Raw genomic sequence first — 60,948 nt, 5'->3', positions numbered from 1 at the left:
GTCTGAATGACACACCCCAGGCTTGGAGCGTCTATTTAAGCTGGGATGGAGGGGAGAAGGGCGCCTTGACAAAATAATTTGCATATCAAGAGGAATTTAGCATATTTATGGGAAATTCAGATATGCGATTAGTACTACTTGTGAAATGTGTAGGAGGTTTGGCGGGGCCAGGGCGGAGCCGGGCCACGCTGGGAGCATAAAAGGGGACGAGAACGGGAGCTCAGGGCTGTCGGTTCTGGGATTGGATCGTCTCGTCGTTGCTGTCGTCTCGTCGCCATCGTCGCTGCCGACTTCGCTTGGCATTGCGCTGCGAGATCGCCTGTTGGCTGTCTCCGTCAGCGCCGTCGGTGTTAGATGGCTAGTGTTGTGTTGTAGGCTAGCGACTACAGAGTGTGCCTCTACAAACCTCGTCTCCGAAGTCACTGACACGACAATTGCATTCGGCTTCATGCACAGCTGTGTTTTATCATCATCAGCCATGGTTAATCCACTGCTGGATGAAGGTTTCACCAATCCAACGTCCTGCGATGTAACGATCCACGCAGGCATGCAAGCTGATCTCATCGCTCCGTCTCTTCTGCAGATGCCATCTCGGACGTGTTCCATTCCTTAGCTGTATGTATGGTTGGACGTCTTTCGCACCGTACGTAGCCAACCGTGTGAATTGGAGGTGCGGGGGAAGGACAACAAACTAAACATAATAAGCAGTTCGAAAGAAATTCGTCTTCACTCGAGATGTAAAAGTGCACAGGAAGAGCGTTTCAGACGGCCGCAAAAGCGCACGTAAAAGTGCGCGATGCGGTGACCGCCTTTGTTCGATGTTTAGCCGAAAGCCGCTGTGCGAGGATGCAGAGGTGGGACAAAGTCATTGTTATGCAAGTCCAAGTCGAGTCGCAAGTCATCAAATTCATGACTCGAGTCTGACTCGAGTCCAAGTCACATGAATCGAGTCCACACCTCTGCGAGGATGACCGGAGCTCACGTGACGGTTCATGCTCCTTAGCTGCCACTCCGACATTAGTCGCGACCTCCGGCCATCCTTTCTAGTGGCGTGTGTTGGCCAAGGCCACTTATTGTTTCCTAACATATGAGGTATGTTCCCTCCTCCGTGCGTTCCCCATCTGCCTCTGGATGTCATTTTAATCACAAGCATGCTTGTGTGTATGTATTCCGGTAAGTAATGCGGATTTTCCATTTGGGAACACTTTTCGCACAACGTGGAAAACGCGCCCGCTGTCACGCGGAACGCACCCCTTATAATGCACAACGCACCCGTTATAACTCGCCCGTTACAACGCGTGCCGCTAGAACGCAGTTTCTGAGCGGTCGACCGCCGAAACTACTTTCTTGCGTTGCACGGCTGAGCCGTACGATACAATACTCGGAATGATACAGGTACGAGGCGGCGTACCCTACGTTATCTGTCCCTGCATCTCACTGTGTGTGAGTAGTAGTACATTGTATCTCCACAATCGTTTCTCGTTACATTATTTATGGGGGAAATCGTTTTCGCTGAACGCGGAACTTTTCAGGAACGCAATCTACCTCGTTAAACGAGGACTCGCTGTGCACGCCCTCGGCGTGACGTCACGCACAAAGCGAACACGCCCTTTCGTGACGTCACGCCGGAAGTGGGTCAAGGTCGGCCCTGCCCCCCCTTGCGACCGCCTCCGTGTCATCGCCGACACAGCTCGTTACCTCGTTACCATCACCTCGTTACCACCACCTCGTTACTCACCATCACCTCGTTACCATCACCACAACTCATTACTCACCATCACCACCTCGTTACCACCACCACAACTCATTACCACCACCACAACTCATTACCACCACCTCGTTACCATCACCTTCACCTCGTTACCACCGCCACCACCTCGTTACCATCACCTCGTTACCATCACCTCGTTACTCACCATCACCTCGTTACCATCACCACAACTCATTACTCACCATCACCACCTCGTTACCACCGCCATCACCTCGTTACCACCGCCTCGTTACCACCGCCTCGTTACCACCGCCTCGTTACCATCGCCTCGTTACCATCGCCTCGTTACCACCACGCATCATTAAACATCCGTAATTAAAGTGTATCTGTTAAGAAACCTCGCTGCTGCGGTACGCGGAGTTCGCGTACACGTGTGTGTGAGTACAGTGTGCGAGTACAGTACACGTGTGTGCGAGTACAGTACACGTGTGTGCGAGTACAGTACACGTGTGTGCGAGTACAGTACACGTGTGTGCGAGTACAGTACACGTGTGTGCGAGTACAGTACACGTGTGTGCGAGTACAGTATAAATACAGTACGCGCGTGTGAGTACAGTACGCGCGTGTGTTCACGTGTGGGGAGCGGTGGCGCTGTGGTTAGCGCACCGCGCCGCGCACCCGGCCCCGCTCACGGTCAACACCGGCGACTCGGCACTGCGCCTGGCAGCGGCTGTGTAGACGTCACCGGTGGGGAGACAAAGGCGGCCGGGCGTGGTTTTGGCCACCCACCCCCTCGTGTGCCGTGCGGACCTTCATCGGTGCTGCTCGCTAACAGCCACTTGCCCCTCCAGTCTGTTACGGGGATCTTTGTTTTTCTTCGAGACGGAATGAATTGGAGTTAAACTGATTTTCTAGCGTGGCCAGTTCATGGACCACGAATTTAGACTTCTAATAATACATTCAACTTGTGACGCTTTGCCACACAGTATGAACTCTCATTCGTAGAGAGAACCACTGAGGTTTGAGGAGGAACCACATAACTTTATTTTACTATTTCTTTTCCAGGTAAGCCCCACTGAGCTATACAGCTCGTTTTTAGAAGCGCCCTGTCCACACGTGATCGTTCATTGAAGTGGCTGATGTGGAAATGTATCGCAGCCAAAACACATTCCTGCGGAGGGAGCTGGTAGGAACGTTGGGTTGCTCGGTCAATGGCCAGGGTCAACGGCGGCGTGGTGTATTCCGCAAATATGGCCGACTGTGAGGGCGGGCACAAGCCGGCGTGAGTAGGTTAAACTTTGAGTTTTATAAGGGCACCACGGGGTGACCAGCCCCTCCCTCCCCACCCAGCCCCACCCCTCCCACCCAGCCCCACCCTCCCCACCCAGCTCCACCCTCCCCACCCAGCCCCTCTCCACCCTCCCCTCCCCACCCAGCCCCTCCCCACCCTGCCCCTCCCTCCCCACCCAGCCCCTCCCTCCCCACCCAGCCCCTCCCTGCACGACGGACACAATATTCCCCTGTGGGCTGGTGGAACCAGTGGGTTCCTACCAGTATAATCTAAGCACATGTTGAAAATGTGGAGGGAAAAACTAGAGGACCCGGAGAAAAATCTACGCGACTCCAAATATACAGCAGCAGGCGTCAGGGTCGGGATCGATCCCACGACCTCCTGTACACCAGGCGAGGTAGTCAACATCTCGCCACCACATGAATGGGACGGCAGCAGTCACACGGCGAGCCGGCGCTACCAACAATCTCCCAAAGCTCTGCGGTTCTCTATATATGAAGGTGGCTTCTGCCAATTAATGAGCGTTCACATGTGGGAGGAAACCAGAGCACCTGGAGAAATCCTACGTGTGCAAGGGGGCAACACTCTATCCCATGTAGCTCGGACAGGGGAGTCCACATCTGGCTCCTCAACGCTCAGCTCTGAGTATAAACAAGTACAAGAAGTTTAAGGGAGCGGTGGGGGGTTTCCAGCAGGGTGCAGGCGTTGATGGCACCGCCACCGTCTTCCGTGTGTGGAGGGAGCAGGTGCGGACATGATGCCCGGAGCCCTGAGGCGCTGGGCCAGGCTGGGCGGCACCGCGCTCTCCCTGGCGTTGGGCACTGGCCTCGGCACGTGGCTGGAGCGGCGGAGGCGGCGTACAGGGCACGGGAGCGCAGACGCGGACGCAGGGGCCCCGGGCACCACCGCCTCCCTCTGGGTAGGGGCCTTCGTCATGCACGTACACACACAGGGCGGCAGTGAGGCCTTGTGGGTAGGGGCCTCGTCACACACACAGGGCGGCAGTGAGGCCTTGTGGGTAGGGGCTCGTCACACACACAGGGCGGCAGTGAGGCCTTGTGGGTAGGGGCCCCGTCACACACACAGGGCGGCAGTGGGGCCTTGTGGGTAGGGGTCTCGTCACACACAGGGTGACAGTGAGGCATTGTGGGTAGGGGCCTCGTCACACAGGGTGACAGTGAGGCCTTGTGGGTAGGGGTCTCGTCACACACACAGGGTGGCAGTGAGGCCTTGTGGGTAGGGGCCCCGTCACACACACAGGGCGGCAGTGGGGCATTGTGGTTAGGGGCCTCGTCACACAGGGTGACAGTGAGGCCTTGTGGGTAGGGGCCTCGTCACACAGGGTGGCAGTGAGGCCTTGTGGGTAGGGGTCTCGTCACACACACAGGGCGGCAGTGGGGCATTGTGGGTAGGGGCCTCGTCACACACACAGGGTGACAGTGAGGCATTGTGGGTAGGGGCCCCGTCACACACACAGGGCGGCAGTGGGGCCTTGTGGGTAGGGGTCCCGTCACACACACAGGGCGGCAGTGGGGCATTGTGGGTAGGGGCCTCGTCACACACACAGGGCGGCAGTGGAGCAATACAAAACGAGATGGTGGAAGAGCAACGAGTCAATTAATTGAATCGTGGTGGTTAGTGGGGGGGGGGGGCTGAATCATGACGTTGATTGATAGATACGAGGGCAGCACAATACAAATTCAAGTTCCAAGTTGATTTTGTGTAACCAGGCGACGCCTCGAGAGACCAGGATAGAGTCGCATTCTGCAAGAGCGAAAACAAGTTTTGACGACTAATCAAGTTTTGACGTGCGACCAGGCATGCCGAATTGTCGCTGTCATCAGCAGCGCGACTGGCGCGGCTTTGCGGAGCGATCCCCGCGCACGTTGAACAATTGGGTGTGGACGCTTTTCGCCGACAGCTGCAGGCAGCATTATCAGGCAGCAGGCAGAATTGTGGCACGTTTCTTTTATCACGTGACGGCTTTGTGCTGAATCAGAAAATGTATTGAGACTGCAGGAGGAATTCGATGAGCTGTGAAGCTCTTTTGCACAGATGCCGGGTGGAGGAGGGTGTACGACACACACTTTACTTTCGCGAAACTCACCCAAATATTGCCCACGAAAGCTTGCGTGTTTAAAGTCCAGCAACGAAGCAGGCAGAAATCGGAACAGAAATCGAAAATATTGCACCAACGAAAATGAAATGTTTACTACATTTTCTGTCGGCACAAATCGGCTTGGAAAAATTATTCTTAGCACGATCACAACATGAGGTTACAGAAACGTGAAATATACAGAGGCAGGCTATTGTACTGATCTGCAAATAGACGAGATGATACGTCAAGTACCATGTAGAGCAACATAGAGAATTTGTGAAAACAAAGATCCCCCTGTAGCCTTGGACTGGCTTTTGGGGCAAGTGCTGTTAGCGAGCACCTATATAGGCTGGCACAGCACAAGAGGGGGTGGGTGGCCAGCACCACGCCCGGCCGCCTTTGTCTCCCCAGTGCCGATGTTTACACACTGCACCAGGTGCTCATTTAATGCCGAGTCGACCTAGGGGAGGCCCAGGACCGGTTCAGATATTCCACACCGAGCCGGTCGCGAGTGGAAATCGAACTCGGGTCGCTGGGGGGTTAGTGGCGCTAACCTCTGCGCCACCGCTCGCGTGTGTGTTTCTCCATGCCCGTGTGACCCCTAGGATGACCTCTGGCAGTGCCCGGTGCTCCCCGTGCCCAGCGTCCACGCGGCAACCATTGGCGTTGGTGGTGGGCAGCTGACGAGCCGGTGAGGCGACGAACGGTGTTATTATCCATCGTGTTGATGATCGCGTTTGGTCACCCAGAGAAGCCTCGTCAAGTCTCAAGACACTTTTTCGGGAGGCTTCTGCCAAGTTTTCGCAGTAGGGGGCGACGTGACATATCTACGCATGTATATGTTGAACTTTTTCCCCACCATACGTAGCCAACCGTGCCTAATCGGAGCTACCGCTGTATTATCCTAATTGAGCAAGTCGCAGTGCGGTTTCTGCAGCGTTGGGACGTTGTTTGGCCAATGCCGGCCACATTGTGTGCTGCTGTTTTTAGCTACTAAAGGAAACCCGGACAACCCGGAGGAATCCCGTGCAGAACAACAGGGGGAGAAGCTACAGACGCCACACAGAGAGGCACCCGAGTCAGGAATCAAACCCAGGCGGGCTGCTTGTGCTGCGAGGCGCGCGAGCGTCGCCGCTGCGGCGAGCGGGCAGCGTGGGCAGCGTGGGCAGCGTGGGCAGCGTGGGCAGCGTGGGCAGCGTGGGGTCGTCGTGTGGAGCCCCCTCTGTCGATCCGCTGCTGGATGAGGGCCTCGCCATGCCGTGCAGGTTACGGGGGACCACTTAAGCAGACGTCACCGCGCTTGTCGGCGCAGGAGTGGTGAAGGCGGGTGGCCGTAGATGTCGGGGCGGAGTGCAGTCAGACGATGATGGCCTTTGCCGGACTGCCCTCTGCTGTAAGAAATAGCCCTGTGGCAGCCTACGGCACCGGTCACACGCACGGCGGTCGCCCATCCGAGCACTAAATTTAGATTTAAATTTCGATTTCAAGCTTTCGTGACATGCAGGGATTCATCTTCTTGGTTCTTTCGGTAAAAGTCACGTAGAAGGGAAATAATAAAATAATAAAAATAAAACAATAAAAATACAATTCTCACGACGTTTCGGCCACAACGCAAGCAGCCGTCCTCAGCGCACGCGGTGTGTCGCACGCGGGTGTCCCAACGCAGGTGTCTAGTGCGGGTGTCGCACGCGGTGTATCGCACACGGTGTGTCACACGCGGGTGTCTAATGCGGGTGTCGCACACGGTGAGTCCGTTACGGGGGTGTCGCGCGTGGGTTTCTCGCTCGGGGTGTCTCGCGCCGAGCGAGCGTCTCGTGTTCCGTGTGTCGCCGTGCGCGTGTCCCCAGCTCCGCGGGGGAGCTCTCCACGTTTGGGCTGCCCGGCGTGGCCCAGCTGCGCTCCCGCACCGCCTACCTGGTGGCGTACGACGCGCGCACGCGCACGCCCGCCTGGGTGCTGGAGAAACTCGACTCGGCCGGCCTGCGGGGAGACGCCACGAGGCAGAACTGCGAGTTCCTCGGTGAGCGGGGGGAGTGGGCGGGGAGGGGGGGGCGGTGATTGCGGTGGCTTGGAAGAGACTCGGCACTAACCCGGAGGCTTCTATGGCTTCAGCCCAGCCTCTGTCCTGACCCCAAAAGCCCTGATGCAAATCCTGCAGCCCTGTTCTGAACTCTGTAGTCCTGATCTGAATCCTGTAGCCCTGTCCTGAACCTTATAGCCTTGTCCCGAATTCTGTAGCCCTGTCCTGAACCTTATAGCCGTGACCCGAATCCTGTAGCTCTGTACTGACCCCTATAGTCCTGAGTCGAACCCCTCCAGCTATGCCCCTCGAGTTGGTTGTGAGCGGCGTGTCGAGCGGTGGAGCGTGGCGTGTGTCTGGCAGAGGACGAGAGTGTGCACGCATTCCACCGCGCCACCAACGGCGACTTCCGAGGCAGCGGCTACGACCGGGGCCACATGGCGGCCGCGGCCAACCACAAGGCGTCGCGCGAGGCCATGCGGGACACCTTCCTGCTCACCAACATTGTGCCGCAGGTACACCGTTGGGGCGGGGGCGGGGGGGAGTACGGTGAGTGTGACCGTGATGGGGTGACCGTGATGGGGTGATGTGGTGACGGTGATGGTATCGTGGTGACGGGGTGACGGTGATGGGGTGATGCATCTATGGGAACTTTTTGCGGGCATCGGTATATAGGTTTTACTCTTTCTGGCAATAAAACAGGTGTTAAGATGTTGGAAGAAAAAAAAACCTTTTGCAAGTCGTCAAGTTTTCACTAACCACAGGTACTTGTTGCGAACATGCAAACAAACAAAAAATGCTCTGATAACACTGGTCAACACACTTTTTCTGGCATAAGGTATTCCAACGGGTTTAAGGTAATTTTGGGGTGCTGATTCCAAATCTGGCATCAGTTTTTGTCTATCACATCAGGTTTTTGAGATATCAAATATTTCATTTTCAATAAAAAACTGCAGAAGAAAAATATTAAATAAATGTTGATATCTACATAAAATTATATTATAAACACACTATCCTAAAAATACAGCACCATATTTTAACACTAAAGCAGTCACTGACTCGCAACAACTTGCAATCATAAGTGACAGAGTTAATTTCGGGTAAAATCAATGAAAATGGGGTATGCCGATAGCATAAAAATGAGATGTGATAGAGCAAATCTGAGATCAGATTTGGAATCAGCGCCCTGAAATTAGTCTAGAACCGCTGCAAAAGTCCAGGCCAGAAAAAAATGTATTTTTTTGTTGTTGACCAGCACAGTTAACACATAGCCAAACAACATCCCCGAATGCTGAAGAATCACACTGCAGGTCCCTCGATCGCGATTGCACAAAGGGGCAGCAAACATCGCCACCCGACTGCGAAAACTTGGCAGGACCCTCCCGGAAACGGGTCTTGAGACTCGGCGATAATTTGTTTGATAAGCGAGCGGAGTAGTATCAACGATGACAACTGCTCTCTGTGTGTGTGCGCTGCAGAACCCTCAGATGAACCAGAACGCGTGGAATGACCTGGAGCAGTACTGCCGTGGCCTCACCAAGCAGTACGCCCACGTCTACGTGTGCACCGGGCCTCTCTACCTGCCCAGGTGAGCACGGCGGCCTGGCCCCCGCACCGCGCACCACACGCTCGCCACCCGTACACACACTCACACATCGTACACACACACACACCGTACACACACCATACACACACACACCATACACACACACACACCGTACACACACACCGTACACACACACACCATACACACACACCGTACACACACCGTACACACACCGTACCCACACACCGTACACACACCGTACACACACCGTACACACACCGTACACACACACACACACTGTACACACACCGTACACACACACCGTACACACACCGTACACACACCATACACACACCGTACACACACACACCGTACACACACCATACACACACACACACACCATACACACACCGTACACACACACCGTACACACACCGTACACACACCATACACACACCGTACACACCATACACACACCGTACACACACACCGTACACACACACACACCGTACACACACCATACACACACCGTACACACACCATACACACACCATACACACACACACCGTACACACACACCATACACACACACCATACACACACACACACGCCACACACACACTCACACCGTACACACTCACACCGTACACACACACACCATACACACTCACACCGTACACACTCACACCGTACACACACACACACCATACACACACCATACACACACACCACACACACAGCGTACACACACACCGTACACACACCATACACACACCATACACACACCGTACACACACACCACACACACAGCGTACACACACACCGTACACACACCGTGCACATATCATACACACACACCATACACACATCATACACACACACACATCATACACACACACAGCATACACACATCATACACACACACATCATACACACACACAGCATACACACATCATACACTCATCATACACACACACATCATACACACACACATCATACATACATCATACACACACCATACACACATCATACACACACACATCATACACACACACATCATACACACACACACATCATACACACACACCATACCTACACACACAACAACCGCCATTCGCCACGAAGTGGCGACGACCTCACCACGGCGCTTGTGCCAGACTATGTGCATTTTAAGGCCACGTGGTGGTGGCAGTGGTGGTGGCGCCAATGGTGGTGGCGGCGGTGGTGGTAGTGGCGGCGATGGTGGTAGCACTGGTGGTGGTAGTGGCGGTGGTGGTAGTGGCGGCGATGGTGGCGACGGTGATGGTGCCGGTGATGGTGCCGGTGGTGGTGGTGGCGGCGATGGTGGTAGCACTGGCGGCGATGGTGGTAGCACTGGTGGTGGTGGTGCCGTTGGTAGAGGTGGTGCCGGTGGTGGTGAGTGACGGCGGCTGTGTGCGGTGTGCAGGAGGGAGGCGGATGGCAAGACCTACGTGCGCTACGAGGTGATCGGGCCCAACACGGTGGCCGTGCCCACGCACCTGTTCAAGGTGCGATGGCCTCCCCCCTCCCCTGCACCTCCCAGCCGCCTCCGCAGGGAGAGCTCTACGAGCCGGGCGGTGGCGGAGACGCCGCCGCACGTGGTTGCCTGTGACCCAGCGCTGTGTGGAGACACCAGCGAGGGTTTACGGATGTTGTGAACCTACCAGCCCGTGGGCATTGACGAGGGGGAGCTGTAACGTGGCTCGCCACAAGCCGGTACGGCAAAATGTGGACGCCACGTGTTAATGGGATACAGTGTTTCCCCCTCGCACGTGTGGGTTTTCTCCACGTAGCTCTGCTTTCCTCCCACGTGTAAACATTCATCAATTGGCCGATAACATCTTACCATAGAGGACCATCGGGGAGCTTGGGCAATTGTTGGTAGCGCCGGCTTGTCGCATATCTGCTCGTGGAGGGAGGGGCCGCCTGTGTTTGTCCGTAGCACAACAACTACAGAGGTCAGAGCATTGAGCCGCAGAGGTCGCAACCGGGTACCCGATACCCGTACCCTACCCGATACCCGGCTACCCGTACCCGGCCGGGTACGGGTACCCGTTTGCGACCCTGGTGCGGCCGGGTACGGGTAGGCCGTGAGTCACTGGTGAGTCACCGTTTGTCACTCATTTCCCAACGTCTTGTCTCTTCTCACAATTCAAGTTCCTAGAATCAACCCACCCGCGCCTGCAACATGGCTTCATCCCAGAGGTCGCAATCAGGTACCCGATACCTGTACCCTACCCGTACCCGGCCGGGTACGGGTACGGGTACCCGTTTGCGACCCTGGTGCAGCCGGGTAGGGTAAGGAATCAAAACCCGTTTGCGACCTCTGTTGAGCCGGCACCGCTGAGAAACCTGGGTTTGAATCCGTGTCTCAGCCTCTGCCTGTGATTAAACCGGGTTCTGAAGTGGAGTGAGTTGATGCACTGAGCCCCAGGTCACCGGTGACTGCATAAACACTAAATCTTTATTTCAGTTTCGCCACTTCACTTTGTTGAATTTCAGCTCTTGAGAATTCAAAATACACGTTTGACCGTCACGTGACGAACATCGCTCTCTGTGGCAGAGCTGGTGGGAAAGTGCCGCCCCCTAATGTGCGGACCAGAGGTCACCGCAGGCGATCTCGGTGTTAGCTCTGTGGCATCTGCTTCCGAGGGCCCTTCTCGAACACACACGCTCAGGGGGTCGCACTGCTGCGCGAGATTTTCGGATGGATTCTTCGTCCCGTGACGCGACGTTGGGAGCACGAACGGGATACAGTTTAGACAAAATAAAATGGCTCAATGAGACTTGCTGTTCAAAATAAACCACTTCTGCCCTCTCCTCCTCCTCTCTCTCTCCCCTGTCCTCTTCCTCCCTCTACCATCTCTCCTCTCCCTCACTCATCTCCCTTCTTCCTCTCTCGCCCCTTCTTCAGCTCTCATCTCTCTCCTCCCTCTCCATATCGCCTCTATCTCTACCACCCCCCTCCCCTATCTTCCCCCCCTCTGTCCCCATCTCTTGGCTCTCTCCTCTTCTCCGTTCTCTTCCCTTTTGTCTTCCTCACCTCTGCCTCTCTCTGCTCTCTCCCCTCACAGTTGCTCATCCTGCAGAAGCACGCGGAGGGGGGCGACGTGGAGCTGCGCGCGTTCGTGATGCCCAACGAGCCGATCCCGAGCGGCGTGCCGCGCGAGCGCTTCCTGGTGCCGCTCGAGAGCCTGGAGCGGGCCTCGGGCCTCCTCTTCCAGCCCAACGTCGAGCGCCGGCTCAGGGGTGGCGCCAGGGTCATCTCCGTCCTGGGCCAGTCGGGACAGGGGCAGCTGGGCCAGGGGCAGCAGCTGCCCGCTCTGAAGCCGCCGCCCCCCAAGGCGTGAGGGTGGCGGGCGCCACGGAGTCTCTTCCCGGTTCCAAACGAAGCTCAGCTGGTCTCGCACGACGGTGGAGGCACCATTCTGGGAGCGTGGGAATTTCCACCGCTGGCCACCGCCCCCCCACCCTTCCACCGTTGGTGAACTGGGCAGGAGTAGACGCCAACTCGGTTGAGGATTTTCCATGGTGACCTTGCGTGCGACGTCGATGACGTGCGGGGAGGGAGGGAGATGGACGCAGCGCCCGGAGGGGAACGCACGCGTGTACGTCGAGACGACGCGAGGTCACGGGGTCGCCGGCCCACGTGCTGCACTGCCATCTGCTGGCCACCTCGCCGGGACGTTATCCCCCCGAGGGATGCACCAACTGTACTCCAGTTGAAATGTTCATGTTCTGATTCTGATAATAGTAATTGCAGCACATCTTGCATCATAACGTCAGTACTTTCCCCCGCACCTCAACTCCGATTAGCGCGGTTGGCTACGTAGTTTAACGTACATACGGGGTGCTTCTTACATTCGTGACATTCGAGTTAAGAAGTGGTTCCGAGTTAAAATGACATAACAAGGCCTAACAAAGCCTTCTGAAGAAGAGGAGCTATTGTCGGCGGGACTTGGAAGATCGCAACCCGAAGCGGACTGCCCGACGGCCCTCGCCAGAGACTTCCAGTCGAGTGGAAATGGAAGCGAAGGCCCAGACATCGCCGTCCATGGACTTGAGCATCGCTCTGGGGATGAGGAGATCCAGGACCGTCAACCCAAGGGTTCTTTTTAACACGTAGTAGTCGTCCGTTTCCGCGACTGATATTATACATAATGAAGGTTGTTTTTGGGGTGAGATCGTGTAATTATGAACGTGCGTTCGAGAGTAAACCCACATTTACTGTTCCTATTGGAATGTGGGGGCGCAGTAGCTCCAGAATGTATACGGGGTGGCGGGGGTACGAGAGCAATCAGGGCCCTTAAATGTGATGATCTTGAATTCAATACGGATTCTAGCTGGCAGCGAGTGAGGCGGTGCACTAACAGGGATGTGCTCCGAATGAGGAGTGGCGGTGGGTCAGGACCCTAGCCGCTGCATTCTGAATGGACCGGAGTTGACTCGAGTGCCGGGTTCGGCAAGCTGCCGCTCTTTAAGGACTGCGGTGCGGGTCTTGAAACTTGAAAAAAAATGGCTCTTGTTGTTTTGGTTGCCGACCCCTGACCATCGAAGCCCCAGTTCATCGTGGAAGTCCAGTTCACCGTGGAAGTCCAGTTCACCATGGAAGTCCAGTTTACCGTGGAAGTGCACCACAGTGCAATGCGGCTCTTGAAATGTCTCGTTGCTTTAGTTAGCGACCCCTGCACTAGTCGGTGTGCGAGGAGACACGAGCATGTCTGTTGGACTTCTTTCGCACCCTACGTAGCCAACCGTGCTGATGGGAGGTGCGGGGGGGAAGGACAACCAATCTCCTCGACTGCCTGTGAGCGGCGTACGTCGGGTGAAGCGCTCTACGTATAGCCGGCGAAGGAAGGTCTGTTTCGCGATCGAAAAATAAAATGTTTCCTTCCCGTCAGCCTCGCAGGCTTCTGAAGTAATCTCCTTCACCGAGCCGCAGCTTCCGTCACCCGACCTTCATAGCACAACCCCCACCGCTTCTCCTCCGAGCGCATCCTTGCGACTGCTCCTCACTGCCCCCATCACGACCAGGCCGATCCCAACCCGTACCACTACCCGTACCACTACGCGTACCACCCCTCTTTAACCTCCCCCGCCAATTCTGCCACCATAACTGCACCACTTTTAACAACCCCAAATTTACAATCGCTGTAAAGCGCCTTCGAATAAGGCGCTTTATACATCTATACAATTCTAGATTTGAAGCTTTCGTGACTGCAAGGATTCATATTCTTAGGTTTTTTCGGTAAAGTCACGTAGGTAAAACATTTAAATTCCACCTGAAGACAGAAGCTTGTGTTGCCTCCGAAACGTCGTGATTTTTATTATTTTTATTTTATAAATTTTTTACCTACGTGACATCTATACAAGTTCATTCAACACCTTCAATCAATTATATCACAACCAACAATGCTCTTAGCCTATGTATACAAAGCATCGGACACTCCTGTACAACTATGCTGGACGAGAGCCTCCGAAATGCATCGAAAACTCCGAAAAACTTGATTTGACCAGGTTCGGCCCACTGAGCTACGTAGCTCTTTTCAGAAGTGACTTGGCCGCACATGAAAACTCAGCCAAGTGGCTAATCACGTGGATATTTATTGCACGATTTTAAATGTGGAGGGGAAAAACCGGAGGACCTGGAGAACATGTTTACGCGACCACGGGGAGAGAGAGACGGGATGGATCCCACGACCTCCTGCCTACCTGGCGAGGTAGTTAACATCCCACCCCCGTGGCGCCTGCATTCTCGAAATGTACGTGACACGCACACGTCCCAGGACGACCAGCAGTTGGCCCGCGGGGATGCGAGGGCCTCGCCGGAACTGCAGTTCATGCCGATGGCTTAAGGTGGCCACTGGTGGGAAATTCGTGCCAAGACTCTTTCTCGATGGGCCACCCCCTCCCGTTCACCACGCGGACACTGGCATGCAGGAATCCATTTATTTTGCGTTTTAACAAAAAGAAATAAAAAAAAAGTTCTCAAAGTATTTTGTCGCAAACAAACGTCATTACGGCCACACAGACTCCAGGCACTGCCGCGTAACATCTCCAGCGGTGGGCGTCTTGGGCTGCGGAGGCATCCCCTGGGCGGAGACGTCCCAGGCGCGACTGCAGCGGTCAGCGTGGGGTGTGGAGAGGGTTGGCGTGGGTGGACAGGGCTTCATTCAATGCGACCCACCGGAATGCGCTGGCTTGAAATCACGGGCGGCAGTGTCTCCGTGCAGGAGACCACAGTCCCCCGGGTTGCACAGATGTCAAATCAACCGTGGGCCGCGGGGATTGTTCATCATCGCGCGGAGCGTCCCCGTCACACAGCGATAGTGCGCGGGGCGAGTTACGAGCTTGTCGGCTGACGCTGGCGTTGTGCGATACGCGTGGCGCAAATACCGAATGTACTAAATTGGAATATTTAGTTTTGGTATATTTACCAATTGCGATGTCTTGGGCCACACCGTTGCATTGTAGAAGAACGTGGCCGGGCGTCTGCGCCGTTGTGACAGAGCCGTCGTGTTTCCCGATGGACAGACGGGACGCAAACTGCCGCTCACCACAAGGGCTCTGTCCATGGGCCAGCGTGGAAATTCGGTACTCGCTAGGTGGCAAATGTTGAGCAACACCGGTTTGCGTGAACGGCTACGAATGAATGAGCAGAGTGGATTGTGCGACAGGATAATGAAGCAATACGGCGGCGTAATTCAGTTTCACACGACGACGACGATTGCAGTCGTGAGGACCGGGCCCCATTCAGTCCATCGAGTTCCTTTGGTTGCGAGTAGCAGATCCGTTCTCAAAACGTTGGTACAACCTCAAGGTTAGCCATCTCGGGTGGCAGCACCGCCAAGTTAAATATTGGGTCTGCGCCCATGGGCCGACCAGTGAAAGAGAAGGGAAAGCAGTAATACTGGGGCGTCCAACCTTTGAATAATTTCCCCTTGGAACACGGGTTTGGTTTTGGTGCTGTGGGTGAACCCTTGAGTCCGTGGGTAGGGGGGGGGCAATTTCTGTAAGTTGGCAGCAGTCGCTTAAAACAAGAATTCCCAATGCCATCACATTTAGATCTTCAAACGCTTTTTTCCCCCCACCTAACGTCGCTGTGAATGTTTAGAAATAAATTTGGGCTGCTGTGAATGTCCACGTGATAAGCCACTTCTTCTTTGAGCTATCATTTGTGGCAAGGTCGCTTCTGAAAAAGATCTACACACCGTCAGTGGGCCTGACCTGGTAAAATAAAATTTCATTCGTTTTTAATCCGCTTTAGTTAAATCCACGTTCAGCACCTGAGATCCTTTATTCTGGCATGCGTCACTTATTTTTGTACCGTGCACACGCGCACAATTAGACCCCGCCATAGGAACGTGGAATTTCCACCGCAGGGCTCACTGGCACCAATTACGGCGGGCTGCGACAAGAACGCCGAGTAAAGGATCGGAACGGGGCGAAGTGTGCTTGGCAGAGCCCGTGGCGCTGTTGGTCAGCAGCTGGCAGGAAGCCCACCCAGTTGGTGAACCTCAGGGCACCACCTGAGCGTGTGGGACAATGAATGTGACTCGGTGCGAGATGATGCAGGGAATCGTTTCGGGTACCTGGGCGTGTCCGTGCATCGTCGCACCGCAGATTTCCCAGAGGCCGTGATGCCCAAAGCAGTAACGCATCTCGTCAGGGGGAAGGGGCACGATAAATGTGGAATCCTTTGTGCTCCGTTATGCAATTGGTGACTTGTTCAATTCAACCTTAACTTAACCCTAACCCCAGCCCTAACAACCATAAATCTTACCGCAATCCTAACACTTAGCCTTAACAAAACTCTTCAAAGCTCATTACCATTAACCCCATCTCTGGCAAGCCGCCTCAGTTAAACCAAAACCACACTCCCCCCCCGCCCAGCCACATCAATATTCGTAAACATTGTTCCAACATGGCCCTAGCCCCATGCTTACTACAGCCATAGCCCAGGGCCCCCCCCCCCCCCGACGCCTCCAAACTAAACCAGAAGTATGACAATAGACAGCGTGACTTCGCAGCGCAAGGTCCCCCAAATTGCGGGGCCCGGGGAGGTCGTCCCGATCTGCCGTACCCCAGGGACGGCTCTGGCCATAGCCCCAATCCTGGTGGAAAAACCATTACCAAGGCCACCGAGAACCCAATCTGCTGACCATCGCCACAATTATGAACTTGGCCACAATTATGACCTTGGTAGGGGGGGGGGCGACGTAACGTAAAATCCACCGCTGCAGACAGAGAGTTGACCATGGGTGGGGGGCCAAAGGGCCAAGAGTGGCTGGCCTTGTCCCTAGCTGAGGCGGGGAAGTGGGATGACGACATCTTCAACTCATGCCATGCATTACACGCGGGTAACTCGCACGTGACACCAGGGGGAACCACGCCGCACGAAGCCCAGTTGCCACTAATCAATTGCCATATACGCGAAGCTCCGAGAAAAAAGCCGGCTTCTGCTTGTGTTCACGAGTCGGGAAGGGTCGCGGTGGCTACAGGGCCGCGGGAGATTCGTGAATGCTACGCTCGGGGCGACGCAAAGTTCCGAGGGCAACGCGGGAACCGGAGGTTTGTTCATCCATCAGCGCCGCCGCCACCGCCACCTGGGCAGCTTTCGGCTTCACAGCTTTCAGCTCTGCACGTTGCAGTGGGAGCGACGCGCAAAGGCAATTTGCAAACCGGTTTCATCCCAATTGGGGGATCATCGGTACAGCTCCAATACCTCACGATAATAATTTAAACTTGCAACGCGCCGCGCAGTTATTCGCTCGCTCTCGACGAGTGAGAGATGGAATGACTTGGAAGGCGCGCGAGGAGGGATCGCAGGCAAGCGGGAAAGCCAAGCGCCAGGCGGTGCTACCCACAATTGCCCATGCTCAGCAGTCCTCTGCATATGAAGACTTCCCTACAAGCTCGGCACCGCACGCACAAACAAGCGTGGGGTGGCACTCATCCCGATTGGCAGTGGTGACGACTTCCCACCAAGCGGTCTCCGATTTATAAACCGCGGCAGGGAATCGAACTTGGACGGCAAGTGCCGTCGCAGCGTCACCGTCCCTGCAACTGTCGGGCTGCGTGGGCGGTGCACGCCCTTTAGAGGTGGGCTTGGTGGATCTCTCGGGAGATCAGTACGTGCCGGGACGCTCCAAACACGCAGTGGGTACGAGATGCCGGATTGGATGGCAGTGTGGCGGCGAGTGGGCTAGTGGACGAGTGGGTAAGTGGGCGAGTGGGTGAGTGGGCGAGTGGGCGAGTGGGTAAGTGGGCGAGTGGGTAAGTGGGCGAGTGGGTAAGTGGGCGAGTGGGTAAGTGGGCGAGTGGGCGAGTGGGTAAGTGGGCGAGTGGGTAAGTGGGCGAGTGGGTAAGTGGGCGAGTGGGTAAGTGGGCGAGCGGGTAAGTGGGCGAGTGGGCTAGTGGGCGAGTGGGTAAGTGGGCGAGTGGGTGAGTGGGCGAGTGGGTAAGTGGGCGAGTGGGTAAGTGGGCGAGTGGGCTAGTGGGCGAGTGGGTAAGTGGGCGAGCGGGCTAGTGGGCGAGTGGGTAAGTGGGCGAGTGGGCTAGTGGGCGAGTGGACAAGTGGGCGAGTGGGTAAGTGGGCGAGTGGGTAAGTGGGCGAGCGGGCGAGTGGGTAAGTGGGCGAGTGGGCGAGTGGGCTAGTGGGCGAGTGGGTAAGTGGGCGAGCGGGTAAGTGGGCGAGCGGGCGAGTGGCCGTCCTGTCCGTGCGAGTCCAGGTGCGGCGAGGCCCTCACCTGCCGCCGTGGCTCCCCCCTCCCACAAAACCCAAAATGGCCAAACACTCCCAAGCAGGACGACTCCAGAGAAACTCGTGAAGCAGCAGCAGCGGCAGCAGCAGCAGCAAGGCTTTACTGGCTAAAACAAAGGACGTGACTCTCATTAGCACGTATAAACAAGCATTGGCACAGCCTCAACATCGGCAGCATCTCTCCTCTTCCTCGCGTGACCATTGACGTTGTGCGTTGGTCTCGCACTCGGCACGACGGCGTCCGAGTGTTTACTGCTCCAGCAACAACAACAACGCCGCCGCCGCCGCCGCGGGTCGGCGGGTGGCGCCGGGAGACCGCCGGCTGAGCGGCCGCTGCCGGCGGCGCTGGCCCCGAACCGCGCCGGTTCGTTTGTTCGTTTGTGCGGCAGTCGCTGCTACGCTTCCTCGCTCGCTCACTCGCGACAGTGAGGTTACCGCACGAGCGATTGACACGAGACCCCACCCACCCACCCCACCGAACCCTCCCGCCCGGCCAAGCCGCGGAGACGACGCGCCGTTGAGCGGACGCTGCTGCCCCTGCGGCACGACGGGAGCCGCTTTTGCCGAAAATACAAAATGAGGAAAGGACCCCAGAGTTCGTAAAAATGATGGCTGCCTTGAAGCCACTTTTAGACTCAGGCCCCTCCCCGCAAACCTCGCTGCCGAAATAATTACAAAAAAAAAACACCAGTCCTCGTCAGCGCCGGCGGCGTCTCGCGGCAATTAAATTAACACAAATCGTTCCTTCAGCCGCAAGCGCCCACACCCCGTCCGTCCCAGCGAGTCAGTGCAGAGTGCAGGCTCCGACTGCACTCTGCTCCTCTGATACTTCATGTCTCCCGTTCCTTTCTGTGTCCAGTCTATGTCCTGTCATCCGTCCCGTCTCCCATCCCGTCTCCCCCTTCTCTCACATCCCGAGTCTCTCGTCCCGTCTCATCTCCCGTCTCCCGTCCCATCTCCCATCCCGTCTCCCCCTTCTCTCCCATCCCGAGTCTCCAGTCCCCTTCTCCCGTCTCCCGTCTCATCTCCCGTCCCATCTCATCCCCCGTCCCGTCCGGCGTCTGCAGTCCCGTTCCACATCCAGCGGAATCTTCTCACAACTTCTGCCGCTCGCAGTTTTAATGAGCCGATCTGCACACGCACGCCCGCACGCACCCGTTACCGCGTCGCAAACGAATTTCCGAGCGCCGCGCGTGCGTGCGCGTGTCGGGGTCCCGAGGAAGGTGCCGACGGGTGCAGGTGCGCTGTCGGCGTGCGCAGCCGCTCCCGCGTGCCCATCACAGCTGGGGGAGTTTCTCCACGGGGGTGTCGAACTTGAAGTCCTGTGGGAAGAGCTGCGACGCCTTGGGGTAGATGAGCCGGTACGACTGGCGGATCGTCACGTCCGCCACGCCGGCGATGTCGCCGATCTCTACACGCGAGCACAAGCGCACGCACGCACCCCGCTCAGCCTTCCGCTTGACACCAAGCGACGACGTCGCCGCGGCGAATGTGCCAGGCTAGGTGCACGTCGACCTATACGTGCACGCCACAGCCAGTGCCGCATCGCAAACGTATTTCAGAACACCGCATTCGTGATTAAACGTGTGTTCACACACACACGTGCATACGAACCATGAACACGCACACACAAACACACACTGAACATACATTTATGCACACGTACACTTGTGTTGAGGCAGAGCGGGGACACTCACACGCGCGCACACACACACACGCACACATGCACGTGCCAAGATCCCCGGACTGCGCCGAGCGTCGCCTCGCAAACGCGAGTCCTCACTCTCCGCCGCGGCACACATTTCGCCGTTTGGCAATCGTCGGACGCGTGCGAAGCGCAATTGGTTTTGGCTAAATGTGCCGCGTACAATACGGTCGACGGTAACACACAACAACGACAAAGATCCCCCGTATAGCCTTCACAGACTGTTGGGGCAAGTGCTGTGAGGACCTCTGAAGGCCGGCACGGCACACGAGGGGGAAAGTGGCCAGCACCACGCCCGACCGCCTTTGTCTCCCCAGTGGCGATGTTTTTACACTCCGCACCAGGCACTCATTTGAGGCCGAGTCGACCTAGGGGAGGCCCAGAAGCGGTTCAGATAATCGTCACCGGTGTTGGCCGTGAGAGGGAATCGAATTCGGGTTGCCGGGTTCCCAGAGCAACGCGCTAACCGCTGCACTACCGCTCCCCACACGTGAACACGCACATGCACGTACACGCACGCACGCACGCACGCACGTACACCGTTGCGAGTGCGCCCATCACCCCCCCCCACCCCCCTCCCTCCCTGGGCGCTCCGCGTGACGATGAGTCGCGAGACGCTCCCGCTTCACCGCTTCCTCCCACCCCCCACCAACCACGTGACGGACGTCGCCTGAAATAGCCGCACCTCCCCGGGCTGATTAACAATCGCGTCTCCCCCCAAGGTGAAACGGAGCCGCCGGCGCAAACCGGTCGACCGTGCCGGCGCAGCGGCAGCTGCAGCCCATCCGGCGACGCGCGGTGCGGCGCGCGCTGGCGGTGCCGGCAGCAGCAGCGGCAGCAGCAGCGGCGGCAGCGGCAGCAGCGGCGGCGGCAGCGGCGGCAGCAGCAGCAGCGGCGGCAGCGGTGCCGCCCGTGCGGTGCTGTGGGGGACGAGCGCCCCCGGGACGACGGCTCCGTGCGCTCTGTCCCGGGATCCGTGCGAGGAGAAGGCGGCGAGGAGCGAGTTGCAGTCGGGGCAGCATTGCCGCAACATCGGCGAGTTGATCGTGTCCGAGTCGATAAATTACAAAATCGGGTTCACGCTCGCAGTTTGTGCCTCGTGCCCGAATTGTGTTTTGCTCTTTAGAGATTACTTTCCCCGCAACTGCGTACCGATTGCGCCGTGAGTGTCGCGTCAGGAGGCAAAGCGAGCAATCCCATCTCTCGCAGAGCAGTGCACCCCTCTAGTGGAAGCAGATATCACAGAGCCACCCACCAAGGTGTATGTATGTACGTAGCCAACCGTGCTAATCGGAGGTGTGGGGGAGGGAAGGACGACCAACTCAACATAAAGAGCAGTTTTGAAGTTTTCAATTCAGATTTTAAAGTGCATCGCTCCAGTGGCTTCCTAATATCGGAAAAGCGCGTTCCAGACTGCCGCAAAAGCGCATCTGAAAGCGCTCGATGCGGTGACCCGTCTTCGTTCCATGGTCAGCCCCTAAATAAAGCGACCTCTGGCCCACTGCGTAAGGGGCGGCACTCCCCCCGCCTCGTGCTCTGACCCAGCGAGCAAAATCCGTGCCGCCCGCGGCTGGAAATTCAGCCAGACTGAGTGCACGACTAACATTTTACGAGCTACAGACGAACATTTTACGAGCTACAGTTTTGTCCGCACAGTCATCGGTGACAAAACCGAGGCCATCAACTCGCAACCCAGTTTAAATCACAGCATCATCTCAGTGGCTCCGACTCAGCGCCCTGTCTGAACTCTGCCACCACCCTCCACGCTAAAGACGTCTTGACGAACGTTGGGGCGCATCGCTCGCGCCCCTCTCTGGGCTGACAGGGCGGTGGGAGGGGTGGGAGGGGGGCAATGCCGACGCATCTCTCGGGAAGCTGCCCCCCTGCAACCTCACTAAGCAACCTCTCAGACGGACTCGACACTTTCGTTAAAAATGCCGTGGCTCCTTAAAGGAAATGTGTGCAGTGAGTGACGTTTCAGGCAATGGCCCTTCTTAAGAGCACGCAAGTGCAGCGCTGTTGACGAGCGTGTCGCATCTTGACATTGCTTATATTCCACACACCACTGCTCGCTTTCCAGGAGCATCGCCAAGTAATTGATCGATGCCCTCAAATCGCTACGATTCAGGGTTGCCCTTGAATGTAAGAATCGACGTCTGTCTGTTCTCAAATCTTGCCACGTCGATCCTCTCGGACGCGTTGACGACGCAGCACCAAGGTGGCGAGATGTTAAATAACCCGCCTTGCGTGCAAGAGGTCGTGGGTTCAATTGCAATCCCAACACCTGCTGTAGATTTGGAGTTGGCGTGTCGCTCTCCCCGTGGTAGCATGGATTTTTCTCCGGCTTTTCTCTCCACATTTAGAATCGCCATGCGTATTTGGCTGCTATACATTTCCATGAGGTAAACCACTTCGTTGAGATGTCAATTGTGGCCAGATCACTTCTGAGAAAGAGCTGCATTACTCAGTGGGCCTTACCTGGTCCAATAAAAACAATAGTTTATACACACTCATTTACGTGAAAGCGATGCTCGCACGCGCACTGTCCGACGCACGCATTGGAAGCGCAAGAGTCGGTGTGCACCGGTGAATTGACGCGTGGCAACGCGACGCCTCACGGCTCCGGGGTAACGGTTGCCGGCACCGCGCCGCCCCCGACTCCATCCCTTGGAGACACGGGAAGCCGTCGGGCGCTGTCTCGCCCCAGCGGAGCGGCCTTAGCTACCGCCACAGATTGACTACCACAGAGGGTGACTACCACAGTGGGTGACTACCAGTGGGTGAGTGACTACCACAGTGGGTGAGTGGCTACCACAGTGGGTGAGTGACTACCACAGTGGGTGAGTGACTACCACAGTGGGTGAGTGACTACCACAGTGGGTGAGTGACTACCACAGTGGGTGAGTGACTACCACAGTGGGTGAGTGACTACCACAGTGGGTGAGTGGCTACCACAGTGGGTGAGTGACTACCACAGTGGGTGAGTGGCTACCACAGTGGGTGAGTGACTACCACAGTGGGTGAGTGACTACCACAGTGGGTGAGTGACTACCACAGTGGGTGAGTAACTACCACAGTGGGTGAGTGACTACCACAGTGGGTGAGTGACTACCACAGTGGGTGAGTGACTACCACGGTGGGTGAGTGACTACCACAGTGGGTGAGTGACTACCACAGTGGGTGAGTGACTACCACAGTGGGTGAGTGACTACCACAGTGGGTGAGTGACTACCACAGTGGGTGAGTGACTACCACAGTGGGTGAGTGGCTACCACAGTGGGTGAGTGGCTACCACAGTGGGTGAGTGACTACCACAGTGGGTGAGTGACTACCACAGTGGGTGAGTAACTACCACAGTGGGTGAGTGACTACCACAATGGGTGAGTGACTACCACAGTGGGTGAGTGACTACCACAGTGGGTGAGTGACTACCACAATGGGTGAGTGACTACCACAGTGGGTGAGTGACTACCACAGTGGGTGAGTGACTACCACAGTGGGTGAGTGGCTACCACAGTGGGTGAGTAACTACCACAGTGGGTGAGTGACTACCACAGTGGGTGAGTGACTACCACAGTGGGTGAGTGACTACCACAGTGGGTGAGTGACTACCACAGTGGGTGAGTGACTACCACAGTGGGTGAGTGACTACCACAGTGGGTGAGTGACTACCACAGTGGGTGAGTGGCTACCACAGTGGGCGAGTGACTACCACAGTGGGTGAGTGACTACCACAGTGGGTGAGTGACTACCACAGTGGGCGAGTGACTACCACAGTGGGTGAGCGGCTACCACAGTGGGTGAGTGACTACCACAGTGGGTGAGTGACTACCACAGTGGGTGAGCGGCTACCACAGTGGGTGAGTAACTACCACAGTGGGTGAGTGACTACCACAGTGGGTGAGTGGCTACCACAGTGGGTGAGTAACTACCACAGTGGGTGAGTGGCTACCACAGTGGGTGAGTGGCTACCACAGTGGGTGAGTAACTACCACAGTGGGTGAGTGGCTACCACAGTGGGTGAGTGGCTACCACAGTGGGCGAGTGACTACCACAGTGGGTGAGTGACTACCACAGTGGGTGAGTGACTACCACAGTGGGCGAGTGACTACCACAGTGGGTGAGCGGCTACCACAGTGGGTGAGTGACTACCACAGTGGGTGAGTGACTACCACAGTGGGTGAGCGGCTACCACAGTGGGTGAGTAACTACCACAGTGGGTGAGTGACTACCACAGTGGGTGAGTGGCTACCACAGTGGGTGAGTAACTACCACAGTGGGTGAGTGGCTACCACAGTGGGTGAGTGGCTACCACAGTGGGTGAGTGACTACCACAGTGGGTGAGTGGCTACCACAGTGGGTGAGTGGCTACCACAGTGGGTGAGTGGCTACCACAGTGGGTGAGTAACTACCACAGTGGGTGAGTGGCTACCACAGTGGGTGAGTGGCTACCACAGTGGGTGAGTGGCTACCACAGTGGGTAACTACCACAGTGGGTGAGTGACTACCACAGTGGGTGAGTGACTACCACAGTGGGTGAGTGACTACCACAGTGGGTGAGTGACTACCACAGTGGGTGAGTGGCTACCACAGTGGGTGAGTGACTACCACAGTGGGTGAGTGGCTACCACAGTGGGTGAGTGACTACCACAGTGGGTGAGTGACTACCACAGTGGGTGAGTAACTACCACAGTGGGTGAGTGGCTACCACAGTGGGTGAGTGACTACCACAGTGGGTGAGTAACTACCACAGTGGGTGAGTAACTACCACAGTGGGTGAGTGGCTACCACAGTGGGTGAGTGACTACCACAGTGGGTGAGTGACTACCACAGTGGGTGAGTGGCTACCACAGTGGGTGAGTGACTACCACAGTGGGTGAGTGGCTACCACAGTGGGTGAGTGAATACCACGGTGGGCGCTCCTCAACTGGGTCTTGCGATAGCGGCTGCGCCGCTGCGGGTGGCACGTTCACACGAGGCTGCTTGACGCCAATCGGGCTCCACAGCGGTTTCTGACTGAACGTACGAGAGTCGCTCATGGTAGGGGGGTAACCTAGCAAGGGCAGCCACCCGGCTTTGTGGAGCTTCAGGGCACAGTGGTGGGTTTCTCCTCTAACACCCCACGGGTTTTCTCTGGGATCTCCACCCTCAGGTGCGGCGGTGGCGGCGGCGTTGACGGCACACGCCCATAACCCAGCACTGCGGGGGGAGAGGTGAGGTGTGACCAATGAACCGCGATGGATACAGCGTGGGCGCCACGGTGGAGAGACGTCGACTCCCTCGCCTGGTGTACAGGAGGTTGTTGGTTCGATACCCGACTCCGCCACCTGCTGTATATTTGGAGTTTGCGTGTCTCTCTCTCCCCGTCGTCGCGTGGATTTGTCTCCGGGTCCTCTGGTTTTTCCCTCCACATTTTAGAATCAACATCACGCGTTAGAGTATTCAGCTGCAATACATTCTCCACGCGATAAGCCGTCGAGCTCTCATTTGTGATTGCAGGTCGCTTCCGAAAAAGAGCTACGTAGCTCAGTGGGCCTTGCCTGGTAAAATAAACAATAGTTCAGTTTTATTATTGTTACGTATTGATTATTATTTCAAGTTGATTTTGTGTAACGAAGCCAAGAGACCAGGATGAGTCTCATGTGCAAGAGTGACCTGGGACGCCCGTCCGCCGGCAGGGGGCGGATGATTGCCGCTGCGCGTGTGTGACCCCAATTGAGCGATTTGCGGTGTCGTTTCTCGAATGTGGACCATGATGCTGGCAAGTAATGGCCTGCTCTTGTGAATGGCGTTGCGGGTTCTCTATTGACGTTCGCTGCGAAGGAGACGGCGTGTAAATCTTGACTTAAAGCTCTCGTGACTGCAGGAATTCATATTCTTTGGGTCTTTTGGTAAAGTCACGTAGATGGGTTCAAAGAAAGTAACAAAAAAATCTACGACATTTCGATCGCAACCCATAGTTTTTTGTTTGTTATTTTCTTTGAAACCCATCTACGTGGCTTTACCGAAAGACCCAAAGAGACGGTGTGTGTGTTGAAGGAATAACCAGGGCGGCTGCTGGATTCGAACCACGAATCAAGCGACAAACGTTCCACCGCTGGTGCCACGCTACTTTCTGCGGGTAAAAGGTTTCCATCACCACCCTGCAACTTCTCCGCAGCATCTAGGCGAGGGAGTCGGCAACCAAAAATAACAAGGGGAACCATTTTTGTTGAATTCTGTGTAAAAAAAAAATCCTTTTAAGAGCCGCAACGCACGTAAATACGAGATGGTGAGCTCTTCATAAATAACGTCACAAAGCAGACCCTTAAAAAGCCCGCATGCTACTACAAAGCTGCAGGTTGCTGACTCCTGCCCATGGTAAACTGGACTGCCATGGTAAAATGGACTGCTATGGTAAACTGCCATGGTAAACTGGACTTCCATGGTAAAATGGACTGCCATGGTAAACTGCCATGGTAAACTGGACTGCCATGGTTAACTGGACTCCAATGATAAACTCAATTCCCATGGTAAACTGGATTCCCATGGTAAACTGGACTCCCATTGTAAACTGGACTCCCATAGTTAACTGGACTTCCATGGTCAGGGGTCGGCGAAAAAAGAAAAATCTACGTTTTTAACAAATGACGTCACGACGCAGCCCTCAACAAGCCGAGCGCGGCTCTGGAGCTGCGAGTAGCCGACCCCTGGCCTAGACTGATAAACAACAATGATTGACTCTCGAATCCACAAAGTCAAGTTCTGTATGTGCTCGTGACTTTGAAACGGGACATTGTGAACCAACGACCGGAGGTGACCGACTGCCGCGGGAGGCTGAGCGACCAGACCGTCACATGCGGCCGGAACGAGACGGGTCGTGGGAACGGAGGAGCGTGCGGCGTGATGAGTGGGGGGGATGGGGGGGGTAGAGAGAGGGTGGCGGCGTGATGAGTGGGGGGGGATGGAGGGGGTAGAGGGAGCGTGGCGGCGTGCTACCTTTTTGCGTGCGCTTGTCGGCAGACGCCTGCGAGGCCATGTAGATGGCAGCGGCGGCGACGGAGATCGGGCTGCGCCCGGGAACCAGGTCCAGCTCCACGGCGCGGCGCGCAATGTGCGTGGCCGCAGCCTGGACGCACGGTGCACACACGGTACACGCACGGTACACACACACACATTGACACACACGCACATTGTACACACATGTACGGTACACACACGGTACACACACACGCACATTGTACACACACGCACGGTACACGCACGGTACACACACACGCACATTGTACACACACGCACGGTGCACACAAGGTACACACACGCACATTGTACACACACGCACGGTACACGCACACACACATTGTACACACACGCACGGTACACGCACACACACATTGTACACACACGCACGGTGCACACAAGGTACACACACGCACATTGTACACACACGCACGGTACACGCACACACATTGTACACACACGCACATGGTACACGCACGCACACACGGTACACACACGCACATTGTACACACACACACGGTACACGCACGCACACACACACGGTACACGCAAATTGTACACACGGTACATGCACGTACGCGCACACACACGGTACGTGCGGACACGGTACATGCACGGAACATGTGTACACACACGGTACATGCTCACACACGGTACATGCTCACACACGGTATGCTCACACACGGTACATGTGCAGACATGCACAGACCCCCCGGGCAAATGGCCAGCACCACACCCGGTCGCCTTTGTCACCCGAATTGTGATATTTACGTCTTGCACCAGGTACTCAATTGAGGCCGAGTCGACCTAGGGGAGGCCCAGTATTGGTTCAGATAATTGTCACTTGTGTTGTTAGCCGCGAGTGGGAATGGAGCTCGGGTCCCCGGGTTCGTAGCGCAGCGCACCAACCGCTGCACCAGCGCTCCCCACACACACAAAGATTCCCCGTATAGCCTCAACCGACTGTTGGGGCAAGTGCTGTTAGCGAGCACCAATGAAGGCCAGACTGGCACACGAGGGGGCAGGTGGCCAACACCACGTCCAGCCGCCTTTGTCTCCCCCGTGGCGATGTTTACACACCGCACCAGGTACTCATTTGAGTGAAACTCGGGGACGCCTAGGACCGGTTCGTATAATCGTCACGAGTGTTGGCCGTGAGCGGGAATCAAACTCGTGTCGCCAGGTTCGTAGTTCACCGCAGCACTAACAGCTACACTACCGCTCCCCAACCTCAACTGACACGCACACGGGGACAAACCTGGACAGCCTTGGGGAGACCGAGGTTGGAGCAGAACCTGGACATGAAGTCCCCGGTGGTGATGAGGTCCACGCTGGTCTCCAGCGCCTTCAGGATGAGCTTGAAGCAGCGGCCGATCTCCTTCTTGGAGATGCGCGACACGGCGCAGATCTCTGCAATGCGCGACGGCGGTGACACGCAGCGGCGATCAGCAGCAGCACCGGGAGCGCGAAACAACGGTCCCGATTGTGGACGCTGCACGAGGGGGAGGGGAGACCCCCAACTATGGGGGTAGCAGAGGGTAGCAGCGGCGGCTGCCCATCGGATTCCTGCGGTCTAAAGGAATATTCTGATTCTGATATGTGCATTCAACAATTATCATTTCCAGCAGGCACTCGACCACTCTCATTCACAGAGAGTGTTAGAGCGGCTTAGGTGGAGGGGAGTTGGCCGAGGTGAGAGGGGAGGGGTAGGCAGGGTGGTGGGGTCTCACAGACGACGAGGGAAACCCAACCCGGCGTCTCGTGACGACGTCGGTTAGATCGCACGAGGCTCGCCAGGCTCATTGCAGGACGCACGCACGCAAGCACCTGTGACTCCGTGATAGCTGTGGCACGGCTGGGGCTGTGTAAGCCATGATAGCTATGGCACGGCTAGGGCTGTGTAAGCCATGATAGCTATGGCACGGCTAGGGCTGTGTAAGCCATGATAGCTATGGCACGGCTGGGGCTGTGTAAGCCATGATAGCTATGGCACGGCTAGGGCTGTGTAAGCCATGATAGCTATGGCACGGCTGGGGCTGTGTAAGCCATGATAGCTATGGCACGGCTGGGGCTGTGTAAGCCATGATAGCTATGGCACGGCTAGGGCTGTGTAAGCCATGATAGCTATGGCACGGCTAGGGCTGTGTAAGCCATGATAGCTATGGCACGGCTGGGGCTGTGTAAGCCATGATAGCTATGGCACGGCTGGGGCTGTGTAAGCCATGATAGCTATGGCACGGCTGGGGCTGTGTAAGCCATGATAGCTATGGCACGGCTGGGGCTGTGTAAGCCATGATAGCTATGGCACGGCTAGGGCTGTGTAAGCCATGATAGCTATGGCACGGCTGGGGCTGTGTAAGCCATGATAGCTATGGCACGGCTAGGGCTGTGTAAGCCATGATAGCTATGGCACGGCTAGGGCTTTGTAAGGCAGTGGGGGAGGAAAAGAGGCCTCAGGGCGGAACCAGCAGGGAAAGGGTCTGTACGGTTTGGACACGGGCAGGGTCTTGGTGCGTGCGTGTGTGCATGTCAGGCTCACAACAACGAGCGGAGCGCCGGGTGGCTAAAGCACAGCAAGTTGGCACAGTCATCTCCGTCATCTCAGTCAGTCGACCTGTGGGCACCTGCTGGGTCTGCCCCGTGACCTCCTGCCAGTGGGCGTTCGACACTTCACGTGGCCTCAAGGTGCACATGGCCTGGCATGAGCGTCGTGGTGACATCACCGCCACTTAGTGGCGAATGGCGGTTGTTGTTGTTGTTGCTGTCAGGCGTGTGGGTGTTGGCCACCCACCCCCTCGTGTGCCGTGCCAGCCTTCAAAGTTGCTCGCTAACAGCACTTGCTCCAACAGTCTGTTTAGGCCAGGGGTCAGCAAACCTACGGCTCCGGAGCCGCATGCGGCTCTTTACGGGCTGCTTCTTGACGATATGTACGTATGTACAGTATGTACTCAGATGCATTGCGGCTCTTGAAATACTGAATTTTGTACCGAATTGGAAAGAAATGGCTCTTCTTGTTATTTTGGTTGCCGACCCCTGGTTTAGGCTAAAAGAAGGATCTCTGTCTTTGTTGGTGCGTGCGTGTGCGTGCGTGTGCGTGCGTGTGCATGCGTGTGTGTGCGCGTGTGCGCGTGTGACGGTGATTACCCTTGAAGGTCCTCGGGACACCCTCTTGCCGGCAGGCGATGTAGAGGCAGGCCGAGGCGATGGCGTCGTTGCTGCGGCCCTTGAGGGACTTCTGCTCATACACTTGCTTGAACAAGTTGTTTGTGCGGTCCTGGCGGGGGGCGCGCGCACGCCGTGAGCAGCGTGCAGCACTCGAGCACGGAGCAACGTTCCGCACTGAAGCGTGCGCATACACACGCGTTGCATACACGCGTACACACATGCGCATACGCAGACAAAGATCCCCCGTGTAGCCTGATCAAACTGTTGGGGCAAGCGCTGTTTGCAAGCATCTATGATGGCCGGAATGGTACACGATGGGGTGGGTGTCCAGAACCACATCCGGCAACCTCTATCTCCCCAATGCTGAAGTTTTATACATAGCACCAGGGACTAATTTTAGGCTGGGTTGACCCAGGGGAGGACCAGCACTGGTTCAAATAATGACCACTGATTTTATCCATGGCTGTCAATAGAACTCGGGTTGCCCGCATCATATTGTAGTGCGATAGCCACTACACTTCCACTACCCCACACACACAAAAAAAACAAAGATCCCCCGTATAGCTTTAAGAGAATTTAAGGCCAGCGCGCGCACACAGACAAGCAAAAAGATAAATATCCCCCGTTAGCCTTAAAAGAGTGTTGGGGTGAGTGCACGCGCACACACGTGGCACAGGGTCACACGCGTGTGTGTGTGTGTGTGCAAGCGCGAGCGCTCACCACGATGTTCCTGGGCAGGTTGATGCGGTCGGACATTGTGTTGATCTCACGGAAGGCCGTGAGCATGGCCCTGTCGGAGGAGCTGAGACTGCGGCGGTTCTGGTACTTGGCGTTGCCAAACTCGTCGAAACTCGCCGCCCCCGTGCCCTAAGAGGGCAACACGGAAAAACGCCGGCGTGGCCAAGAGGAGCCAAGGTGATTTTGTTTAAACAGGTGAAGTCTTATCATCAGCGAGCGTGAAGCCGGGTCACCAAATTGACAAAAGACAAATAATGTACAGCAACGATGCAAAAAGGCAGAAGGGTACACGTCACTACTACTCGCACAGACGTGAAGAGCTCACCAGAAGGGTACACGTCACTACCACTCGCACGGGCGTGAATAGCTAACAGAAGAACACACATCACTCGTACGACAAATGGTGGGAGGTGCGTGCGCCAAGAATATTAAGGAAATTAAATGAATTCACTCACTCATCATCATGGGAATCCAGCAGGTTCAGCAGTATCCACTGCTGTTCTTACACCCACCGTGACACCATGCATGGTGTTCTAGAACCTAATGACGTCTGCAGAAATGGTGAATGTAAATATACCCAACGTACACGCGGGCACGCGCACACGTGTACGACTCGGCACGGCGAGCATCCATCCCGAGGATCGCCCACGCTCCGCCACCCTTGGGATGAAAACGGATCGCCGATCGTGCAGAAATTAGCCAATCAAAAAAAAGGGAGCGTTTCACACGACGCTTATGTACTAACCAATGGGATTACTCGATCTACGGATCCCATACCAATGTATCGGACGCAGTGATTAACCCTCGCCGAATCGATACTCCAACAAGGCCGTCGGATCGACTATGAGCAGAATCGATCGATGCGACAGGCACCTCGATTAATTATCCACAAGACCGTATATGGGCAGAGACATTAACCCTATGGACAACGCTACGCTGACACTTTCACATACTGGGGCCGATCGCCCATCTCGTCGGGCCTTCCATTTGACTGCATCAGAATATTTATTTATACTGGAGGAGGAATCCTATGAGCTATAAAAGCTCTTTTTCACAGAGTCCAGTGAGGGGCACGTGGTCAGAGCGTTGCACCGCGCCCCCCGGGGCCACGTCGTCACCTTGCTGATGAGCGTGGTGAGGTCGCTGCCGTTGAGCAGGGGGTTCTGCGCGTCGCCCACACGCGACGGGTCCTTCGAGTTGGTGTCGTTGCTGAAGGTCCTCCACTCCGAGCCGACGTCCACCACGCGGTCGCCTGGGACACGGCGTGCGTTACAGAGTCCACCGGGGCGGGGGCCGCGCCGCCACGACACAAGAGACACGCCGCACCACCACCACCACCACCACCACAACAACGCGGGCGCTCTGCTGGTGGGGGAGGAGGGGGGGATGTTTTAAAAAACAAATACGTGCAGTGCAAACGTCGCATATCTGACCATCATACGTCCGCCCCCCCAACCATCTGGACTAAAACCAAACTATTTTTTACTTTACCAGGTAAGGCCCACTGAGCTATATAGGGGGGAAGTCTTTCTCGACGCTCTGCGGTGGCGTGCGGCGCACCCTCTCGCGACGCTTCGGGGGGGAAGCTACGGACCGTACCCAGGCGTGCGCACCAGCCACCCGCCGTTTGGAGGAGTCGTCGTCACAATTCCGGGCCGCGAAATCGATTCAAGAATGGGCTCAACTGCCCTCACCTGCCACTCCCCCTTGTTCTCGCTCACACGGTTGTTTGTTTAGCGTCCGCCTCGTTGAGTTCCATCTCATCTGCTCCACCAAGAGCCAGGCAGCATCGTTTTGCCGTTCATTTCGTATTAACTCTTGCCGTAATGTATAAAGTGCCCTTAAACAATCGTTCTCAGGGAAATTAAACTGACTGGGGGGCTTTGCCCGAGACGCTAACAGTGGCCCCTGAAGGCCCATTTCAATCGATGGGAGCCGCTACCATTCCAGCGGGAATTCACAACGGGGGCTTGCTAACACACGCCGGCTATCGCGTCATCGGCGATGCGTCACGTGGTATTTGAAGCTAACGAAGCGGTGCCAAAACACCGACACGCGCGAGTGCCAGTTGCAAGTCGCCCGCAGCAGGGCGCTAATTTGCGTGGGAAATTGCCAAACCGCGTCGACCTGTTGCGCCGTCATCCACATTTCGCATCGGCCACGGCAACGTGGCCTCTGCCGGGTGTCGGGGCGTGCGCTCAGTAGCGGTGCCTCTTCGGAGGGAAGCACGCACCAATTTAAACACCGCTCACCAGAATTGTTTTATTTCATTCTCACTGGGCACGCGTGGTGTCAAGTGCAGCCTCACAACTCTGCTTGATCCACACGTGCCCCTCTGGCATGTCCTGTGCGCTATGAGGAAGGGCAAATTGTCCGCAACGTTGCCTGCTACGAGGTCGCACGCAGCATTACTGACGAGAACGTGTCGAGTTTGTTTGTTCCGTGGAGGTGGGGTTTGGTGAAACTGCCGGTGAGCAGCACCTTGGCAGCAGGGAACATGGTACTCGTACACGTTCAAAGCGTTGGTTCGTTTGCATGTCTTACCACAAGCATGTGTGTGATTAGTGCACTCTTGATGCCTTGTAATAGGTGTCTATTTGGTGTTTTAACATCACCGGCGGCAACCTCGGGCTAGCAATCAAGCGGGTACTGCGATTGACATCGTTCAACGCGCGCAGTTCTTCGCGCGTAGAATCGCACGCGGTACGACCGCTGAACGGCGCGCACGCACGAGAGAAGCCGCCGCCGTTATTGACTCACGGATATCAACCGGAAATCGTCATAGACTTAGGCCCATGGGGCACACAGACGGAGGCCCGGCGACAGGAACGAAACACACGAGGCAGACGGCACAAGCGAGAATACAAATAATGGAGGCCCCTAGTGGAGCAGCGGTTATTCGACTGAATCATGAGAATTCACCAAAATTGTGGGACAGGGCAGTAGTGCGATGGTGATGGGGTGCAAAGCTGAATCATGATTCGCTGTAGGTCGACGTGACAGCAGCAGCACCAGCAGCACCAGCAGCAGCAGCAGTGGCAGCAGCAACAGCAGCAACAGCAGCGGCAGCAGCAACAGCAGCAACAGCGGCAGCAGCAGCAGCAACAACAGTGGCAGCAGCAACAGCAGCAACAGCGGCAGCAGCAGCAAAAGCGGCAGCAGCAATAGCAGCAGCAGCGGCAGCAGTGGCAGCAGCAACGGTAGTAGCAACAGCAGCGGCAGCAGCAACAGCTGCAGCAGCAGCGGCAGCAGCAACAGCTGCAGCAGCAACAACAGCTGCAGCAGCAACAGCAGCAACAGCAGCGGCAGCAGCAACAGCAGCGGCAGCAGCAACAGCAGCGGCAGCAGCAACAGCTGCAGCAGCAACAGCAGCGGCAGCAGCGGCAGCAGCAACAGCAGCGGCAGCAGCAACAGCAGCGGCAGCAGCAACAGCAGCGGCAGCAGCAACAGCTGCAGCAGCAACAGCAGCAACAGCAGCGGCAGCAGCAACAGCAGCGGCAGCAGCAACAGCAGCGGCAGCAGCAACAGCTGCAGCAGCAACAGCAGCGGCAGCAGCAACAGCAGCGGCAGCAGCAACAGCAGCGGCAACAGCTGCAGCAGCAACAGCAGCGGCAGCAGCAACAGCAGCGGCAGCAGCAATAGCAGCAGCGGCAGCAGCAATAGCAGCAGCGGCAGCAGCGGCAGCAGCAACAGCAGCAACAGCAGCAACAGCAGCAGAAACAGCAGCGGCAGCAGCAACCGCATTAGCACCGCGGCGGCACCGAGGTGATTACTGACCGACTACAACTCCACACTCGGGGCACACCATGTCCCCCGCGCGGTAATCTTCAATCAACACCGCCTCCGGGTGGTACGGACAGTGAATGCTGCGCACACAGACACAAACAGACATGCAGAGACACGCAGAGTCATGAAGACACATGCATGCACAGACAAAATAGATGCACAGGCAGACATGCATGCATAGACATGCATACAAGGACAGACACAAGCATGCGGGGGACACGCACACCGATGCGCAGACACACACGCGCACAAAGACACACAAAGATCCATCGTTAAACCTCGTATAATATTGTGACAAACATTGTAAGTGAGCAACTATTAAGGCTGGCATGGCACACATCGAGGCGGTTTGGTCAGCAGAATGCCCAACCACCTTCATCTCCATGAGTGCCGCAGCTCAGCCAATGTTTCAGGTACTCATTTTTGGCTGGGGCGATCTAGAGGAGGTCCAAGACAGATTCACTCTCGCACACGCATGCGCACATACAACACGCAGCAAATGCACGCGTATATTATGCACGTTGTGGTTTACAGCGGCTGCACAAGCAAGCAGGCCAATTGCCCCTTGTGCGCAGATGAACGACTGCTCTCCCGTCATCGCTTTACGGCTGTGGGAGTTCTCTGGGCACGTTGATTTCCTGCCACTCAATAAAATACTCGAAAAAGATTCGGCCAATCATACCAATCAGGGGCGTCCCCACCTAACACAAACCGCGCACTCCCCCCCCCCGCCCTCAAAAAACACAAGTCTCGGGACTGGGCAAATCTGTCAGCAATGAATAACATTGATAGTTGAAACCAGCCGGAGGTGTTGGAAGCGTTAATTGGAATCTACGCGTCCGTACATGCCGGGGTGTAACGGTACAAAGGAAAAAATCCAATCCCATTTCGAGCTTTAATCCCAGCTGCCAGTTCCAGTTATTTTAGTGTTTGAGAAAAACCTGTGGGAGCTCGAAATTTTCCACGCCATGCAGCAAACGCAATTTTTATCTCATTTCATCAGCCGCCGCTGAAGTGAACCGAGCCGGCCGAAGCCACTCAATTAAGGGAGCCTCTCTGTTTCGTTGGAGGCGAGGGTTCGGGGGTTGGGGAAAAAGAGAGATTTGCCAGTACAGAAAAAATTCAACGGAAGCGTGGAACCGCACGCACGTGTCAGACGCAACGCCCACACACCGACACGCGGGCGCTACTTCGCAGCTTGACGTTACAACTCTCAAAAACTAAAAAATTATCCTCAACGGCTTTTTTCCATTAAGGATCTTCACACCAATCTGGCCCAAAAAACGTTACAAATCTAGGCGGCGGTCAAGCGCGGAGTTTCACGGCCGGTTTGTGGGCTCCGTAGCGTTCACGGGAACGTGCGGAGAGGGGTCCCTCCTTAGAAGAACAGATGGAGTTTTGTTACAGCATCATCTGCAAATTTTAAAAAATTCAACGTTTGCGACCCTGCGATTGCTTGCTGGCGCCAATGCTGGCAGAAAACTAAACTACTATTTTAATTTTACCAAATAAGGCCCACTGAGCGGTATATATCTATTTTTTTTATCACAAATGATAGCTCAATGAAGTGGCTTATCATGAAGACATTTATAGCGGTGAAATCATATAATCTAAACGCAGGTTCCTGAATTTGGAGGGAAAAACCGGAGGACTATAAGAAAAATCCACGCGACCACGGGAAGAACATGCAAACTCCAAATATACAACAGCAGGCGTCAGAGGGTTGGGATCAAACCCACGACCAGGTGAGTAAATTAACAGCCCCTCCAGAGGGTATATTTGGCCTACTCTTTCATGCTGGCCAGTCGACGTGGAAGAGGTGCGAGCACCGACACTTTGCAAGCGACAAGCCACTCTGTTGAGCTATCATTTGTGGTCAGGTTGCTTCTAAAAAAATTAGTTAATACCTCAGTGGGCTTTACCTGGCAAGATAAAAAATAATGTAATTTTATTTGTATATTTTTGTCAAGTGATTTGTTAACCTTTCCTATATTTTGCACTCCTATAATATTTTTGCATTGTTTGTTGTTGCAACGTTCTCACCTGCCCCCAATTGGTCACCTGTGAAAGAGCTTTAGATAGATCATCGAATTACTCCAGAGTAAATTAATATTTTAAACTCCGATTCTTTACTCCACTGCACGCAAAATGCCGACCGGCTGGGTGGACAGAGGCAGTGGCGGCAGGGATTTAAGAAGCTCGCACCGTTGTTACAACCGTCGTGCCAGGAGATCGGTGTACTCACCATTTCACCACGGAAGTGTCCCCAGCGGTATACAACGCGCATCAATATAAAACACCAAATATGTAAGCGCACGATTGGACGCACCAGCCTAATGCGGCGCCACACCCCTAACCACGCCCAGTTGATTAAAGGAGCCCCCCACCAGCGCAGATCATAATTGTAATAATTTCGACTTTGTAATGCGTTGCTCGAGGAGGGGATCTCCGCTCTCGAAGACAGAGGACGACTCAAGAGGTGCAAGGAGGAACCACAGGCGACAGCGGGACGAGGCAGTGGTCACCTCCCCCCAGCTCTGGGGTCCTCTTTGTATAAAGATGTTATCAGCCACCTGACGAGCATTTACACGCGGCAAACTAGAGCGCCCGGAGATGTGGGGGCACTCTGCGCTTGGTAGAGATGGTGGAGATGGTGGAGATGGTGGAGATGGTGGAGACGGGGGAGCAGCCGAGCTTTCGACTTTCCTCTGCCAAGCAGCGCACGATAAACCAGCGGGCAGAGCCAACACTCGACGAGTTACCGAGGGCAACCGAGCCAGAAGCTTGGATCTCCGGAGGGCAGGTGGCTCAAGCCAAGTGTGGTGAGGCCGACGGCACGGTTCATGCGCTACTAAGCCAGCAATCCGAGTGATATCCCAACCGAATCCGCGATTGCAATGGTGTGGCGGGGGCCTGAATCCAGCCGTGTGTTGACAATGGAATGTCAATTGTTACCATTACTATTATTTTTACGATTATTGTCATGTTGGTCTTCACTGCGAGAAACTGAAACGACTCAATTTCGGGAACCCAAATGACCGAGCAGTGAAACCGCTCGGAAAATAAGAGGCTTGAAAACCTCGACAACGTTTGCTCGTCGCTCCTTTCTTCCTCTTTCCAAAAGCGTGCGGGGGGGGGGGAAACGCTGACTCGAGGGCTCGCACACTCACACACACACACGTGGGCGAGCGACACATGCGTCGCCGCAAAAGTTCCAACGCGCTCCACCACCCCGCACAAGATCCCCCTGCGTCGCCTTGGCAAGGCTGCCGAGGGAGCCAAGTGCTCTTAGCGAGAGAGCAGGACCAGTGAAGCTCAAACAGCACACACGAGGGGGCGATGTGGCCAGCAGCCGTGCCCGACCACCTTTTTCTCCCCGTCGATGATCGTTTATGCCGAGTCGACCTAGGAGAGGCCCAGGATCAGTGTGTGGGTGTGCGTCACCAATGTTGGTCGTGAGCGGGGAATCAAATTCGGGGGTTCATAGAGCATCATAGAGCAGTGTTCATAGAGCAGTGTGCTAAACCGCTGTGCCACTGCTCCCCGCTGAAAAAATAAATAAAGATCTACTGGATAGCCTTAACAACAGACTGTTGAGGCAAGTGCTGTTAGCGAGCACCTATGGAAACTGGCACGGCACTAGAAAATAGTGGGGGGCCAGGAGTACGCCCGGTTGCCTTTGAATCCCAAGAGCCGATGTTGTACCAGGTACTCCTTTAAGGCTAAGGCGACCTAAGGGAGATCCAGCAATGGTTCGGATATTCGTCCCCAATGTTGGCCGTGAATTGAACTCGTTTCCGGGGTCGCAGCATAATGCGCTCACCACTGCGCCACTACTCCTCACTGTGCGTACACACACGGACACACACACACGGGTTGCTCAGCCACAAAGACTCAAGTTACTGCTTTGGAAAAACACGTATCCATCACACCGTCAAGGAGGACATGGTACATTTTCAGAAAGCGGATTCACAAGTAGTGATGCAACAGGCTGTCCTGACACGAACAGCAGCAGCGAGTGACTGTGGTGATGATGCAGAGTTAATTTCTCTACACAGCTTCATCGTCAACATCATCGTCCGTCATCATCGATGACCCAAGGCTTTAATCGCTGCCTAGAAGAGCTCTCGGTCCACTCTGCAAAATCATGATTCTCCAGCACTGCCGCCATCTGGAAGGGCACTGGGAGCCAGGTCTAAGCGAGTGTGAGTATTCCCTTCTTGAAAGTGTCTCGTGTTCAATCGCCCCTCACAATATGAAATAACTCGACACATTCATCAATAACACTGCGGCCGTAAAATTACATGTGACGTTTCGGGCGATTGCCCTGATTCATAGCACATTAATAGAGAGGGCCAGAGAGAGTGAAAATAATAAGCAGTGAAGACTGCACGACACACATGGGGCCTCATAATTTAATACAAACAAGTTCTGATGACCAGTTCTTGAATTGCTATAATATTAGTTAATGAGTAACAGACAAACCCATCAATTATCAAAATGCATCACTACCAAACAAACTCATTGATGTTACAAGTAAAAGCATTAAATGTTGCTGGCACATTGCATTGTGGGAAGATCTGGTCCCGTGAGAACAAGGCCCAATCCACCTAAACATAATTTAAGGTGGAATCTTAACAATTGTAAACTTGTTACTACACAGGTCGAGGTCAGATTAACTTATAACCTAAACTATTGATGCACAAACTCCGGCAAATTTCCCACTTCAGTTGGTGGTCAACGTTCAAAGTGGACTGCCACCGTCTCATAGGAACGGCGCTGCCCCCTTAGTCACCCCCCGTGATCCGTGGATCAAACGAATCACTCGAGACACCGGTATGGCAGCAAGAGCAGTTCATGCGAATGCTGCCGCAAGAGATGACACGTTTAGGCGCAATGGTCCTTCGCTGACTATGCGCGGTCAATTAATACAAAAAAACCCACACAAGCCTGGAGGAAACCATCAACGGGAAAGCCCAGCAACACAACCCACTTCCTCTAGACCGGGCTCCCAATGCTACATGACTCTCCAACAGGGCGAGCGTCACTTTCGAGCGACGACGATTTCCACGCGAACTGCGAGTGAGCTGCATGAGGAGCGGTCAGAGCGGCGTCGCTCTCTCCCTGGAGGTGGTTAAAACCTCGGGACACCGACGGTGACAATGACGGAACGAGCCGTAGCCGCACCCTCAAGGGGGAGACCCCTTCTGCAGATTCACGGTAGAGCAACACTACTCTGTGTGTCAGCGCACACAGGCGTTTCATTCTACCCTGGTCGTGTGTAAAGTTTGGATCGTCCTGTGAGGGCCCCAGAGTGTTTGCTCTGTATACAGCGGAAGGTCGCCCTGACTCTTCATGGAGCTAGTGACCGCCTTATTCAGCCAGTTGCCAAAATGCGACTATTTCCTCCACCCCCCCTCTCTCTCTAAAATATGTGACACCACTTATTCACAGGCAGTGGTAACCAACTCCCCGCTCGAAAGGACACAGGAGCAGGGCTCAACTCAACTGGCAGCCACTGAGGCTTTGGTGGAAATTCCGCATCGTCATGGCAAGGACCAATCTGTTCACACCCGCTACTCCGATGAGCACTGTACGATGCGAAAGAAGTTCAACATACATACATGACGATCCCCGACTGCCAACACAAGCGGCCGCTCCTTCTATAATCTCCAGAGGAATCGACTAAGAAATGGCTTCTAACTCGTGCCTGTGACTCACAAGTGAGTCACTGAAGAAACAATAGCATAAACAAACACACCTGCAACTACCAAGTCACCCATCTCGTGGAATCTCGGAGGCCAAGCGGGATAAGTGTGGATCGTGTAAGCGTGTGATGGTGCTAGGGGATGGGTGACCACCACACAACAGGTCATATTCTTGGTTCTTTCGGTGAAGTCACGTAGAAGGGAAATAATAAAATAATACAAATATAAAACAATAAAAATTCTCACGACGTTTCGACTGCAACACAAGCAATCATCATCAGGTGTGAAATCCACAGCAAGAAAATGTAACATTTTCTTGTATTATTTTATTATTTCCCTTCTACGTGACTTTACGGAAAGAACCAAGAATACGAATCCCTGCAGTCACGAAAGCTTTAAATCAAGATTTCACACAACACGTCGTTAGAGGCTGTGGGCCTACGTTGTAGACAACCGGGGGCAGCGCAGTGCGGCAACGTAATTGTTTGCACTCAACTCCCATGCCTCTCATGCCTCTGTCCCCCCACTTTGGCTGTCCGTACTGGTGAAGTATGGTCAAGCTGTACGTAGGGGAGGCCCTCATTTAGCAGGACAATAGGGCTCCACAGGGATAATTGATGTTGATTTTCCCGTGCGCGATGGACCGTTCGTTATAGAAATTCATCATAAATAATGTTTTACCTATATACGGATAAACAAATTAGCTTTAAACCACAAACCTGATGGATAAAAAACAATATATAGAAACGTTTGTGGATGAATTATTATTGTCCCAAGTCAATTTATCATAATAGATGTATTATAATAATAGATGTATTATAACGAATGTGCTTCACACAATGCTAAAGAACCGAGTCTGTGGAGCACTCTCGCTGATTACGACTTAGGTCATCGAGGTCACGGCAGTCGACTTTGCCGGCTCCGAAGGGTTTGGTTCACATCTCGATTGCCCAGGCACTCCCCCCCCCCCCCCCCCACTTTATTCCAACCTGCCCTTGCGATGACGGAGATATCGGAGAGCTTCTCCATGAAACGGACAAAAAGGGGGGCGATCGTCAGTGGTCGCGGTCTAGTCCAGGCGCACTCTGTGCGTTTACTATTGTGATGTATTCATATTACGCCTTCCTCTCTGGCCTACGTGCTGCCGTGCAAAGGGGGCATTTAAGATCATTTTGGCTGCTACATTTGCACGTGATGAGCCGCTTCGTTGAGCTATAATTTGCGGCCAGGTCGCTTCTGAAAAAGAGCTACATAGCTCAGCGGAGCTTACCTGGCAAAATGAAAATAGTAAATAAAAAATAGTGAAATAGTAATTGCCCAAAACGTCGCCTATTATATAAATTTTAGTTTAAGGCCACGCTGTATTATTGACATGTGTTGAGTTTGTTTTGTTATCTGTGGTCGTGCACCACTGCCAATGCCGTATAACCACAATTTATTCATATCATCAGGTTACCTTAACGACCAGGTGAGCTCAGTGAGGTCTAGAGGGCTCTGTTTTTAATCAAGGGAGACCTGGGTTTCAATAAGTATGATTAAAAACATCATAGGTACAGATACAACACTTACAGACCCATGTCATTGGAAACATATAGTGACCCACAGATTTACAGAGAACCATACACATACATAGTGACCTAGAAACTTACATAGATAATAACAAATAAACAGACACTCATACTTAGAGACCCGTAGACTTAGAGAAACCATCACATAAAAATATAGAACTTCAGACTTAAATGATGACCCCCAGACCTATACCGACTTACATAAACCCATATATGTGAAGACAATAACCCAAGCATCAAATAACATAGAAATCCAGTTAAAGACATGCATAGAGACCCACATACATAAGAGACCCACAGATCAGAGACAGACTCAAAAAAACCTACAAAGACCCATAGATCTTCATAAATACCCACTGATTTATAAAGAAGACACATACACCCAGTTACCAAGAGACCCACAGAATTCAGACACCCACACAGACCCATAGAATTGTAGAAACCCAGATACTTAAGAGACCCACAAACTCACACAGAGAAGTATAGACACACAGACACCCAGAGTTAGACTTATAGACTCACAGACTCACATAGAGACCCACAGACTTACATAGAGACCCACAGACATACATAGAGACCCACAGACTTACATAGAGACCCACAGACTTACATAGAGACCCACAGATTTACATAGAGACCCACAGACTTACATAGAGACCCACAAACTTACATAGACCCACAAACTTACAAAGAGACCCACAGACATACATAGAGACCCACAGACTTACATAGAGACCCACAGACTTACATAGAGACCCACAGATTTACATAGAGACCCACAGACTTACATAGAGACCCACAAACTTACATAGAGACCCACAGACTTACATAGAGACCCACAGACTTACATAGAAACCCACAGACTTACATAGAGACCCACAGACTTACATAGAGACCCACAGACTTACATAGAAACCCACATACTTACATAGAAACCCACAGACTTACATAGAGACCCACATACATAGAGACCCACATACATAGAGACCCACAGACTTACATAGAGACCCACAGACTTACATAGAGACCCACAGATTTACATAGAGACCCACAGACTTACATAGAGACCCACAAACTTACATAGAGACCCACAGACATACATAGAGACTCACAGACTTACATAGAGACCCACAGACTTACATAGAGACCCACAGACTTACATAGAGACCCACAGACATGCACACAGCACCACAGGTGTGATGACCTCATATCGATGAGTCATCTCATCTGATGACCTCTATACATGACCAGAGTTGAGATCAGAAATTTTTGTTTTCCATGGGGAGGCCCGGGTTACAATGAGGACAGAGTAGCAGCGGCAAGGTTCCACGTTGTTGACGAAACACCACGACGGCTGTAGATCCTCCTCGTGTCCTGCCACCACCGTGACCGTGTTTGTTTATCCAACGCTTACGAAAACGCTTAGGGCACATAATTAAGATGAGCACACCATTTTTATTCAACGCAGTAATTAACAATAATGAAGAACGGCGGCATGACCGCAAGGTAAGAGCATCGTCGTGCACGTGTAGATTACATGGAGGTATATGGCACGTTGCTAACGCATCTGCTTTATGGGACGATGATGATGGTGGGGATGATGGGGGGGGGTCTCGGCAAGGAGTTGTCACCGACTCCACAAAGCGTGCCCGTGACGGCGGCAGTGAGGTGGGGGGTTGTGGGGGGGCGAGAGGCGGCGTAAGACACGGGGAGACAAAGGGGGACGAGGTGAGGTGACACGTGGAGGACGAGGCGAGGAGATGATGAGTGGTGAGGAGACGAGGCGAGGAGACAGAGAGAGGTGACGCAGGATACGAGGTGATGAGACACAGAGGCACGAGGTGAGGAGGTACGGTGATACGGGAGACTCGGTGAGGAGCAGGATGAGACACAGGAGACGTGGGGAGCGGAGACGGCGGTTAGGTGAGGAGGTGGTGAGGACATGAGGAAGAGGTGGTGAGGATGAGGACATGACGATGACGTGGTGACGATGTGGTGAGGACATGACGATGGAGGTGAGGAGGTGGTGAGGCTGAGGTGGTGAGGATGAGGTGGTGAGGACATGACGAGAAGGTGGTGGTGAGGTGAGGAGGTGGTGAGGATGAGGTGGTGAGGATGAGGACATGACGATGTGATGAGGTGAGGTTGAAGTGGTGACGATGAGGTGGTGAGGACATGACGATGAGGTGGTGACGATGATGACGACGAGGTGGTGAGGTTGAGGTGGTGAGGATGATGATGAGGTGAGGTTGACGATGAGGTTGAGGTGGTGACGATGAGTTGGTGAGGGTGAGGAGGTGAGGATGATGATGATGAGGCGAGGAGGTCGCGGAACTCACCGGTTGCCGGACGCCATTGTGTGCGCGGTCTTGGGAAGCGCGCCGCGATTGGCCGAGTTCACGTCTGACGTCACGTTCACGTGGCGCAGGTCGAGCCAATCACCGTGGAGATGAGCGTGGAGGGCACACGTGGTTGCGCAGGGGGTGTGGGGGGGGGTGTGGGAGAGGAGCGGTGGGACAGCGGTTAGCGCAGCCGATTCCCGGCGAACGTCAGTGGCCAAATCTGAAGCGGTCTCTTGGAACCAGCCCCTTTGGTGCTCAGAAAGGGCATCTCGCCCCCCCCCCCAGTGGGTGCGTGTGCACCCCGATGAGTAACATCTCCTGCGTGTGAAGCGCTTTGTCAATAACACCGCGGCCTTAAAAATAAAACTTACACAACAACAACTTACACAACAACAGGCGACAGACTGTAGGGGCAAGTGCTGTTAGCGAGCGCATGTGAAGGCCGGCACGGCACACGAGGGGGTGGGTGGCCAGCACCACGCCCGGCCGCCTTTGTCTCTCCAGTGGCGATGTTTACACACCGCACCAGGTACTCATTTCAGGCTGAGTCGACCTAGGGGAGGCCCAGGACCGGATCAGATAATCGTGATTGGTGTTGACCGGGCGCGCTAACCACTGCACCACCGCTCCCACAATGGCACACTCATCACCAGAGGTGTGGACTCGAGTCATGTGACTTGGACTCGAGTCAGACTCGAGTCATGAATTTGATGACTTGCGACTCGACTTGGACTTGCATAACAATGACTTTGTCCCACCTCTGCTCATCACACACCATCACATTCTAAACACACTCGCCATCACTCACCGTCTCTCTCAAACTCACTCTCTCACCGGTGCGAAAGAAAGTTCAACACCCGTTACATGCACACTCAAGGGTCATTGCCCGGAGCGTCGCCCATTACAGCTCTGTATACATGTTGTATGTTTAAGGCCACTGTTATTGACAGACGAATTGAGTCGTTTCGCTAACACTCCTCGTGGGTTTGCGTCACCGCCGCAGCGACCCGCCCCGACTGGACACCGGCGAGAAAAGCGCTTTATAGCTTATCGGATTTCCTCCAGTATCAACAATCTGACGTCAACCGGGCAGAGCTTGTCCCACCCAGAGCGAGGACATTTCCGACGACTCTTGTTTCATTTCCGACGACTCATCACGAAACTATCACTAAGCCATCAAATAACCATCAGTAAACCCCAGTCTCTATTGTGCGCTCATCTTTAGATGTACAGGGGTAGTCCAGATGTCATGTGACCCCTCCCCCCCATTTAATTATCTAAAACTTAATATATACATATAAAAAAGTAAAAAGTACAGTTTATTTAAGACAGAAATTAATCAGCAAAGGGAGAATACAAAAGTTAAGGCCACAATTAACTGGGGGGGGGGGGGGTCACAAGACATCTGGACCACAGTGCGGGTTTTATTCTTCAGTACGGAAGCCGACGGGTAGCTGCCAGGGATAAAACGCGTTTGCATATTAGCACACACTGTAGTCATCTTAAACTAAACTATTTACATTTTTACCAGGTAAGGCCCACTGAGCTACACAAAGGATAGTGCAACGAAGTGGCTCATCACGTGAGGATGAAGAGCATCAGCCAACTTCTCTAAACGCGCGATTTTGATTCTAAATACAAATACACAGCAGCAGCAGGCGTCAGGATCGAACTCCTGTATACCAGGCGAGGTAGTTAACATCTCAGATGTGAGTTACGGGCGAACGCTTTGTTCTCGCAGCAAAGTCCGCAAGCGAAACTGAACGTCGCGCTCGAGTCTCGTCCCGACGAGAGCCATCGCGACCCCCCTCCTGCTCCTCCTCCAACTCCCCCGCCACGAGACAAACGACAGAGCGAATGGCGTGAACGCCTTAAACCTCACGGTAAACGTGCGGCCCGATGTTGGCCCAGCGTTGGCATTTGTGGTTGGAACGGTTGGGGTCCAATGTTGAATCAACGTTGGCATTTGTGGTTAGAACGGTTGGGGCCAATGATGAATCAAAGTTGGCATTTGTGGTTGGAACCGTTGGGCCCAATGATGAATCAAAGTTGGCATGTGTTGTTGATACCGTTGGGCCCAATGATGAATCAAAGTTGGCATGTGTTGTTGATACCGTTGGGCCCAATGATGAATCAAAGTTGGCATGTGTTGTTGATACCGTTGGGCCCAATGATGAATCAAAGTTGGCATGTGTTGTTGATACCGTTGGGCCCAATGATGAATCAAAGTTGGCATGTGTTGTTGATACCGTTGGGCCCAATGATGAATCAAAGTTGGCATTTGTGGTTGGAACTGTTGGGCCCAACGTTGGGCATGTGTTGCTGGAACCGTTGGGCCCGATATTGAACATTTCACACTAACTGGGCTCGAATTTAACAGCACGCAAATAACAATGACGCAACTTTTAACGCGCACAACAACAACAACAGTTGACGGACATTAGCGACCGTGACTGAATAGCGGCAGTCAAACTCTGTGTCGCAGGAGAGCACAGGGGAAAGAGGCGGAGTCATTAAGAAAGAGGCGGGGCTTATCGAAAAGAGGAGGAGCCTCTCAGAAAGAGGCGGAGCCATTAAAAAAGAGGCGGGGCTTATCGAAAAGAGGCGGAGCCTCTCAGAAAGAGGCGGAGCCATTAAAAAAAGAGGCGGGGCTTCTCGAAAAGAGGCGGAGCCTCTCGGAAAGAGGCGGAATCATTAAGAAAGAGGCGGGGCTTCTCAGAAAGATGTGGCGCCTTTAATGAATGAAGTATTGGGGCCTTTAAGAAAGAGATGGGGCCTTTAAGTGTCTCTGAACAGACGGTGTAGATGGGAGACTGATGCTGCTGCTGTGATTATTCGCAAGAGTTCCACAGCGTGAGCTGTAGCGCAGGGCGACAGCAGCGAGGTGCTGCTCGCTAACGGCACTTGTTAAGGCCAGACACGGGGGCATCTGTGTCTGCATGCCTTTGAAGTGTCTGGGCGGTGTGCTGACCGCACAGACACCACGAGGGGGCGAGACGCGGCCGCGTGCGGTCACTCGCTGGGTCCCCGCCCACGGCCAACATCGGTGATGCATATCTGAATCGGTCCTGGGCCTCCCCTCGGTCGGCTCAGCCTTAAACGAGTAAAATTTTTATCACTTGATAGACAATGGTGGCCTGGCGTGGTGCTGGTCACCAACCCCCCCCCCCCCCCCCCAGTGTGCCGTGCCGGCCTTCATAAGTGATACTCGATAACAGCACTTGCCCCAACAGTCTGTTTCGGCTATAGGGGGCATCTTCATCTTCCGCACTGGGGGGGTGGTATTGTTGTGGTTAGCGCAGTACGCGACGAACCCGGTGAACCGAGTTCGATCTTCGCTGAAAGCCAACATCGGTGACGGATATCGGAGCAGGTTCTGAGCCTTCCCTAGGTCGACTCCGCCTTAAAGGAGTTCCTATGAAGGGTGTTATAAATTGGGGAGACAAAGGCGGCCGGGCGTGCTGTTGTTCACCAACCCGCTCGTGCGCCATTCTGGCCTGAATAGGTGCTGGCTAACAGCACTTGCCCCAACAGTCTGTGGAGGCTACACGGGGGATCTTTGTCTCGACGATGACGTGTTCACGTGCAATGCATTGCAGGTGTGTATGAAAACACGCCGAGATTAAGCGGGATTGCATCCTTAGGGGAGAGACACGTAACATCTGTAATCACGGCGGGTTTATTATGTTATTGTACATGCAACGAGTCATCACAGCATCGCGATATTTTGAAAAAGAGTCAATTTGCCCGATTTGCTGCAATGAAGAAGAGTCACTGCTCGAAACGTTGTCTATCATGTACTTTTTTAGGGGGCACGGGGGGGGGGGCACAGGACTGTCATTATTGACGAATGTGTTAACTTTTGTTATTGGATGAAAAACGTGATTATCGCGGACCTTATACCGCACGGCGTATCGCGATATATCGCACGGAATGATATCGCGATATCGCGGCATGTGACTCGGCGCACGCCCTTCACCCAGCTGCCCCCCTTCTCAGCTGCCCCTCCCAGCTGCCCCACCCCCTTCCAGCTGCCCCTCTCATCTCCCCCCTCAGCCCCCTGGACCCCCCCCCCCTCCCTCCCATCGCTCATGCGCGCCTAATAGCTATTAACTGGGGATGCGGCTTCTCAATTAAACTCCATGGATTTCCGCTAAATCCCCCACGCGGTTCATTTACTGCGCGCGGTCAGTGGGACCACGGCAACACTCGCGGGGAGACACGGGGGGGGGGGGGGCACGGGGGAGACACGGGGGGGCACTGGGGAGACAAGGGGGGGGGCACGGGGGAGACACGGGGAGGGGCACTGGGGATACACGGGGGGGGCACGGGGGAGACACGGGGGGGGCACGGGGGAGACACAAGGGGGGCACGGGGGAGACACGGGGGGGGGGGGGCACGGGGGAGACACAAGGGGGGGCACGGGGGGGCACTGGGGAGACACGGGGGGGGGGCACTGGGGAGACACGGGGGCGGGCACTGGGGAGACACGGGGGGGGCACAAGGGAGACACGGGGGGGGGGCACTGGGGAGACACGGGGGCGGGCACTGTGGAGACACGGGGGGGGGCACTGGGGAGACACGGGGGGGGGGCACTGGGGAGACACGGGGGCGGGCACTGGGGAGACACGGGGGGGGGCACTGGGGAGACACGGGGGGTGGGCACTGGGGAGACACGGGGGGGGGCACTGGGGAGACACGGGGGGGGGCACTGGGGAGACACGGGGGGGGCACTGGGGAGACACGGGGGGTGGGCACTGGGGAGACACGGGGGGGGGCACTGGGGAGACACGGGGGGGGGCACTGGGGAGACACGGGGGGGGCACTGGGGAGACACGGGGGGTGGGCACTGGGGAGACACGGGGGGGGGGGGCACTGGGGAGACACGGGGGCGGGCACTGGGGAGACACGGGGGGGGGGGCACTGGGGAGACACGGGGGCGGGCACTGGGGAGACACGGGGGGGGGGGCACTGGGGAGACACGGGGGGTGGGCACTGGGGAGACACGGGGGGGGGCACTGGGGAGACACGGGGGGGGCACTGGGGAGACACGGGGGGTGGGCACTGGGGAGACACGGGGGGGGGGCACTGGGGAGACACGGGGGCGGGCACTGGGGAGACACGGGGGGGGGCACTGGGGAGACACGGGGGCGGGCACTGGGGAGACACGGGGGGGGGCACTGGGGAGACACGGGGGGTGGGCACTGGGGAGACACGGGGGGGGGGGCACTGGGGAGACACGGGGGGGGCACTGGGGAGACACGGGGGGGGGCACTGGGGAGACACGGGGGGGGGCACTGGGGAGACATGGGGGGGTGCCACAGGGGAAGCACGGGGCGGGGGGGCACAGAGGAGACACGCGGGGAGACAATGGAGGAAGGGGGGTACACAGGGAGACACAAAGGAGACCCACGAAGAGACACGCGGTGGAGAAACAGGGGGAGACACACCGAGAAACACACACACAGACACAGGCAAATAAAAAGACGAATCCACCGCGTAGCCTGTAACAGACTGCTGGGGCACGTGCTGTTAGCGAGCACCTATGAAGGCCGGCACGGCACTAACAGGGACCGTGAACAGTTCAGGTAATCGTCGCCGATGTTGGCCGTGAGCGGGAATCGAACTCGGGTGCATAGCGCAGTGCGCTAACCGCAACCGCTCCCCACACCGACACGCGCACAGACACGCGCACGCGGAGACACACAATGGACACACAGATTGTACCCGCAGACACAGGCCGCGCACACATGGCTGCACATGCATGCGCTGGAGTCATATAGGATTACACACGCGCGTGCACGCGGGCACAAAGGCAAAGATCACCCCTGTAGCCTGCACAGGGCTGTTGGGGCAAGTGCATTTAGCGAGAGTACCCATGAAGACCGGTGTGGCCAGCACCACGCCCGGACGCATTTAAGCAGATACTCATTTGAGGCTGAGTCGACCTAGGGGAGACCCGGGACCGACTCAGATAATCGTCACCGGCGTCGGCCGTGAGTGGGAATTTCAACTCGGGTCGCCGGATTCGTGATGCAGTGCGCCAATCGCTCCCAAAAACCACAGAGACACACACAGAGACACTACAGAGACACCAAAGACACCACAGACACCACAGAGACACCACAGACACACACAGAGACACCACAGACACCACAGAGACACCACAGACACACACAGAGACACCACAGACACCACAGAGACACCCAAAGAGACACACACAGGCACCCACAGAGACACCGACAGAGACACCACAGAGACACACACAGACACCACAGAGACACCCACAGAGACACCCACAGAGACACACACAGAGAAACACCACAGAGACACCACAGAGACACCCACAGAGACACACAGACACCACAGACACCACAGAGATACCATAGACACCACAGACACCACAAAGACACCACAGACACCACAGAGACACACACAGGCACCACAGAGACACCCACAGAGACACCCACAGAGACACACACAGAGACACCCATAGAGACACACAGAGACACCCACAGAGACACACACTGAGACACCCACGGAGACACCCACAGAGACACTCACAGAGACACCCACAGACACCACAGAGGCACCACAGAGACACCACATAGACACACACAGAGACACCCACAGAGACACCCACATAGGCACCATAGAGACACCACAGACACCAACAGAGACACCCACAGAAACCCTCACAGACACCCACAAAGACACCCACAGAGACACACACAGAGACACCCACAGAATCACCCACAGAGACACCCACAGAGACACGGAGACACCCACAGAGGCACCACAGAGACACCACAGAGACACCCACAGAGACAGCCACAGAGACACCCACAGAGACACCCACAGAGACACTCACAGAGACACCCACAGAGACACGGAGACACCCACAGAGACACCCATAGAGACACCACAGAGACACCCACAGAGACACCCACAGAGACACCCACAGAGACACACACAGAGACACACATAGAGACACCCACAGAGACACGGAGACACCCACAGAGACACCACAGAGACACCCACAGAGACACCACAGAGACACCCACAGAGACACACACAGAGACACCCACAGAGACACCCACAGACACCACAGAGACACCACAGAGACACCCACAGAGAAACACACAGAGACACCCACAGAGACACCCACAGAGACACCCACAGAGACACACACAGAGACACCCACAGAGACACCCATAGAGACACCACAGAGACACCCACAGACACCACAGAGACACCACAGAGACACCCACAGAGACACGGAGACACCCACAGAGACACCATAGAGACATCACAGAGACACCACAGAGACACCCACAGAGACACCCACAGAGACACCCACAAAGACACCCACAGAGACACACACATAGACACCCATAGAGACACACACAGAGACACCACAGAGACACCACAGAGACACCCACAGAGACTCGCACAGGGGAGGAACGGGGGGGGCACGGGGGAGACACGGGAGAGACACGGCGGGGGAGACAAGGGGGGGGGTGCAATGGAGAGACTCGGGGGGGGGGCACGGGGGACACACGGGGGGGGGGGTCACAGGGGAGACACGCGGGGAGACAATGGAGGAAGGGGGGGTACACAGGGAGACACAAAAGGGACACGCGGGGAGACACGTGCGGGACATTGGAGAAGACATGCGGGGGAGAAACAGGGGGAGACACAACGAGACACATGGGGACACACGGAGAGGCACAGGGAGACACACCGGCACACACCGAGAAACACACAGACACACACAGACACAAAAAGACGAATCCACCGCGTAGCCTGTAACAGACTGCTGGGGCAAGACACACATAGAGACTGGTAGGAACCTCCTGGTTACACCAGCCCACAGGGGATTCTTGTGTCCGTCCGTCCGTCGTGCAGGGAGGGGCTGGGTGGGGAGGGAGGGGCTGGGTGGGGAGGGTGGGAAGGGGCTGGGTGGGGAAGGTGGGGCTGGGTGGGGGGTGGGAGGGGTGGGGCTGGGTGGGGAGGGGCTGGTCACCCCGTGGTGCCCTTATAAAACTCAACGTTTAACCTACTCACGCCGGCTGGTGCCCGCCCTCACAGTCGGGCATATTTGCGGAATACACCACGCCGCCGTTGACCCTGGCCGCCATTGACCGAGCAACCCAACGTTCCTACCAGCTCCCTCCGCAGGAATGTGTTTGACCTGGGGGCTTCCCGCGTGTGGCGAGTTGATGTTTGTCAATCCGGTTACTCACGACTGCACCCCCCTCCCATCAAACGACGACACGCGGTTCTCCACTTTCATTTGGCTAAATTCATTGGCGGAGTTTGCGGCGGTTGGTGGTGGGGGGGTGGCAACGTCGCTCCCAAACTGGACACCGTTATTAATTTATTTTCAGTAGTTTACAATTAGATTAAAAATAAATTAATTAAATGCAGCCGCGATTCCGAATGTGAGAGACTATGCGAACCTCTGCCCCCCCGCCCCCCCGAATAAAGAAGTCAAACTCCGCCTATGGCTACATTCCAACTCTGAGAATCAAAAACAATTACATCGCGTTGACTGTCACGTGACGAACTTGATTCTCAGAGTGTCAGGGCAGCACCGTGCCACGTCCTGAAGACAGAAAGGGGCCGTCCATAAATGACGTCACGCACCTAGGGGGGGGCGGGGTGTCAGACATTTGTGACGATGTGTGACGAGGGGGGGTGGGGGTTTGAGAAATGTGACGTCACATCAAAATGCGCAACTTTAAATAAATATAGACAATACGTTCTACTTAATTAAATAGACTTTTTAATAAATGTTTTCTCCTACAACGTCAGAGTGCAGCGCCACATTAAATACGCACCACAATGACAATAGTTTAAAGCGATTTGAAGCATGTTTTATTTTTTGCGGGGGGGGGGGGCAGAGCTTTGTGACGTCATATTTGAGGGGGGGGGGGGGTCTGACTTTTTGTGCCGCCGTGTGACGATGGTGGGGGGGGGGGAGGTCAAAAATCGTCCAAAATCGCGTGACGTCATCTATGGACGACCCCAAAGGGTACACAACAGGCGACGTTTCGGGCAATGACCCTGCTTCACAGCACATAGAGGGAGCCAGATAGGTACGTGCTGTGAAGAAGGACCGTCGCCCATTTTATACTTGTCCTGTTCAAGGCCGTAGGCGGTGTTCTTTCCGAATGTGTCGAGTTGTAGTTGTCTTTGTTTGTGCGCCACTGCCAACGCAGCGTCGTCACCGAACAACGTCCCCCCTGCCGCGGGCTATTCACCGCGCTAACACATCGTCCTGCTGCTGCGGAGGAGGGAGCTGCTGGTAGGGACGTTGGGTTGCTCGGTCAATGGCCTGCAGGGTCAACGGCGGCGTGGTGTATTCCGCAAATATGCCCGACTGTGAGGGCGGGCACAAGCCGGCGTGAGTAGGTTAAACGTTGAGTTTTATAAGGGCACCACGGGGTGACCAGCCCCTCCCCACCCAGCCCTACCCTCCCCACCCAGCCCCTCCCCACCCTCCCCTCCCGACCCTCCCCACCCAGCCCAACCCTCCCAACCAAGCCCCTCCCCACCCTCCCCTCCCCACCCATCCCCTCCCTGCACGACGGACGGACGGGCACAATAATCCCCTGTGGGCTGGTGTAACCAGGAGGTTCCTACCAGTATTAAAGAGATGTTTATGCAGAGGGCGCCACGGTGGAGAGATGTTAACTACCTCGCCTGGTACGCAGGAGGTCGGGGGTTCGAGCCAAACCTTGACGCCTGCTGCTGTATATTTGGAGTTTGCGTGTCTCTCTCTGTCCCCGTGGTCGCGTGGATTTTTTTCCAGGTCTCCCCTCCACATATAGTATCAACAGCGTGCGTTTAGAGGATTTGGCTACTATACATTTCCACACGATACACCAATTTGTGTGAGCAATCAGTTGTGGTCAGGTGACTTTTGAAAAAGAGCTATTTAGCCGAGCGGTCCTTATACCTGCTAAAATAAAATTGTTGAGAAAGTTATGTAATCAGGGTCAAATTGGGGGGCACGTGAGAACACAAAATAAGTCACAGAGCCGCACCCTGAGCGAGGATAGAGTGGGATGCAGGAGCGGCGGTGGCGATGGCGATGATGATGATAATGCAGGAGGAGGACTGGGAGCCCGAGTCCACTTGGCAACCGGCTGCTACCAGCGGTGTCATCTCCCCCCCCCCACGCGTCTCTGCCGAGGCCACGTGAGTGATTCCAGCTGGCCCGAGCAGCGAGCGAGCGTCGTCACGAGAATCACCACCATCATCATCATGATCACCAGCGAGGCTGTGGTGGCCGGGACGGTGGCTGTGGTTTCTAGGAAGACTGTCCCGGTGGCTCCCCCCCCACAGCCTCCCGAGGTGTTTGTGCAAAAACTCGGAAATGTTGTCCCCGTTTTTAATTTCGTTTAGGCTGAGTGAGGCCCATGGGCAGTAGGCGTTGGTCACCATCAGAGAGAGAGAGACAGGAGGCCACTCACTCAAAGCGTGACGGGTACTGCCAGATCCCACCGTGTCCGTCCAGTGCTCCCTGAGCTGCATTGGCATCCGGTTGTCGAACGAATTATATTCGTTACTAGCTTGACTACCCCGGCTTCGTTCGGGACTTAGTTTCACCACGCCCGGTCGCCTTTGTCCCCTCAGTGGCGATGTTCACACAACAGTAGACCAGTTACTTGTTTGAGGCTGAGTCGACCTAGGGGAGGCCCAGGGCCGGTTAAAATAATCGTCACCGGTGGTGGCCGTGAGCGGGAATCGAACTCGGGTCGCCGGGTTCGTAGCGCAGCGCGCTAACCACTACACTACAATGCGTGACGCTTCCACGTGCGCGGGTCACGTGATAGATGTGACGTCACAGCTCACTTGCCGTGCAAAAAATATATGCATTATTGAGCTCCCCCCCCGCAAAAAAAAACAAAAGTGTATTTTAATCATTTGTGCATGGTGTACAGTCTGGAAAGTACCCACATGGCAAATTTCAAGTTTGTTGCATGTCGGGAAGTACGCTAAACATTTTGAACAGACACACATAATCACAACTTTGCCTTTTATATATATGGAGATAAAGGTCGCACTCATTCCACACAAAGTGCTTGCCACGAATGAACCGCAAGAGCATGAACCATCACGCGAACCCCGGTCATCCTCGCAGCCAGCAGCGGCTTTTGGCTCGACATCGAACAAACACGGTCACTGCATCGCGCGCTTCAGATGCGCTGTGTGGCCGTCTGGAACGTTCTTCCTTCAGATATTAGGAAGCCACTGGAGCTATGGACGCGGAAACGAATTTCTTCAGAAATCATTTTTGTGTTCAGTTTATTGTCCTCCGCCGTACCCCGATTGTGTCTCTGTGGGTGTCTCTGTGGGTGTCTCTGTGTGTCTCTGTGGGTGTCTCTGTGTGTGTCTCTGTGTGTGTCTCCGTGGGTGTCTCTGTGTGTGTCTCTGTGGGTGTTTCTGTGTGTCTCTGTGGGTGTCTCTGTGTGTGTCTCTGTGGGTGTCTCTGTGGGTGTCTCTGTGGTGTCTCTGTGGTGTTTCTGTGGTGTCTGTTGTGTCTCTGTGGTGTCTCTGTGGGTGTCTCTGTGGGTGTCTCTGTGGGTGTTTCTCTGTGTGTGCCGGAGGCCCCGGGGGGTCAGGCTTTTATGACGTCTCCTGGCCAAACCCCATTTGGCGGAGCCAGGAGATTGAATTTTCACCCTCGGGGCTCCTCCAGAAACAACGAAAAACCATTGCGGATGGCCACGTGGAATGTTCGAACGCTCACTGCGGAGGAGAGGCTGCCACTCCTCTGTCGGGAGCTGGACCGGTACCGCCTGGATCTCTGTGGCATTCAGGAGGTCCGGTGGACCGGTTCTGGCTCCTGCCACCATGAGGGGTGGACAGTCCTCTACTCGGGGCAGGAGAATGCCAAACAACAGGGTGTGGCTCTTCTTCTGAACAAAAGAATGAAGGGGGCGTGGGAGCGTGGCGGTGAGGTGTGGGAAGCTGTAAGCCCCAGGATACTTTGGGCTCGCCTTCCCATCAACCAGAGGCGAGGAGTGGTGGTCGTGGTTACTTATGCCCCCACCGAAGACGAACATCCGTGGAGGGATGCAGGCAAAGCCGATGAGTCAGACGCTTTCTATGACCTCCTGTCACAGGTGCTGGCTAAAGTGGCCACTCGGGACAGAGTCATCTTGTTGGGTGACTTCAATGCCCGAGTTGGTCATGATGCTGGCACCTGGTCTGGAGTGATTGGAAGGCATGGGCCAGATCAGCTCAATAATAACGGTAGAAGGCTGCTAGATTTGTGTGCAGCCCATGGGCTTGTAATTACCAACACGCTCTTCCGGCATCAGCGCATCCACACAACATCATGGATGCATGCCGGGTCCAAGCAAGAACATCTGCTGGACTACATAGTGACGGACCAGCGGATGCGAGCCCATGTCCTTGACACCAGGACCTACCGTGGAGCTGATCTGACCTCTGACCATCGACTAGTCATCTGTAAGATGCGCCTGCCATTCTTCCACTCCGGTGGTGGGTGTACACCCAGGACCCCATTCCAACCAAAAGTGGCCTGTTCTCAGCTAGCTGATGAAAGTTGCAAGCGAGAATTTCATCATTGCTTGCAGCTGGGGTTGGCATCGTCCCCCACTCCACCTGATGTCGAGGGTAAATGGGCGAGGTTTAAGACTGTGACTCATGCAGCTGCAATGGCTGCTTTGGGTACGCGGTCCAGACCTCCCCAGAAACCCTGGCTGACAGAGGAGGTGTTCAGGTTAATTGAGAAAAAGCGACAGGCCCACTCTCATCGCCTACAGCATCCCACGTCGGAGAATGAGGAGGTTTACCGCAGCCTTCGCTCGGAGGTTCGGAGAGCCGTAAGGCGCTGTAAGGATGGGTGGTGGTCGCGGGTTGCTGAGGAGATGGAGTCTGCCTCAGTGGCCCGCGATCACAAATCACTATTTAATTCCATCAAAAAAGTAACCTGCAGCACCACACCTATTACCATCATTAGAGGAAAAAACGGTGATCCAATCTCCGACCCCCAGGAACAGGTTTGCAGATTTGCTGAGCATTTCTGCGAGGTCCTGGGGGAGGGAAAATCTCTCAGCCAGGAAAACATCATGGCACAAAGTGGGGATAACCCTGCTGAGGCTGCGGTGCCTCAAATATTGGAAGAGGTCACCCCCTGTGAGTGGCTGGCTGAGGTGCCAGCTGTTGAGGAAGTACTGAGGGCGATCCGGAGTCTGAGACCAGGGAAGGCACCGGGCAGAGATGATCTCCCAAGCGAAATGCTGAGGGAGGGTGGCGTTTGTGCACAGACTGCCCTATATGACATCATAACAACAGTCTGGACCACTGGACGGGTTCCGCAGGACTGGAAGGATGCCCTGGTGGTCCCCCTCTTTAAGAAGGGGGACCGTACCGACTGTAACAACTACAGGGGCATCTCACTCCTCAGTGTGCCGGGTAAGGTCCTGGCAAGGATTATTCAACATCGCCTTGCTAGGCACGCTGAGGAGAGGCTTGCGGAGCCCCAATGCGGTTTCAGGAAAGGGCGGTCCTGCACAGATGCCATATTTTCTGTCCGTCTGCTCCAGCAGAGGTGTAGGGAATTTCAAAAAGACCTACATCTCTGCTTTATTGACCTGGTCAAGGCCTATGATACCATCAGTAGGACTGGGCTCTGGGTTGTTCTTCGTGCTTTCGGAGTCCCTGACCCTCTGCTCACGATCATTAAGGACCTTCATGATGGTGAGCGGGCCCGGGTAAAACTACGTGGCCGGGAGTCGGAGCCTTTCCCTGTACACCTTGGGGTGCGACAGGGATGTCCTCTGGCTCCCACATTATTTAACATCTATTTCGACTGCGTAGTTCGTGAAGCCTTCAAAAGCTGTACCGGGGGAATTACCATTTGGTACAGATATAATGGGAGGCTGATCGACGCCCGGGTGCGATCAAGGGATGGCTCCCTATTGGTCAACCACGTTATGTATGCCGATGATTTGGTAAAAGCTGCTCATTCAGAAGAGGAGTTGGAGACGCTGCTGCTGAGACTGGAGTGTGCCACCAAGAGGTGGGGCCTTACCATCAGCCCCACCAAAACTAAGCACCTGCCTGGGTATTTTGTACCATCGGGCACTCCACCCCCACAACTCCCAATCGGTGATGGGGCAGTTGTGGAGAGAGTGGAGAGTTTCCCATACCTGGGCAGTGTGCTTATGACCGGCTCCAGTTTATCAGCAGAGGTCTCACTCCGAATCAGTCGAGCGGCAATATCTTTTCATCGGTTGCGTAACGCTGTGTGGAAGCTACCTGGTCTGTCGCTCCGCACGAAGCTTCAGGTCTTCTCGGCCACGGTCATTCCCTCCCTTCTCTACGCTTGCGAAACGTGGACCCCCCTAGTGGAGCATCTTCGCCGGTTGGAAACATTTAGGCTGGCCTGCCTACGATCCATCCTGGGTTTAACCAGGCTGGATTGTGTGAGGAGCTCACAAGTCCTTGAAAGATCTGGGCAAAGTCCCATCAGTGAGCTCCTCCGGCAGGCAAGGCTGCGTTGGCTGGGTCATGTAGCCCGCATGCCCAGCCACCGCATGCCTAAACAGCTTTTGTTCGGCCGGATCGAGGGGGCTAAACGGGCGCGGCACGGGCTAGAGAAGAGATGGAGTGATGTGGTACAGGAGGACGTGGAGCTGAGTGGACTTGCCGATGACTGGTACCAGCGGTGTCAAGATCAGCCTCAGTGGAGGAGGCTCGTGAAGGACGCTACTGGGCAGTTGGAGGCAGTCGCCCTCCAACAACAACGGAGGGCGGAGGAGCGACGCTCACAACAACGAGCGGAGCGCCGGGTGGCTAAAGCACAGCAAGTTGGCACAGTAGGGGGCACAGGTGGTGGATCAGCCAGTCATCTCGGTCATCTCGGTCAGTCCACCCGTGGCACCTGGGTCTGCCCCGTGACCTCCTGCCAGCGGGCGTTCGACACTTCACGTGGCCTCAGGGTGCACATGGCCTGGCACAAGCGTCGTGGTGACGTCACCGCCACTTAGTGGCGAATGACGGTTGTTGTTGTTTCTGTGTGTCTCTGTGGGTGTCTCTGTGGGTGTCTCTGTGGGTGTCTCTGTGGTGTCTCTGTGGTGTCTGTGGTGTGGGGAGATACACGTGGGGAGCTCTAGAGAGGCGAGCGGTGGCGGCGCTGCTCGAGGCGTCGAGAGCAAAGGGGGTTTCCAGCCGCCTTCAACTGCTCACGAGCGCATGACAATAACCCTGCCATTATATTCCCTAAAGCGCCTCCATTCACCCATCTTCCCCTCTTCCCCCCCCCCTCCACGCATCTTCTGAAAATCAAACATCTCTTTCAATTCGCGCCGCCTCTCTCTCCTCCACCAGCATTGATTTCTAAATGAGTCCTCTTAGCCGGCCCATTGTCTGTGGCCGGTGCGGCTCTTTCGTGCCCCGGCGCGCGGTGCACGGATAGGGCCCATCCCGTGGGGGGGGGGGGGGGGCATCCTGGGGAGGAGGGCCGATCTCGAGGAGGAAGGCCCATCCCGTGAAGGGCCCATTCCATCCCAACATCCTTGTTTGCCACCAATGGCTCCTCCCGCCGATAATTAAGTTTGGCTCAGAGATCGCCCCCGTGCCTCTCTCTCTCTCTCTCTCATTTCTCAGCCGTGTGGAATTATTCCAAAGATGCACGCCATGGAATTGCACCGAGAGACGCAGACGGACGCGAAGGAAGAACCAGCGCACGGATCCGGGTCACGTGCGCGACAGGGGGGCCCCCACTCGAGATGCATTTGGACAAGTGAAGTTTCACGTCTCTCTGGGGTCACTCCCCTATTTTCTTGTTCAAGTCACCAGCTGAGAATCTCATTTCAATCTGATTCATCGTTGAATTTTTTTGGGGTTCAGTTCTAGTAAATGGGGGCCGCGGTGGCTAGGAGATGTTAACTACCTCGCCTGGTATACAGGAGGCCGTGGGTTCGATCCCGACCCTGACGCCTGCTGCTGTGTATTTGGAGTTTCCACGCGCTCTCTCTGTCTCCCTGTGGTTGCGTAGATTTTTCTCCGGGTACTCCGGTTTTCCCCTCCACATTTAGAATCAACAACGCTCCTGCATCCCACTCTATCACGTGATGAGCCACTTCGTGTGAGCTATCATTTGTGTCCAGGTCGCGTCTGAAAAAACCCGCGTGATGTTGATTCTAAATGCGGACGGGAAAACCGGAGGAACCGGAGAAAACCCCACGCGACCACGGGGAGAGAGACACGCAAACTCCACATATGCAGGTATCAGAGTCGGGATCGAAGCCACGACCTTCTGTAGACCGGGCGAGGTAGTTAACATCTCCTAGCCACCGTGATGATGATGAGAGAGAGAGACACGCAAACTCCAAATATACAGCAGCAGGCGTCAGGGTCGGGATCGAAGCCACGACCTCTTGTAGACCAGGCGAGGTAGTTCACATCTCTTAGCCACCGTGATGATGATGAGAGAGAGAGAG

General features: G+C 55.2%; 2 protein-coding genes across 2 annotated transcripts; one reads left to right on the top strand and one right to left on the bottom strand.

Annotated features, from left to right (window-relative positions):
* Nucleotides 1–1,647: 1,647 nt before the first annotated feature.
* ENDOG (endonuclease G) lies at nt 1,648–13,609 on the top strand. The gene is made up of 8 exons (XM_078857834.1): nt 1,648–2,148; nt 3,749–3,921; nt 5,706–5,791; nt 6,948–7,120; nt 7,484–7,635; nt 8,599–8,708; nt 10,114–10,195; nt 11,762–13,609. Exons 2-8 carry the CDS (start codon nt 3,757–3,759, stop codon nt 12,035–12,037), a joined length of 1,044 nt encoding a protein of 347 aa, XP_078713960.1. The 5' UTR covers nt 1,648–2,148; nt 3,749–3,756; the 3' UTR covers nt 12,038–13,609.
* A 5,942-nt stretch (nt 13,610–19,551) lies between these two features.
* Nucleotides 19,552–44,587, bottom strand: GTF2B (general transcription factor IIB). Its single transcript, XM_078857833.1, has 8 exons — nt 44,459–44,587; nt 34,835–34,923; nt 32,176–32,309; nt 31,040–31,186; nt 30,299–30,428; nt 28,413–28,564; nt 27,134–27,263; nt 19,552–19,861 (listed from the first exon to the last, which is right to left on the bottom strand). The coding sequence occupies exons 1-8, from the start codon at nt 44,473–44,475 to the stop codon at nt 19,728–19,730; spliced, it is 933 nt and encodes a 310-aa protein (XP_078713959.1). The 5' UTR covers nt 44,476–44,587; the 3' UTR covers nt 19,552–19,727.
* Between the last annotated feature and the right edge of the window lie 16,361 nt (nt 44,588–60,948).

Source organism: Lampetra fluviatilis, chromosome 6 (genome assembly GCF_964198595.1).
Source record: "Lampetra fluviatilis chromosome 6, kcLamFluv1.1, whole genome shotgun sequence".
In the NCBI taxonomy this organism is placed as follows: domain Eukaryota; kingdom Metazoa; phylum Chordata; class Hyperoartia; order Petromyzontiformes; family Petromyzontidae; genus Lampetra; species Lampetra fluviatilis.
The sequence above is the reverse complement of the archived record's forward strand: the minus strand, read 5'-3'. Positions and strand labels throughout refer to the sequence as shown.

What these genes read in the sequence shown, in the direction of transcription:
- ENDOG (XM_078857834.1), top strand. Translation starts at nt 3,757, where the DNA reads ATGATGCCCGGAGCCCTGAGGCGCTGGGCCAGGCTGGGCGGCACCGCG. An exon ending in TCACCAACATTGTGCCGCAG is followed by an intron (nt 7,636 to 8,598) that starts GTACACCGTTGG and finishes TGTGCGCTGCAG; the next exon opens with AACCCTCAGATGAACCAGAA. An exon ending in GGGCCTCTCTACCTGCCCAG is followed by an intron (nt 8,709 to 10,113) that starts GTGAGCACGGCG and finishes TGCGGTGTGCAG; the next exon opens with GAGGGAGGCGGATGGCAAGA.
- GTF2B (XM_078857833.1), bottom strand. An exon ending in ACCTGCCCAGGAACATCGTG is followed by an intron (nt 30,429 to 31,039) that starts GTGAGCGCTCGC and finishes GCCCCCCGCCAG; the next exon opens with GACCGCACAAACAACTTGTT. An exon ending in CGACAAGCGCACGCAAAAAG is followed by an intron (nt 19,862 to 27,133) that starts GTAGCACGCCGC and finishes GCTCGCGTGTAG; the next exon opens with AGATCGGCGACATCGCCGGC.